The sequence below is a fragment of the Carya illinoinensis genome, chromosome 2, assembly GCF_018687715.1.
Source record: "Carya illinoinensis cultivar Pawnee chromosome 2, C.illinoinensisPawnee_v1, whole genome shotgun sequence".
Lineage (NCBI taxonomy): Eukaryota > Viridiplantae > Streptophyta > Magnoliopsida > Fagales > Juglandaceae > Carya > Carya illinoinensis.
The window spans coordinates 36,101,209-36,153,958 of NC_056753.1; the positions used below are offsets into that span (position 1 = coordinate 36,101,209).

A 52,750-nucleotide genomic window follows, 5' to 3' on the forward strand; every position below is an offset into this window, starting at 1 on the left:
TAAGATTGATTAAAAAGTAAATTTTACTAAAAATAGTGTTAATTTAAATTTTAAATATAAAGAAATCAGTATTTATATGCAGATTAATGCGCTTATACATAGAAAACTCATAATTGAATTACTATCTATTTACAATTCTTAATAATATAATATTTTTTTAATATTTAAATCCATCAAATTAAAATAAAAGTCAAACTAAAATTTCAAAAAATATATTATTTTAATCTATAATTGTAAACAGATTGTAGTGCAATAGTTATTCTATTATTTTTATTTTAAATTTTGATACGTATAAATAAAGTTACGTATTAATTTATATATTAATATTAATTTTTTTATATTTAAAATTTAAATTAATATTATTTTTAATAAAAATCTATTTTTTAACTAATTACATTAAATTAATATATATATATCTTAATACATATATATATATATATATTAATACGTAATTATTCTTATAATTAAAATTTTCCTTTTCTTTTTTAATACCACTCGTCGTACAAGTTCATCCTTCGAACTGTTTACACCTGCAGCTTTGAATATTTGTTAACGATTTTATTACGAATATATTTTATATGATACAGAGATGAGAAAACTACTAAAATGCCGGAAAATAAATTTAAATTAAAATAATATAAAAGTAAATAAAAGAATAACTTATGATATGTTATGTCCAATCCTAAATTGATCGAATTATCAAAAGAATTAAATCTCTTACCTAACTCACTAATTTCATATTGAGTACATAGTTGACTATGGATTTAATTGATAAAAATGAGTAGTTTTGAATATTGGAATTTAAAATAAGAAATAATATTTGTCATCATTAAATATGTAAGTTTTATATATATTTTTTGAGATAATAAATAAATATGAGATTTATATAAAATTTATTTTTTTAATAGTATTTGTATCTAAGACTGAGGTTTAGTTTAGACGTAAAAGATGATCATAAATTATCTGCAAATAGTTATAAAAAAACAATTAATAATAAAAAAATAATAAATAATTTATAAATAAAAGTAAAATAGTATCAATTAACCAACACATCTTAAATCTTTTAAAATAAAATCATATCAAATCAAACTTGGATCCGATACAAGTCAATACTTATCTAAATCATGATAACATGAATTAAAATCAAGATAAAATAAAAGCGTATAGAAAAAATGAATCGAAATTAGTAGGACAGATCATCTAGAACTGTACGACAAAAAAGTCTACGTTTGAAATTTTAGAAAGTTTGACTAAACAGAGCTCTGGCTCTACCCATTAATTTCCAGTTCAACGACCAACAATAGTGCAGAAGAAGAAGAAGAATAATTAAGAAGAAGAAAAAGCCTCTTCATTTTTCTCACTCTCTCTCTCGATGGAGACGACTAAGCTGAAGCTCCTCATATTCACGGCGGCGCTGCTAATGTGCACCGGGTCTGCAACCTCCGCGAAAAGCTGTCCGAACTGCGGCAACAGCACAGTTCCTTACCCGCTCAGCACCGGTCTCACCTGTGGAGACCAGTCCTATAAGATCCGGTGCGATGCGGGCTCGCTCAAGTTCGATACGATCAACACCACCTACGCGATCACGTCCATCAATCCCTCCAACCAACGTTTCGTGATCAGACCCGCGGAGTTCCTGCCCAACACCTGCGTCACATCGGATCTCGTCTACCAGGGCGTGCAGCTTAACAACACCCTCCCCTTCAACGTCACTAGCAGCAACACCATCCTCTACCTCAACTGTTCCGTAGACATCCTCCGATCGCCTTTGAATTGCTCGTCGAATAGCTTGTGCCACGTGTATGCCAACGACAGCGGAGCTTCGGCTCCATGCGAGGCCGCACCGCGATGCTGTACGTTCAGGGCGGGCGGGTCATCGACTTCCTACATGATTCGGGTCCGGAAGTCGGGGTGTAGTGCCTACACGAGCTTCGTCAACTTGGACCAGAGCTTGCCTGTGAACCAGTGGCCCGACCCAGGTTTGGAGATTCAGTGGGTGTTGCCAAGGGAACCCGTGTGTGGGTCCCAGGCGGACTGTGATGACGGGCAGAACTCCCGTTGTGAGCCCGACCCAGCTGGGGGTGGGGTTAGTCGGTGCTTCTGTAACTCCCCGCTTGTTTGGGACCCGGTTGTGGGGTTATGCGCTGAAAGTAAGTTGTTATTCTATAGTTTCTAGTCAACTCTTGAAAGTGGAGTGCACTGATTGGCTAACATATGTATTTTCTCCAGAATGTGAAGATGTTGATGGCTGCGGCGGCAAATCGGACCGGACAGCACTGATAGCAGGTACTTAATCTTAATTAGCCATTAAATAAGGTGGATTCTTATCATCATGATCACTTTTCTGTTCGAACACGAGTTACTTTATTTCCCACAATTTAAGCTCCAAATTTAAAAACGAAGTAGACGTGATGAGCGTTGTATAGTGTCGCCGTAATTTGTAAAGACTGCTCTGAAGCTTTGATCTATATATGAAATTTGAGATGTCATAACGGTAAACTTGTAGATTAACATCATTTCATATGATGTGGACCGGTATATCTATTTTATAATAAAAATAATTTTATAATTTAACTTATTACATATAGTGTTTATAGTTCAATTTATGGACCTACTTTTCCCGTAGTTAAAACATTTCTATTATATAAATGGAACTTCTCTTGGGCTTTTGGACAAGAGTCGTGTTAAGAGCCAAGAGGTAGAAATTCCAATCCCTATATGAGGCAAGAATTGTAGTAGGAAACCAAACTCTCCATTTTACTCGTCAAAATGCACTTCTGATTATAACCCAGATTAGGGTGGGAGTTAAAAATTTCTGCTATGTAAAATGTTACGAAACTGAATATAATTTTCTTTTTATTTTTTTAAACTGAATGTAATTTTTGTAGGTTTGACTAGCGGCCTTGGTGCAACACTGTTTGTTGCCATCATCGCCATTTTTCTCTACAAACGCCATAGGCGCATCAAAGAAGCACGAGAACGCCTGACCAGAGAGCGAGAAGAAATCCTAAATGCCAATAGCGGAGGCAGAGCAGCAAAACTATTCACTGGCAAAGACATCAAGAAAGCAACACACGACTTCTCCAGAGACCGCCTCCTAGGCACTGGTGGGTATGGTGAAGTCTACAAAGGAATTCTAGAAGATGGCACAGATGTTGCTGTCAAGTGTGCTAAGGTTGGAAACACCAAAGGCACCGACCAGGTCCTCAACGAGGTCAGAATCCTATGTCACGTCAACCACCGAAGCCTTGTGCGCCTACTTGGTTGTTGTGTTGAGCTAGAGCAGCCTATTTTGGTGTACGAGTACATAGCAAATGGAACTCTTTTAGAACATTTGCAGGGTCTGAAACCTGGTGGGCGAGGTCGCCTTAGTTGGAATCATCGTCTTAGCATTGCCCATGATGCTGCTGAAGGTCTTGCATACCTCCACTCCTCTGCAGTTCCTCCAATATATCACCGAGATGTCAAGTCTAGTAACATTCTGCTCGACGAGAAACTGAATGCCAAGGTTGCAGATTTTGGGTTATCTAGATTGGCTCATACTGATTTGAGCCACATCTCGACTTGTGCTCAAGGGACTCTTGGATACCTTGATCCTGAGTATTATAGAAATTATCAGTTGACTGATAAAAGCGATGTATATAGCTTTGGAGTCGTGTTATTGGAACTGTTGACTTCTCAAAAGGCAATTGATTTTAACAGGGAAGAAGATGATGTGAACTTGGCAGTCTATGTGCGGAGAATGGTGGAGGAAGAGAGGTTAATGGATGCCATAGATCCAATGCTAAAAGACGGAGCAAGCACTTTCGAGATGGAGACTATGAAGGCTTTGGGTTTTCTGGCACTAAGTTGCTTGGAGGAACGTAGACAGAACCGACCTTCCATGAAAGAAGTTTCCGAGGAGATCGAGTACATTATGAGTATTGCGAGGGCAAAAGATGTTCAGGATTAGTTACTAGTTAAATTTCGAGGTAATTAACGACGCAGTTGATTTTATGATCACATATGCATGCTATTGAGCATAATGACTCCTATTATATTACTTTGTTTAGTTCACATGATATATATTTGCTATTTACTTACTATATGAATAAACATCGACATAGTTTTGCTCGAAGAAGAGGGTTCGATCTGTGTAATATTAATATTGATTACTAGTCAAAGTCAATTTGGGCATGAAATAGCTTCGCCTCTAGAGTCTAAACGTTTAGAGGCAGCTAGATGCAAGAATTGGGCATATTGATCCCGCTCTTGTCTGGGCCGATTACTTGCCGAGGTGGTAGAAGGCCAGAAATCACACTCCTCGCAGCTGATTTCCTTCTTCGACCTCGCCCTACCTCCTACCGGAGCTTGTTCGGGTTGATCACCATGGCTTAGCTTCGAGACGAGCGTATACCGTGACCTCTGGAGGCTATGGTTATAGTCGGATATGGCATTGTTTTCGTGTAAGGATTGGGTATACGGATCGCAATACTAATGGGCTTTTCTACGTTTTTTTGGGTCCATAAAATTGGCAGCGATAGCTATGTTATTTTCGTTCATTTGAGTTGGGCTATTCAAGTGAACTATTGCCCATTACTAAATGGATGCTGCATCGAGCATTTTTTGGTTAGCTGACACAAACTAATTAAAAGCAATGGTTAAGCAATGGTTGTTACTTGTTATCATATAATTTCTTTTTTTATCATTTCGTCAAATAATTGAGATATATTCCAGATATAGGTGTAAGATAACGCCTCTTTATAATATGATTTGACCTTTGATTCGATATTAATAATACAGAAGGGTATAAGCAATAAAGATTCTTTCCAAGCTTCGGTCTCATTTTTTTAAATGTATGAAAAGACATTAAAACAACTAGTCAAAGCAATCATTACCATTCGCTAATATGGAATTAGGTAAATTATTAGTTCGTAAAGAGAAGAGAGCGACAATTAAGGAGTGAGAGGGCCAGTGGGAATAATTAATGAATAAATTGATCCACCTAATTGGAGGATAACTAGCATGTAAAAACAAGAATATCAATTTCATATTCTACAACTAATACTTTGTATTCTCAGGCTCTTCCTTACCAAATAATAATGATTATAAAATTGGGGGTGTGAAAAAAATAAAAAATTTGAGCATAACCGACCAAACTAGAGAGTTCGGCTTGGTTCATAACCGGTTCAGTCTAGTACTAGTTCTTTAAGAATTGAAACTGGTTTAAAACTGATTTGAACATAACCAGATCGGTATATATATTATATAATATATATTATATGCTAAATTGTTAATTAATATAACATAAAACTTTAATATTATTATTTAGGTCTATAAATCTTATAACATAAAATTAATATAACATTTGATATAATATAAAATTAATCTCATAAGATTTTAATATAGCATAAATTAATTTTATAATTTTTAATGTAACATATAAATTTTAATCTTGAACATGAATAAGCATTAGAGAAATCAACTCTCAAGTCTCGACTTATGTAGTGTCACACATATAAACCATAGACTGGAAAAATCAAAATCGACCAGACTGAAATCAAAAAAATCAAAAATTATTATTTCGATGCAAAAATGGTTCATATAAGTTCTTAAATTTTTAAAATTAGTGTATATTTGTTCGATTATCAAATTTGTCTAAAACTAGATACCAATTACACCCTTAGTCAAAGTACATGATTAAGGAAAATCACTGAGACACTTAACATTAAATATTAGAGTGGTTGCTAGGTTACAATCTGGATTGTAAGCCAGACACACTAATTAAAAGAAATGAAAGAAAAAGAAGAAGAAGAAAAAGACAGAAAATATAGGTAGTTCGTCTTTAGTTAATGATGATATCATATACTGTATAAAACTTGACATAAAGGTAGGTAATGACGGAAAGTTAAGCCTAAAAGTCTTATGATTCAACCTCGATCGGCGGCCAACAGCTAGATTTTTCCCACGGCGATCACTGCCTGACTTGCATTGCATGCATGTTAATTACCTGATCTTAGTTAGGTCAACCTTTCCATTTCCCATTTGGAAAACATCGAATGCGGTCTATAATGGCTTGGGTTAATGCACTAATCTCAATCTTTTTGTTTTTAATCAAACAGAGACTGAAGTTAACACATGATCTGATCATTCGCTTCATCTGTTTATCTTTTTGACTGCCAAGAACTCAAGCGAAGAGCAGTACCACTTTACCAAACACGGTTGCGTGCGTTTACCAATTTATATATAGAACTTCGAATACTGATTTATTTAATTAATATTGATTCGATGACGTAGAAATTAATGAATCAAAAGTATCTTCTTACTAATCCTTACATTTAGCTAGTTTTTAGAGCAGATCAAATGAATGAAAATCTGTTTCAATGAGTTACCGTAAAAATTAAGAAGAAGGCTAGGCAACGTACACAGGATCACGATGAATAGGGCATTGCTTGTTTTGAAATTTTATATAGCTGCATGTTAGTTAATTATAATCCTCAATATATATATAATATATCATTACTCTTATTAATTTCCTGAAAAACAGATATAAATCGTAGGAATTAAAGATCAGTTCATAACTAAACAAGGCATGCATTACAAAATAATAACAATAAATAAAGAAATTCACCAAACCTGCCCCGGCTAGCCAGGTCCATATTCCAATGGCTACAAATGCAAAAAGAAAAGAAACGAAAAGAAAGCCTCTTGTAGGTAAGTGAATATTTGGAAGGATATATTTGACTTTATAATTAACAAGTTTATAAGTTTAATTTGATGTGCAGCGTATATACAGAAAAGATAATGGTGTGGCACATGAATTAGCTAATCAGCTTGGAGTTTCAGGTATTATTTTATTTTTTGCTTTTATTTTACAATTTCTTAGAAATTTGTATGGAATTTTTGTTATTGACAAATTTGGTTTTTCAAGTTTAATTTAGATGGAAATTGTTCCTTTGGATATTTACTTTATTTCTGTTATAGATACTTTAGAACAATTAACGTGAGTAATAGTTTTCTTTTTTCGTTAATTAAAATGAAAGGTTTTTACAAGAGCTTTACTTTTGGGATTTATGTAACTTTCAAAACTCTTACACTGATTGTAAAATGTATTTTTCTGTCATAAGAGATGACAATTAATAAAACTGGGGATACATCGATCTATCTTCTAAATATATATATATATATATATATATACTAGTAAAGCAGCACGTGCGATGCACGTGTGCCCAGTCGATATTTTTCTTAAGCGTAATAATTTAAAAATTTTTCAATTTAGCCATAAATAGACAGAATTTTATCTATATTTTAACAACTTTTTTCCTCTTCATAATAAACATTATATACATTGTTTGCAGAATATTCATTGCTATAATACAGCACTCTAATAAACATAACTACAACTATACACGAGTACCCTGTCTTTTTTAGACAATGTGTCATCAAAATTGTTAAAATATCAGTGATTGGACCCCTGTCGATATAAACTTTCTAAATATTTAAATATAATTAAAATATCTTTTAACTTTAAGTTCTTTATCTAATGATATTATTTAATCGTTACAATTTTTAAAACTTTTAAAATAAAACATAAAAAAATGGAATTTATTGCATAATTTATAATTTTTAACATAACAGTATTGAGAGTGATGAATAAAAGAAGCCGGACATGATTAAAGCCACTTTTTAGACAATGTGTCATCAAAATTGTTAAAATATCAGTGATTAGACCCCTGTCGATATAAACTTTCTATCCACCTTAGTATATTAAATTCAATATTTTTGTCTGTAAGACAAGCAATTAAAGGGCTCGACCACCAACACACCATGTGATTTACACGCATTATCGGCCCCATTCACCACCTAAAAGCTGGCCCACCAAGCCCACAAAGATAAGACCCCTCTACTTGGCGATATCCCATTGACTATTGATTTTATTAAATTATTTTTTCTTCATTCGTCGATTTTCACAAAAGTCAGTGTAATTCACATGCTTGGGCCCGCATTCCTTTATTTTTAAAAAATGTATTTAAAACATGGATTTATATTTGAAAGTGCCATGTATACTGTTTGTTCAATTATCCAACTACGTCACCTGTGATTTTTTTCTTAAATATATCTTATTTTATAGTTTTATAAAATGTCCAAGATCGGACACTTTTTTTTAAAAATAAAATTAATTAATTAAAAAGTAATATAAGAAAGAAAAAAATATATAATTTAATCAATAGAAGATACTGTTTACTTAAAATACAAATATATATTTTATGATTGAGGATGAAATGTCAATGTTAGGTTGATGGGGTCAATTCTATGATGCCATACATCCTTGTCACGTTACTAAAGCAAATTCCATGTTTTAAATTTGAAAGTGCCACATATACTGTTTGTTCAATTATCCAACTACGTCACCTGCGAATTTTTTCTTAAATATATCTTATTTTATAGTTTTATAAAATGTCCAAGATCGGACACTTTTTTTAAAAAAATAAAATTAATTAATTAAAAAGTAATATAAGAAAGAAAAAAATATATAATTTAATCAATAGAAGATACTGTTTACTTAAAATACAAATATATATTTTATGATTGAGGATGAAACGTCAATGTTAGGTTGATGGGATCAATTCTATGATGCCATACATCCCTGTCACGTTACTAAAGCAAATTCATCGATCCCTGCACCACTGTCAGTTGAAATCAAGGACCTGCATGTCAACTTGCATGCGTGGGCCTACAAAATAAAATAAAAAAATTGAAATAAATTCTTATCACTAAACATGTGCTTATCTCATCGGGCAGGATGTGTTATAGCACCAAGCACCAAAGCCACCTCCGTGGACAAGGACAAAACAATTAGTGAAGAGTGGGGTCATCTCCATGACTTTCTTCTCACTTTTATTTTATTTTATGTTTTTTTTTTCTTTAGTTCCCAGTCGTCCTCACGAAGCCGCTGGATTTGCTGGATGAGATGGAGGGTATCAGCGAGCCGTCGTGACCCACTCGTACGATACGTAGAGAGGGGATGCTTTGCCTGGGCTCAGAAGACAGAAACGGAGATTCCCTTCCAGTCGGCAACGATCTGGTGCATCGTGGTTACGTCGTGCGAGTACATGGTCTCATAGAGGGCGAGAACCACCCTTTGATTACTGAAATCGGTTTCCTCTAGTTCGTCGAGTCCCTGCCAAGCATCATAAAAGATTATGCAGGAAATTTAGGAGATAATAAAGAAATTAAAATCACAGAGAGTGGAGGAATCGATTTTGGTGGAGCTGCTTCTCAGTTCTCTCGTTAGAAACCATAGAGAGAAATTAAAATCGGAGTACATGGTCTCATAGAGGGCGAGAACCACCCTTTGATTACTGAAATCTATTTCCTCCAGTTCGTCGAGTCCCTGCCAAGCATCAGAAAAGATTATGCAGGAAATTTAGGAGATAATAAAGAAATTAAAATCATAGAGAGTGGAGGAATCGATTTTGGTGGAGCTGCTTCTCAGTTCTCTCGTTAGAAACCATCGATTTCGGCACTTCATTGCCTGTTGTTTGCAGAGGGAGTGGATCTTGAGGCTTTGGCGGAGAGCTGGGTTCGTGAGCTTCAGAGAGAGAGAGAGAGAGAGGTTCAGCAAGAAAAAAGTAGAAAGAAAAAAGTAAGCAAAAAGACATGGAGTTGAAATTACCACGATCTTCAAGCCAATCGGAGTGATATTTTCCTTCTTCTGCAAAAAAAAATCACAGATCATCAAATTCATAAACAAAATAATAAATAAATTCAAAAACGGAGAGAGAGAGAATAGAGGATGAGTCTGAGTTTAGAGAGAGAACTTGAGAGGAATACGAAGACGAGAATGAAAGATTTGTGTGGTCTGAAATTCTTTTAAATGACACAATCTCACTAAAGACCAAAACAGAAATAAAAGCAAACTGTCCGTAATTTTGGAATAAAGTTAAGGACAAAATTAGAAATAAAAATATTAGACGAAAGTTCTGTAGCTTAAGCTATTGACACTTATTAATATTAAGATAAGAATATGTAAATCTTTACGTATGGAAGTAGCTAGTCATGAGCTGATATTATTGCCTGTACACGCCATGTGGATTCCATGTGGATTATGGTGGAAGTTGTGGTCCATCTTGACCACTACTCGATCCAGATCATAATATATATATATATATATATATATATAATTGGGTGCCAATCACATTCAGATCATCAAATCGAGTGCTTTTTGCTCCTTGAAGATTAGCAAAATAAGAGTGGAACTGACGGTACACTTTTTGATCCTCACTACGCCAATATATTTATGAACCAAGAAATTAGGCCAGTCTGACCGATTGCTTTCTGACCACTTGCTTACCTTTTTATAGGGTACGTCTACGTACGTACATATATACGTTCTCATGAAAGTTATAATTTTTTATTATTTGAAAGGATTACATGATCTCAATACATACTGATCATATCTCCACTTGTTATAATTATACTCATAAATAGGGCAGGTTTCTAACATTGGCCGCATGCAGCCAATATTAATGGCTTAGAAAATGGAGCAAAGCCAAATCTTTATGACTTGTTGTATCATCAAAGGTGAATGTTGTTGTGCAAAACACACACACACTAACGATGGCAACCAAATTAAACAAGCACATGATCAAGCAAACACAATACACAATTTATTTAATTCAGTAACATATCTACGTCTACAGAGTTATAAAGATCTTATTAACCATAGGAGAAATTTTCTCTCTGAATAATATACTGAAAATTGTATACAACAAGTCAAAATATAATATATTTATAGCAAACAGTATTGAAAATCCTAATTGACTAAAAATAAGTCATTCACTCAAGTGACGTGTCGAGCATGTCTCGAGCAAACACTAGAGTTTGTGTCTCGCTTAAGCTTAGTGTTGAGTGAGACTTGAGCGAACTCACGGGTTGAGCTTCACTCAAGCCCACTGTCAAGCGAACTCATGGGCTTCGTGATTTTATGCTCCTAGACTAGTCTTCATATGCAACTTAACAAAATGCCGGCCCTGAAGTAGGGGTGTTCAACCGGATTTCGGACCAGGTATCCGGGTATACCTGGGCTGGAATCCGGATTCAAAATCCGGATCGGGTTTCGGCTCAGTCATATCAGGGTTATGACCCGGTCCAAAACCCGAATTAATCCGGATTTTTACAACCTGGAAATCCGGTTTCCGGATCAAAACCGGGTTTTTAATTGAATCGGGGGGAGGGGGGGCGGCACTTCCTAAACAAACGAGTTGACGGAACAAACATCGGTCCCACATCGGCCAGGAGGTTTTCCGTCCATTCGTACGTACGTTCGCCGTTAAGTTCTACTACCGCCGCTTCCTCACTCACAATTTCTGGTCTTCTCTCTCTGTGTCCCCCGTCCTTTGCTTGCTCTCTAGCATTCAGCTACAGTGAGACACAGAAAATAGAGCCATTGGGACCCATTTCAAAAACCATCACCGGCAAAAGCGTCAATGGCGATCTCAGCACTTTCTTACCTTTTAAAAAAAAAATCTTTGAGAAGTAGAGTTGTTTGGTATTTAACGTACATTCACTAGCAGAGGAACTTCTTAGTTCAGATCTGAAAGATGGTATGTAAGAATTAAGATAAGCCAAAGCCAGGTACCTTCTTTCTCTCGGATTTGTTTCTCTCTCCCTGTCTTGGATTAGTAGCTTCTGTTTCTAGTCTCTTCTTGGAACTTTCATCTTTTTTTCCTTTCAGAGCAGAGAGAGAGAGAGAGAGAGAGAGAGAGAGAGAGAGAGAGAGAGAGAGAGAGAGATCTGAATCGGGGGGGGGGGGGGGAGGGGGCGGCGCTAGAATAGAGGAAGAAGAAGTAGGGTTTTTTTTTTTTTAGTTTATAAAACCGGGTACCGGATTTTAAACCCGAAACCTTTAAACCCGGGTTCCGGGTTCCGGGTTTAAAATCCGGTACCCGGACCGGATTAATCCGATTTTCTAAATCTGGAATCCGGTCCAGGCCGGATAAAAATCCGACCCGGATGAACAACCTTACCCCTAAGGTCATGAATGCGTACTACGCATGGTTTGGTTATTTGCATGCAGTCGGCTCCAAAAGCTTACCTTATAACTACAAGGTTTCCAATGAGTCGTCGTAAGAAAATCATATTCTCTCAAAAATCTGGGAATAAAAAAGAGTTGCGAATTAACTTATCCCAGCAGCTTGTGTAACTGAAATTACGATAAAACATACATACAATTTAGATCCTATTATTTTCACCCCTTTTCTTTAAACTAATATTGAGGACCGATGGTCTCATTCACCAACATACATGCACGACAGCATCATGAGCTAGCCGTACTTTAACGTGCCCGCGGATTTGGTTGCTTGGTTTGCAGATCACTTCAGATTCGTGACAGGTTCTTTAAAAAAATTAAATAAATAATTCATGAAGTTTATATGCGGCAATAATACATATAGGAACGAGGAGAGTGGACCGAGAGGAGAGAGAAGCTCTGCCCCCTCTCTAAAAAGCAAACAGACCGTTTCTTCGCCGTTGAGGGAGGTGGGAGCCTCGGCTCCTCCCTCCCTCCTCCCTTTAGTTTTAGTTTTAGTTTTTTATCCTCTGTTTTCTATTTTTTCTTTTCGTCTGCTGTTTTTGGCCCGTTTTTGGTTTTCTCATTCGGCTCTTGCGTTTGTGGTGGTTAGCTCTTCTCCCCTGTTTTCAGTGTCTTTCCTGGTGTGAGGATCACCGGTAAGGGTCCCGACCAACCCAGCGAGGTGCCGCTTAGCAGAGGAGGCGTGAGCAATCCTGTGAGGTGGCGCTTTGCAGTGGAGACGTACAGCGCAGACGAAACAGATGGGAGGATTTGGACGGGTGAGAAGCTAGCCTATTCGTGTTGAAGCAAGGCTGACGGCTTGGGCTTTGGTGGGGCGAGGATACGGCGGGGTGGCTCGACGGCGAGAGGCTTGATTCTCTGTTCTCGTAACAGAGTGTTTTGGGTCTCGTACGATGGGGCTGCTGGTTTAATGTATCTGTTTTTGGCCGACTGTTTTGCAGGGGCTTATCTAGGCATCGGGGGTCTTCCCGTGCCTTGTGGTGATCGGCAGCAGCAGCGCTGCACAGGAACAGAGAAGGAAGAGGGGGCGGCGGACGTAGCGAAGAAACCCTAGTCCGATCCTTAGGCGCCCTGTTGTTAGCGGGTTGGGCCCCCGGGATGTCGGGTCATGGGCCTGGGCTGGGCCTTCTGTTATGCACAGCCCGTTAATGTTTTTATGTTGCTCTGTATTTGTTTTAATGTGTTTTAGTTTTATATTTTAAATATTGCCTAGAGTCCCACTCCTTCTTAAAAGGAATGTGGGTTTTGTCCTACTCCTCTTTTGGAGGAATGTAGGTTTGGTACTCTTCCTCCATGGGAGGAAAGAGTGTGGTGTACCTCTCTTCTTCGGAAGAGAGGTGGTTTATCTCTGTTCATCAGAGAGCTTTCTCTTTTGACTTCTGTCAAAAGAGGAGGTGTAGAAGTTTTTAGACAATGTCCGTCACAAAGAAATTTGTTGACGGGGGAGCTCCTGAGCAGATGCATTAGTTGGCTTATGGTCTGGTTTTCCAGTTTGTTAAGTCACAGTTGTAACTTCGCCTATGAATATATGCAGTGAAGCATTTTCTATAAAAAAAAAAAAATAATACATATAGGAATGTGGCAAATCACTCGATTTACGTTTAGAATGCCTGTATTGTTTGAAGAATAATGGTAGAAAATAATCGTGAAATTTGTAAATACTGTATAATTATTTTAAAAAATAGTAAAATGGGATCCAATATAAATGTATGTATTAAAACAAGGATCGAGTTTGGGCAAGTCTGACGTGCTCTTTTGGGATTATTGAAGAATTAGTTTAAAATTTATTCAGAATTGAGAGCCAATTATATATCGCCATTGGGCACAGGGTTCCCCTTCCCCATCTCCTTCCAGAGTCCGTCCGTTTTAGTTGCAGAGGCAGTACTAATTTATCCGCAAAGCGAAGCAGCCAACATAAGAAACAGCCTCGAAATTACGCTCTCCAAACATATCCTTAACCTCTTGCTCGGGGGACATGTCCTCTTCCTTGAACTACTCAAAAGACAAAACACATGTTACTATGTTACTATGTCCGTTTTTGTTGGATCTGAGACTATTATTTTTAAGTTAAAACGTGGGAATAATGATCGGATTTAAGATAAAATATTATAGGGAGCAAAATGAGTGCACATGTGCTAGGCCCACCTAAGGCTCATAAAGATTAAAACACTACAATATTATGCAAAGACAGACATGATCGGATATAAAACAGGAGAGATTGGAACATAACAAATAGAAATAAGTTAAAACAGAGGACAACAATAGAGAGAAAATGGGGTTGCGGATCCACTTCCAGGATAGGATATTGGACGGATGGAGAGGATAGGAACCATAGAGCTTCGAGAGTAGTATCCTTGAATGAAAAGCTTGTATAAAACTTTACTTGTAGTGAATTTTTCACCCAAGATCCGTAGACATAAGTCTCAACGTCGAATCACGTAAATATTCGCTTCCTTTACTTCTGCATTTATCAAGTCATCCATGAATGAGCATTTGGAACATACCACCTTTAAGAACCATTGCGTTAAGAGATGAGAGTCACTGACCATGCTACGAAATTCACCATTTATCAAGTCATCCATGAATGAGCATTTGGAACATACCACCTTTAAGAACCATTGCGTTAAGAGATGAGAGTCATGACTGACCATGCTACGAAATTCACCCGTGACAAAATAATGCACCAACAAATATAATATTACTTCACATAATTATTTATGATTGGTATTATTCATCGTGACATCGTTTTTTTAATTAATCATTTATCATCTTATATAATATTTAAAAATTCATGTATTATTTTTCATCTATCTCATTTCATATCAAGGTCTCGTTTAGATGTTGTAATGAGATGAGAGATTTGTTAACAATAATAAAATAATTTAGGAATAATAATAAAATTGTTTAAATTAAGATATTTTAGAAAAAGAGATAAAGTTAAATAAAAATATTATAAAGTTAAAATATTATTAGAATATAATTTTTTTAATATAATTTTTGTTTTAAAATTTAAAAAAATTGAATTATTTTTTATATTTTATTTATAATTTTTAAAAAATTATAATAATTAGATAATTATTATAGGACAAAGTTGAAAACTTAAAATTTAAAAATATTTATATTTATAATATTCAAAAGAGATAAGATGACAAGAAATCCAAACGGGCGTTAAATGAAACGAGGATTACGTTTGGGGCCTCTGAAATCCCCCATGTGTCGCGCGCTTATAAATATTTATCCATCGAGTCCGAGCTTAACCAACGCTCTGCGTAGTCTGGAGTCTGTACAGCTCAGACCCATCACCGACGGTACCAACCGTTGGGGGTGTTAGTGAAATAAAATCCCCATTCTGGAGATTAGGCTAGGTTCGAGGTCTTGATCCGGTGCGAATCTAAGGTAAGATTGCACGTAGACTTCGTTACTAGTGTGTCATGGGGAATTCTGTCGGATGCCTGCTTTGATTCATGATCTCAACGGTGCTTGGAGTTCTATACCGCTTCGTTTGTTTAGGTTTTTGAGAGGTTTTGCTTGTGGCTATGAACGTTATCTTAAATGTGTTTCGAATTTGATTTGCTGTTGAGTGGTAAATTCTTTGTTTTGTTTGGTTTGATTTCTGATTTTGCTCGTTCTTTTTAATGAATTTTGTGCATACTTCGATTCCATTTCCTTTTAGCATATTAAGTTGCTTGAATGAATTTTGCATTTTTTGTTCAGATCTGGTAATGATAGCGTTTTCAATCGTGCTTGGATTAGCCACTGTGCCTCTTTTCCCCTTCTCCAGATAAAATTCCAATGGAAATAATAATTTGTCAAATTTCTTGGCTATTTCTCAATAAGTTCGTTCTCGGCTTTGTCACGTCAGTATATGAAGTTTTGGTTTTCTTCTGTTGATTTGACTCATGACTGAGGTTAGTTCTTCTACGCTTAAGTGATGCTCTGAATAAGGACTTAACAGAGGATTACGATTCTAGTACCAAATCCCAACTAATAGGAGTGAGTTTATAATTAGTTGATAACCGATCCAAAAAAAGAGTTTTTAATGAGTTGATGTCTTAGAAGGATCCTGCTGAATTGGCATGGATATACATTTGGAAGTATGATTTTATTTGGCATACACCAATCAGAATTTTCTTCCTCGAATTAAATTGATTTTTATTTTTAAGAAAATGTTGATGATGTCGATGCTGCTGAATTTTTGGCATGGATATACATAAAGGAGACTGGGGGGATCTATCTACTATCCGTACGAGTATTTTCATTTTGTACCATTCTGTATTATATTTTTTTCTAAGATTCTGACTATGATCTCAACAGGAAGAGCAAGCGGCATATCACAATGAAGGCACTTATTCTCGTTGGAGGGTTTGGAACAAGGCTGAGGCCATTGACACTAAGTTTCCCCAAGCCGCTTGTTGATTTTGCCAACAAACCTATGATCCTTCATCAGGTATTTCTTCAAGAGCGTTCTCTTCTTTTGATTTCATGTTTGAGGTTTACAATCAAGAAGCAACTCATGTTAACATGGAAAATGCGGGAAGCAACTACCAACGGATGACCAAGTACCTCAGTGCTCCTTAGTCATGTAGTGAGCATCCATGTAGATTTTGTTACCTAATGTTTTAGGCCCTCTTGTGGTAATATTGCTCGTTTTCTCTCCCCATCTACTTGGTCATGTAGTGAGCATCCATGTAGATTTTGTTACCTAATTTTTTAGGCCCTCTTGTGGTAATATTGCTCGTTTTCTCTCCCCATCTTCCCCCCTCCTCACTCTGTTTGTGTTAACTGTAGGTTGACATTTATTTTGAATTTTTCCCCAGATAGAGGCTCTTAAGGCTATCGGAGTCACTGAAGTGGTTTTGGCTATTAATTATCAACCAGAGGTGAAGAGATGAAAGCTTCTATATTACTTCAACCATACAATGCTTATTCGAGTATAAAGATTGATGCTTCTGAAATTTGGAGAACTAATAATGGGCTCACTCCTTATTTCTGCAGGTGATGTTGAACTTCTTGAAGGATTTTGAAACAAAGCTTGGGATCAAGATCACTTGCTCGCAAGAGACCGAGCCACTCGGCACTGCTGGTCCTCTGGCTCTTGCTAGGGACAAACTAATAGATGAATCTGGTGAGCCATTTTTTGTCCTCAACAGTGATGTTATAAGTGAATACCCACTTAAGGAAATGATAGCATTCCACAAATCCCATGGAGGGGAAGCTTCGATAATGGTCACCAAGGTACACTTGTGTACAAAATTTAGTTTATTGAAGACCTGTTGAAATCCCTAGACAAAGTTGTCTGAAATTTACTTCTTATCATGTAGGTGGATGAGCCATCAAAATATGGTGTGGTGGTTATGGAAGAATCTACTGGGAAAGTTGAAAAGTTTGTCGAAAAACCAAAACTATTTGTTGGTAACAAAATCAATGCTGGAATTTACCTGTTAAACCCCTCAGTTCTGGATCGAATTGAACTGAGGCCTACCTCAATTGAGAAAGAGGTCTTTCCAAAGATTGCAGCAGAGAAAAAGCTTTATGCTATGGTGCTACCAGGATTTTGGATGGACGTTGGACAACCGAGGGATTATATTACTGGCCTGAGACTCTACCTAGACTCATTGAAGAAGAAATCCCCGTCAATGTTGGCCACTGGCCCCTACATTGTGGGGAATGTTATAGTAGATGAGACCGCCAAAATTGGCGAGGGGTGTTTGATTGGACCCGATGTTGCAATTGGCCCTGGTTGTGTTGTTGAGTCTGGAGTTAGGCTCTCTCGCTGCACAGTAATGCGGGGAGTCCGCATCAAGAAGCATGCTTGCATTTCCGGCAGTATAATTGGATGGCACTCCACTGTTGGGAAATGGGCCCGAGTAGAGAACATGACCATTCTTGGGGAAGATGTACATGTCTGTGATGAAATTTACAGTAATGGTGGTGTGGTTTTGCCCCACAAAGAGATCAAAGCAAGCATTTTGAAGCCAGAGATCGTAATGTGAGGGGATGTTTGTGAAATTAGTTTATTTGTGTTTGGGAAGTAGTAAGTTACTGGGTCTGAATTGTGTGTGTTCTTTTCTCATCTCTGCAAGGCGTACAAAGTCGGTTTCTTTCTGGAATTCGGAGTGATGTGAGTTAAAAAGCTGAAGGGTCAGTTACTTTTATGGAGGGCAGATTATCCACATCGATGCGATGTTTTAATCATTGGTGTATATGTAGTAATAAATTATTTGTTGGTTTGCCCAACCTTGTGTAACTTACCAAGATGGGTCTTTATTTATGTAACATTTTTTAATCAGGTATCGGTGCAATGTCCCAGTGTTTGTATTGAACATGCTCGTACACATGTCGGTAGCATTGGCTTGAATATTCTCTTTCTTCATATTTAGAGGGACAGCTTTTGAACCTCGAACTACAAACAGCTCAGCTCAACAGAAGTTTGTCATGCAGTTTCTCTCCCATTATATCATCACAATGGATGGAATGGAGCAGATTTGACTTGATTTTCACTTTCTTACCAAAATCTTCGTATATTTTTTCGAATTTTAGCCGGGGTAAAATACAATTTAAAAAAAAAAAAGGCCAAAAATTTTGGACTGTTTATGGCTTTATGCCCCCATCCATGCTACGTAAAGTGGCACCGACAGTTTAGACACAAGAAAAGGAGAGGAGAATGCGTGGCCTACCATGTGAAGTTGAACAACCTACTCTGCAACGTGAACATGTTGTAATTATAAAATGATATAAAATAGTAATAATAATAATAATAATCCTTTAAAAAAATAACAATAAGAATAATTATAGAAAACAATTGCAACCGGCGGCTATGGTTTAAAAATTAAAATTAAAACACGTGCAATTCATCATGGACCCCGTGCCCAATCCTTTTCGCTATAAATTAAAAGTAAAAAGAAAAACTCGAAAAATAAATGAAAAAGGAGGGAGAAACGGAGGAGATGATTTGATCCTCAACACATAGCAACTTCCGTGTTAATTTGAGTTGCAAAGCGGCAGTCTGTTCCAGAGTCCCATGCCCCCCTTGCACGCCAGACATTTTACGGAGGGGTCGTGTCGTGCCCCTCTGGCCACGGCTTTACATATGGATAAAGTAAGAACATGCAGCACAACAACAATAATTCTTTTGGGTCACCCCACCACCACACATAAGTGCCTAGGTATCGTATGATGTATCTGTCAACCCACTACCGTTGGAATATCGAATATTTTAATATTGTACAATATTTACTTAGATGAGGTTGAAATATAAGGTCGAAATTAGCTTTATTATAACACCTCGTTAATCCGTCACAATTTAAATGGTTGAAAAAAATGACTTTAATTGTTTAATTTATATTTCAAGAAGAGGTTAGTCCAATCCATTTAGGTCTGTAGACGACAATCTATGCTATCCGGAAAACAATTTGTTTTGACTGTAATACTGTTGTATATAAATGCCGTGTATTTTTAAACTATTTGAGTTTCTTATTATGGATATACGAGTTTTCTTTCACGTTTGCTGTAATATGTACGTCAATACATTTCTTTCATTTCCTTATGCTTACTAATGAGTTTACAATGTGATTAAGTGTTTGAAGATCTTGTGGCTCGATCTGGTTCCCTGAAACTTTAAATTAGCATTAAACAGGTACGTGAGGAGCATGTGTTGTGTATCTGAAAAGATGTCCTAAGTAATACACGTGTTGCAGATCTGTTGTACCATATATATACTCACTTATGTCTTGTAACCCTAATGACAGAACTCATTTTGTATCGGCTGAAATCAGAGAGGCAGAGAGGAGAGGAAAGGGCGATTTTCTAGGGTTTTCTAGGGTTTGCTTTTGAGTGGAGAAATCTGTATGATTTCTATGTGAGAAATGAGAGGATTTTGTAACACTATGAACTGAGGCTTCTCTATGATTCATTGATTTATCAATAAAGATCTCTGAAGCCATTCCTGTCATGGACGTAGACCATTAGAATCGAATCACGTATCTCAGTGTGTTCTTTCCTTGCTTTCCTATTTTATTGTTCATACTTATTTTCTTGTAATTTTTTTGTATATCTATTCTTGGTTTATCTTGTTGATTCGACCATAATATTTGTTCTGTGAAGTGCTTTATATATTGATATTTGGATCTGTGTTGGTGTACTGCTGGTTTTGTGAATGTAGCTGATATATTGTGACTATTGTGAATCTTGAGTATTTTGTTTTGAGTCAAGAAACAGAAAAATATTATCTATTGTTGTTTTTCAGAAACGAAACTTATATAAAACTGTTAGAAAAGAGTGGATTTTCATTATTAATAAAACCTTGGCAATTTATTTTATTAACTATAAAACATAAGTTTTAAAACATATGCAAATGCACATATATGATATTTTATGATATGGTGCGCAGATTTAACTCTAGGGTATGTTAAATTCATTTATTTGATCAGTTTTTCTATTTCTGGCTTTAATTCCTGGGATTACCTAGCTTTGCTGAAAATCATCAAAGTGAAACCACTAACTCCCTATTCGATAGGGTGTGTTCTCACAAGTGCAGAGAAAAAAAAAAATATACCGACTTCGACGATAAATAAAATCTCCAAAGCAAAGAAAACAGAAATAAAAGAGTTAACTTTCGATATTGTCCTAAATCATCATACTTGAAAAGCTTACGGGGATGTAAACCGGGTGAGTTTGAAAACTAGGATCAAATGCATTTCGGGGGCATTGGCAACAAAGTGAATTGATAGAATGGACTAGTAATTATCAGGCCATGAACTATGGGACTAGTTTGCGAGGTCCTTGTGGGTGTAGACCACCCCTTTATCACCATCAACCACTTGTCCACTTCCTCTGAGAATCCTGCATGTGCAACAAGAGTAACTTAGATCGACAGAACATATTTATACCCATTTTAGACTCCCTGCGAGTGCTAAGACGTGTTCCTTGTGAAGCTGCATCGTTTACCTTGCTAAAATCAATTCATACGTGGTGTGTGACTATGTGCATGTGATAATACCAAAGGAAAATAAAATAGTTCCATCTAAATTGCGCTAGCATTACAGGGATTGTTACTGATCAGGGATTCCTGTGTTATTCATTGAAGGGTAAAAATGACAGAACTTTGAATCCATTAAATTTACCAACAAATATCAGTAGTTCATACCATCGTGTTGTTAACAATCCTTCAACTCCTACTGGACCCCGGGCATGAATCCGGCTTGTGCTTATCCCAACCTATTCAGCCATCGAGGAGAATCAAATGCAAGAGCAACGACTCAACTAATTTTCTGAATAATTCCTAAATGATGTTATTATACCTCTGCACCTAGTCCAAATCGAGCCCCATCACAAAATCTGGTACTTGCATTGTGAAAAACAGCAGCACTGCCAACAAAGCGCATTAAATGTGTCATTGAAAACATTCAAATGATGAAAAAAAAGGAATCAGGATACAGAAGCAAGAAAGGACTATATCTATTCATAATATAGACATATTTCAACCTGTCAACTTGACCCAGAAAAACTTCAGCAACTTCATGGTCTTCTGCAATGATACAATCAGTGTGTGCACTGCCAAAATATGAGAGGTAAGTGAAGTTGATACATTTCCCAGTCTATAGGAAGTAAATATGGATGCGTGCATAGACACGGAGAGAGAGTATGTTTTGTATTAAAATGAAAAAGCTAACATGCCTTCCATGTTGATGTATATGATCAATGGCTGCATATACATCATCCACAAATTCCACAGTGCAAGCCATTGAATTGTACTCATGATGAAATGATCGTGCCTCCGGAATATTCAGCAAGGAGCTTGCTCTTGGCCCTCCATATAACATCACACCTGCAGAAGAGGTATGTCAGTTGGCTATACTATAGAATCTTCTAAAGGCATTTTCTGCCTTTTTGTTTGTTTGAAAAGATATAGAACAACTTTACTTCTTGCATTTAGTAAAAAACCATTGTTTACAAAACCCATCTGGAAGACACTGAAATGAAATCTCGACCTTTGAAACTGCCTCCAATTTGATCTGACACTGTAATGCAAAACCCAAAGGATATACTTTTGACACTCCTGTTGTCCCATTTGGATTCTTTTCCCTCCAAAATGGCAAGAATGCTTAATGAAGGAAAACAAAAATATCATTTTTACCAAATTGTCCAAAGGTGACACGACTTTTAATGAGTGTCTTCATTGGTAATTTGAAATGTTGAGGGGTGATATGGGAAGATGAATATCTATATACAGGGACTTCTTGAAAGTGAAGATGCTCAATACGAGAAAGGAGTAAATTAGTTTGAAAATCATCCTCAAGTTTCTATTAAATAGAAGGCGAGGAAAAAATACTGATCAAATTAAACTTACTTCCGCAAATATGGAAAAGTTAAAAAAAAGAGAGACTAGCCACAGTTGATTGTATAGAGGTTCATAATATAAAGAGAAACTTAGGATGCATACAAACACCCCCAAACTAAGCATGCAAGGAAAGCCTGACCTTCAGTCTGAAGGTCAACAATAATCTCATTTAATCCTTCAGTAGGAACCAAATCCTTATGTACAAGGAGTGTTTCCTGAGAATAGCAACAGAGCAACAACAGATAAGGTAAATCCAAACTTACGGTAATGATATTCAAGGTCAATAGAACTGAGAGTATCAAGAAAAAAAAAAAAAATGTATACAATAGGTAGGTTATACCATTGCATTACAGGCTGCTGGATAATCTACTTTTGCATCCAAAACAATTTTCTTTGCCATATCCATGTTAGCAGATTTATCAATGTAAACATGGCAAATTCCGTCTGGGAAGAAAATAACGCAGCTTTAGTCATTGTGTTTTCTAAAGGAGGAATTTTACCCAACCTGAGCAAGCACACATTGCAGATTATACATGAACAAGAGAATATATGTAGTTTGCCTCACCAGCATGGCCCAGAACGGGAATTTTAGTGGAATTCTTGATTTCAGATACAAGTTTATTGCTGCCTCTTGGAATCACGAGATCAATTACATCATCAAGCTGACACACAAACATGAATGCTCAATTCCAACTTGGATCTAAACTCAATTAATATTCTGATAGTGAACATGTTTAAAAGACCATCATTTATCATAAACTCTACAAACCTTAAGCAGATCAGGAATCTCATCTCTAGAAGTCACAAGACCTATAAGTTTTCCTCCAACATTTTCTGGGATGGCTGTGGTAATGACCTACAAATTTCAAAAGGAAGGGTGACTTAATGAATGATTTAAGCAACAATAAAATAAAAACATCATTTATATGTAAGAACAAAACCTTGTGTAAGATTGCATTTGACCGTTTGGCTTCCTTTCCTCCTTTCAAGAGAAGTCCGTTTCCACTTCGAATTGCCAAGGAAGCTATCTATTCAAATGATAAAAAGGATGAAATGATGTTATAATCATTCGAATATAGTGCAAGCCGCTCGCAAAGGATACTATGTTTAAAATCATATTATTATTAGCTTGTGTTTTACTTGAAGGTTTTTATAAGTTGATCGAGGAACAACAGCCCCCAAAGGCATAAAAACCAAATAAACTCATTCACAATATCAAGAAAGTGTTAAGAGCTGCAAATGATAATCCAAACGTTAGGTCCTATATACCTGCACCAGTGCATCAGGACGAGACTCAAAAACAATAAGTAGAACGCCCAAGGGACTTGATGTTTTCTCTAGAACAAGTCCATCTGCAAGCTGGATACAAGAATAATAACAGAATCATTACATGTTAGACTGAAAATATCTTATTTGGAATACAGATTGTAAAGCTGTCTCTCTCCAAGAAATCCTAAAAAATACCAAGCTAGCTAAAAATAGGTTGTTTCATTCATTTGTGTATGAAATAGAAATTGCAGATTAGACTTCAAATTGATATAGAACTCCTAATACGTCTCTGCCTTTGGCGTTGGAATGTTAGGCAACCAAAAGCCTGAAAATATAATTACAATCACCTTTGCTCACCTGTGTTCTCTTTAGTACACGGCCAATTGGATCTTCCATGTTTGCAAGCACACGAATTGAATTTGCAAGGCTTGAAATCTGTTATTTACAATAAATCCATTCAGAGCAAGCACTTAAGCTAGACATTTTGTGCAATAAATAAACACTATTCAATAAATAAATAAACATTTTGAAAGACAATCTTATGTTGTTTTGCGTCTTGCCTTCCCTGGCTTTAAAGCAAGCCGAGCTATCAAGGATTTTTCATATCCTGCTTGCCGTGCCGAAGCGACATCCACTTCATTTTCAGAGTAAATTAGTTTTTCATTTGCTTCTAGGGCATCGGCTATGTCCAGAAGAATTTTTCTCCTATCATGCGAAGACAATGCCTGCAGAATGAGATATTATGGCATACCTTAAGTAACTTCATTTTACAAACTTAATACATTCACTCTGATCAATAGTTAAAGTTTCTTCTTCAATTTGGCTCATTCACGACGATACCTGAAGCCGTCTGGAGCTTTCCCTAGCTGAAACTGCCATCTCACGTGCGCCAACTTCTTTAATTGGGGCCCATAAATGTGCATTTTGATGAAAAAGGGTTCCAATACACTCTCCTTGAAGGACTTTAATGATGTTTTCAGCAGCGTACCCACTAGAAACAGCCAAGAAATCATCACACAATCAAGAAAAGCAGGCCAGCTTAAATCAAAATCAATCCCCTAACTCATACTAGTTATTTAAGTAGTTGGAAAAAAGAGAGCAGCTTTTGAGATGTAGCAGCAGAAGGTGGGGGTAGGGGAGGGACGGGAAGGTGGGGAGGGGTCATAATTTATTTAGCCTGAATTGAGAAAGGAAACCTGAAAAATTTGGAAACAGAAGTGAATGAAATGTAAATATAATATCCTGTACAGATATGTAAGATTCCTTTTCCTAGTTTAATTTACAGAAAGTAGAAATGGTTTATTAAATGAGCTTATTTCTTTCTTTTTTTAAGAAAATATTTCTGACTCAGGCCACAGCCAAAAAAATGTTTCGGGACATTTTACAATAGAAATTATCTGAATAGAAGATATTCCAGGACATATTGTCAGTCATTGCACTATGCTTAACCAAGTATTGAAATACAGGCATATAGGACAATAGTATACCTGGTGATAACAACTGGGATGCCAGCACTAGCGGCACTGACAGCAGCTTTTACTTTTGCAGTCATACCTCCTCTTCCCACCCTAGACTTGTCTCCAAAAGTAATTTCACCCTGATGTTTTTCCTTAATGTACGTATGGATTAGCTTTGAGTTTGGATCACTTGGAGGGCCGCTGTAGAGACCCTCTACATCACTCAATAAAACAAGAAGATCAGCTTTTAGCTCCAAAGCTAGTAGAGCAGCCAAACTATCGTTATCCCAAAATATACCAGAAGAATCCTGGAAAAGTGGTCATGATCAGAATTATATGAATAAATTGCACAATGAGTACCACAATTTGGAATGGATGTAATTTAAGAGGCAGTCTAGGAAACATATTTTTGAAACTTGGTTATGTGCCAAAAATGGTCATAAGATACTAATTTAAATTATATTAATGGTAAATGCTTGAATCTGCCATCTCAATAAAACAAGAAGATCAGCTTTTAGCTCCAAAGCTAGTAGAGCAGCCACACTATCGTTATACCAAAATATACCAGAAGAATCCCGGAAAAGTGGTCGTGATCAGAATTATATGAATAAATTGCACAATGAGTACCACAATTTGGAATGGATGTAATTTAAGAGGCAGTCTAGGAAACATATTTTTGAAACTTGGCTATGTGCCAAAAATGGTCATAAGATACTAATTTAAATTATATCAATGGTAAATGCTTGAATCTGCCGTCATCTTCCCGTTATCCCAAAAGTATTCTTTGAAATGTGGGTTCAGTGAGTGCATGCGCACATACTTGGTTCATTTTGCAAATGATGAACAGTTTCTCCATAAAGAATAAGAAATGGATACATCCTTATCCATTGTATCCAGGTATTAATTGTCAATCCAAATTCATCACTATTATGTAGCAGCCTACCCTCAACTCAACAAAGACCTGATAATAAATTTTTAGTAGCTAATGAAAAGTAAATACTGTAACGCAATAAAGCCCAATAAGATTAATTTTGAACAAAATGTGAGAGAATTGACAGAAAAGAAGCAACTGTAGCCCATAGACGAAAGAAGATGTATCTCCAGAATTTTTTTACTATTCACAGTCTTGTCAACTGCTTGATCGTGTTACAGCCTTACTAAGTTAGGTTGGATGGCTTCTTACCCATACTACTACTTGTTGACAGTAATAATAATAATAATAATAGTGAACAGCTTGTGTTAAAAAAAAATTACTTTCAGCACAAACAAAGAAGCCAAAGAATGGCAGCATACCACATATGGAGCTTCCCTGGTACTGACTGCATCATTTTCATTGAATATAGGAATAACCTTCAGAGTTAATAGTGACTTTACAGTTTCACTCAGTTGGTTTCTAAAATCTCTATCCCTAAAATCATTATCTGTCACAAGAAGCTGAGCTGATGTGATATCCAGCTGCAGGAAGGGAAAAAGTCAAAAGAGATTTAAGACATTTGATCCCAAGCATACACAAAAAAGGATGAAAACTGAAAAGCCATCGTAAAGCACCCAACAAGTCTACCTAGAAAGATCAGATCAGACTCCAATACAGGAGAACAGATATAGCTCAACCATCATATTACCTGAGTAAATAATGTGTCGTAGAGAGCCATAAGACTGTTTTGTCCAACAGCGGCACATGCCTTCCCATCAAGTTCAACTTGTGGTTTTTGAAGATCGGCAAAGCTGCAAGCCAAAAATTGCCAAGTTCTTAAACAATTCAAACTAGCTCAAAATTAACCCCCCCAACCCCTGGGTTCTAAGATAAGATCTGATTAACTTTTTAGAATTTGTTGTCTTAAGATGGAAGCAGTGTCCAACCTACTGTTGACTAATCTCCTGAATCGAAGCCGTTGACGGCCAAGACCAACAGCACCAGAGGACACTACAATGACCTCGTAACCTTGGGAGTTCAATGTCTTAATCTGTATCACAGCCAAAATCTAATATTACAAAACCACCGAACATGTTCCCAATTTAAGAACAATGTAAGCTGACGTGATACAGTATACCTGCTCACATAGAGCGCCTAATCTTCCCAACGCTAATCTTCCATCAGCTCGAGTGACAACAGCGGTCCCAACCTTCAATAGTTAAAAACAAAAGATCAACAAATGTGTAAAAGCATCAATTTTTCAAATTTTTTGGGCAAATCAAGGTGAAAATACTGACGCTTCCTTAAGGTGAAAATGCGCATAGGATTTGAAATGAAAACCTCATAAGATATAGAAATTATATGATTTTTGAAAAACTCGCGCTTTCTTTAATTGAGAATCAAATACAGGAAACGCTAATAAAGTTTGCACAAGAAAGAGAAGAAAATAGAAGCAAAGAAAAAAGGAGGTCCGTTCAGGTCGTACTACAATGAGTTTGACCGATATGTTTTAACAATTGGACATCAGTATTCCCTTCCATTTGCCACTAAATCCGAAATTTCTATAATCTCTTGTCGGCTTCTTTCCTCATCAATTAACAAAAAACCAATTAAAATTCTTATCCACTTTATTTCTTCCCTCATTCGATATACAAACAATGAACACGTTTTCTGAGCAATTTCAGCTGCTAACAAATACAGGAGTAAGCGTATATAGAGCTGAGCAGATTGAATACATAAGCAAAGGATCGGAGAAAAAAATAGCAACTTCGAATACTGTCATTAAATACTGTCATTATCAGATTGAAAACGAGAGAATGCCATGTTAAATTTTCCGAAAAAACCCGGTTAAAAGGGAAGTGGCACAAACTTCATTCTTGTTTTGGTTAAATAACAGAACAGGAAGGATAATTTGAAGTTGAGAAAGATGTGAGAGAGACCTTGACAACAAGGCGCTTGACGTCCTTGACGAAAGTTCGGGAACGATCCATGTCTTAGTGGTTTCGGTGGACGATTCCAACTCCGTCCGAAAAAATGAGGCGACTCGGAGTCGGAGGGCGCAGCTTCTTGACAGGAGTTGTAGTTTAGGTTTTTTGAGATGTCCGTTATAAGCTGATGTCTGAATCCGTGGGCCCAGATGCCTTTGCTAATTGTAATAATTATTTAACAAAATATATTAAAATTTAATTTAATGACAGGATGCCATGTTATATAAGGAAGAGGATTTTGTGGAAGTTGAAAATAAAAAATATTTTGTACAGTTCGGTCCGTGACTGAGGGCTCGGTATCGTGATGTGGCGTTTGGTAATTGGGAAGGGCAAGGCCATGAAATAGGTTAATTTGTTTTCGAACATGACCACAGGCGGCGTACGCCTTTATCGTCCTTTTGGCTAAGATCAAACGACTACAGGCGCGCAGGGCGCTTTGGGCTTGGTAAGGACGCAACAAAGTTTGTACGTCTGCTTATATGTCGTGTCATGTGGCTCAGAAAACACAGGCAAAAAAAATCCCCCTACGTTTCTAACCAAAAATTTCACTTACATTTGGAGCTAGTGAACTACCAACATTCAATCTGTCATGCGCTCACGTCTTGCATTTTGCTGGCAACAGTCAATCCTTGGAAGGTCGGTTCTGTGTACGTTCCTCCAAGCAACCCTCTGCGGAAAGGAAACGCTATCCAAAACAAGACACGGAACCATTGGGCATTGGCATTCCGTTGGCTTAAACTAGAGGGGCTTGTCCCCATAGTTTAGACCTTAGAGCATCCTCATCCGATTCCTCATCTCCATCCCTATAATTTAACTCAAAATCACATTTTCTCAAATTTATCCCTAAATTTTATTCATCTTCTAAAAATCTCCTACATCCCATTCCTCATCCCTATCTCTATTCTATTAAATAATATTTCTTTATTCTTTTTTTATTACTTTTTTCTCTCTCTTCCATTTACAATTTTAACTACTAACTCTTTCGTCTTATTATCTTCTTTTCATTTTCACTTTCTAGTAAAAAAATACTACGAATCTTATACTTTTAGTGCCAATCAGAAGCAAAATAAACTGAGAGATATCCTAAACTCCAATGGATAAACGTACTAGTCACAACTGAGTCCGAAAGCATTTTGATCTTTACGTATCAAACAATGAAAAACGTAAAATTAAGCACGTGATGAATTGAAGTTTCAATTACGTTTAGAAGGATGACAGAATTAAAATGAAAATGACAAGAAGAAGTCCAAACATCCACAAAGCAATGAGATTTTCATCATCGTTTCTATATCAAAAACAAACCTAGTAATTTTAATCTCCAGCATTTCATCCGAAACCAAACAGTATATTTTCATCTATATACATTCCATCCGCAAAAAAACAGAACACAAAAGGAAAACAAATCGTTAAGCCTTGGCTCATATGAAGTCACATAATCAACTATTCCACTACATCATTACCACATAACAAATCAAAATTTTCTAGTCTATGATTATCAAATAACAATTCGTCCTGTAAAATCACATCATCTATTTTTATTTGTAAAACAGTTCTTGACACTGTCAAAAACCATGAATTAAACCACATGCCCTCAACTGCCTTGCTTGACTCCCCTCCCTTTTCATTGAACACAGTTTTCATTGAACACAGCGAGCTTTTTCTTCCTGCCCCATCCCAAGTGATTTCTGAGCCTTTTCAATGCCTTCTGGATCTGCAATGCAATGATTTTCATAAACTGTTGCAGCATACTTAAAATTAATAGTATGGAATAAGAAAATGTCAAGGGCTTGATCACAAGACCTAATCCTTCAGACTTTCAATGGACTTGTGTGCAATTATGAGACCAACATTAGCTCCCTTTTTAAAGGATAATAACCAAAATTTTGGTTTGGAAGTAACCTCAACAAATTCTGAGCTTAAAAGTTTGATGAGATAAGGTACCTTGAGTGTACATTGAAGATCTCTGCACTAGTTCTTTTTACGTCTTATTAGCTAATTCTTTTATTATATATTTATGTGTGTGTGAGAGAGAGAGAGAACCATCTACCTGAATTTATACTTCAGTCCTTCAAACAGATGTCATTAAAAATAATTATATTACTTCCACAAGCATACTTGTTATGATGCAGAAATACCAAAAGTACATAACTCTAGGTGCAGTGAAAGATAACAGATTAGGCCAGAGGGTGGGGGAAACATAAATGGTAAATTTTTGTAACCGAAAAGGAAAAATAATAATAAGAATCCTTGGAACTAAAAGGTTGAAAATGTTGCATTGTACAAGATAAATTAAACTATTTCCATCTTACTACTAAGAAATGCACATGGAAATCCACTTACCAAAGAACTGCATGAAAATGCAGGAGATATTATAGGCCATGGTAGGTGGACGAGGTTTCACAACAGTGTCAATGCTGAATACCCGTTGAAGAAACTATATAAACAAGAGTATTTCACGTCAAACTGAAGTAAGAACATATTCAGGCACAAACCTATTTAAAGAAAGCAGATGGAAATGATGAGTAAAATATTATCAATCACCAAGCGAATCATCATCTTTGAGGTCGTGGCGTTTGGACTTGTCGTTCTTTCTTCGAGGGACACACATCACTGATTCGACTCCAGGCTACTTCGTGACTTTGAGCTTTACATCCCGAAACTCCTCGACAGCCTCCTCTTTGCCCCTCCATGGTGCTGACGACATCAACTCCCTCTTCGCCCTCCCCAATATTGTATTGAGATTTACTATCACAGACTATCGATCTGAGAAGAGAGAAACATAAACGATGGAAAAGAATTGAGAATCACTTACAGGCGAAGAGAGGTGCTCGTTGGTGCTGCGTTGCGAGGTAGGGAAAAGAGAAGAAGACGCGGGACGAAGGAGAGAATCGTTGGGGCAGGAGCGATGGGGATGTACAGTCGTTCCCCATATATGGGGAACTTCTGTAGCACCCCTATACTTCATCCCCATTTTAGGGATTGGGATGGGGGGAGGTTTTTCATGAAAACCTTAAAAGTTTCCCTAAATTATAGGGATGGGGGGCGGATGCAGAACGGGATGCGAGTGCTCTTACAGGGGCATGAGCAGGATTCGTCCCTGCCCAAAAAGCCTTCATTGTCTTCATCGCCCAAGCACTTGTTCCTTCTTTGTAGTATCGGATCAATGGCATCCAATAACCTTTCTTCCTCCATTTTCTGCCCATAATATTGCACAACTCACATCATCTGCTTCCCTGTTAGCAACATAGTTCCAAAGCCATAGACATCGCTTGGAAGCGAGCTTGCCGGTGCCAAAAGAAACCATGGCTCTTGTAACTCCTCGCTTGCTCAAGACCCGGTTGGAGGGGCTCGGTGCCAAAAGAAAAGGTTGCGTGCGTTTGCTTCGACCTAAAAAGCTAAAGATAAAGAACTACTGCTTTTGGATCGGACTTGCTTTAACGCTTTACAACTTCATCATCCCTTCTATTCGCATTGAGAACATAATTGGATCGTAATCTGTATATATAAAAATTACTATTGGAGATTGAGCTGTAACTGTTTGCTCGACTCGCCAAATTTGGCTTCATTTTAGCAGTGATTATTTATAGAGGACAAGCTATGGCTTTACGTATCGAAGTTCAAGCGTAGCTGATGATTGTATTGCGGATCATAACTATACAACTTGTAAAATAATTAACTATGCTGGTCGGGGCAGTCGCTATGATAAAAAATTAGCGCGGTACTAAAAATGGAGCATATTTACACATGATTAAAGCATAGAAAACTCAACGATTGCGTTCTCTACTCTGTTGGTATTGGGGTGTTGCTGAAACTGACACAGAAACACGATCTCTCACATCAAAGGCACCAACCTCTCCCATAATTCTTTCTGGTCCCGCTTCGTGACTCAGATACTTCACAATGTTACAAATGCAACCAAGCGAGTAGAAGTAATCCCAACACACGGCAAACTCATCTTCCAGACAAATTCCCGTCCAGCTATTGCCTTAACAAAAAATGTCTCATAACGAAAGTAAACACACTAGTTTTTGATTTGGACACCGCACACGGCCAGCTGCATGAGCTCATGGAAAGAACCAGACTTTGATGAAGATTGCCAAAGCCATTTGCAAGAAAAATGCAGCAACCACCATCAATGAAAGATCGCTCCCCTCTATATAAGACCTGAGGTTCAAGGCAACAAAGCATGCTGAGGAAGAACCAGCAAGAATTATAATGATCCACCGAAGAAGCTCAACTGGGATGAGCAACAGAAACTGAAAAGTATTCCAATGCATATGTATTAGATTCTTCATGGTGCTCATCAATCTTTTCAAGGTGACTTCTTGGTGTCCAATCACAATGAAGAAGGCAGTTCACAATTAGGTTAAAGATAAGTTATGCAGGTTCAATGTAGAAAGTATTTCAGAGTGCACATATGCAAATCAGTAGCCCTCTAATCTATCCAGATATAGGAGTAGAAGGGGAGGGAGGGAGGGGGAACCATAAGCAAAGCAGAGAAGATAGCAACTTACTGAAGCCACAACAAAAACAAAGAGGGAATATCCCCACAAGCACCAAAATCGAACAAGGCTAGGATTTGAGCCCAGATAATGAAGCAAGAAGTAAAATGCCAAGGGCACCACAATCACATAACCATAGACTGAACCTCCTGCCACATTCATGTAGCTGACATCAAAGCTCCAAGAAGTAGAGCTGTCGCTGTGTTTCTGCATGAGGTAGGTGGCACAGTTTCCAAAAGCAGCAAGCACAAAGACCAATGTAGTGGATATCCAGATAAGTCCGTATCTAATACAAGGGAAAAAGAAAGGTCAAATATTAGATGCTCATGTAAAATCATCCTTGTGTTTGTCATCTAACCATGAGATCCAGAGCACAGAAAGAATGCCAAAAGGAAATGTATTTATCACATTGTCAAAAAGCTCAGATTTAACTCCTCGAAGGATAAATATATTACTCATTTACAGAAACTATAAGCATAGTTCTGTGGCTTTGTGTAAATCAGGAGGCAGAGTTAAAATGTTCAAAACGCATAAATCTTATTGTATAAAACATCTTTAACATACTTTTCTTATAATAAGATAAACATTTGTAGAAAACCCCTTGCCAGAATTTAGATTTATGCATAGATTAAAAAGGAAAAGAAAGAAGAGGCATTGCAGGTGTAATTAAATTTGCACAGAACAGTACGAGACAGGGTCATGAAACTGTAAGCATATTGAAAGCCTAAAAGTGCAGCAACCTTCAACCAACAACATGGGGGGTGGGGGAGGAAAAGAAAGATGAAAAGGCAGAGCACCTTCCTGGATTTCTGGTTTTTATCTGTCCTTAGCAACAACTTCTACCGGCCCCAAATTTTTAAAAACAAAGAACAATCTCATTGGTGCAGTAACTTTGCTTTTTTTTTTTTGATCGGTATTGGTGCAGTAACTTTGTTAACATGAGAGTTTCGTCTGCTTTACCATAATTGTGTTATTTGTAAGTCTAATTTCTTAGTCCTTTAAATCTTTAATCCAACTACTTACCCTGATTATATTTAGTTCTAGTTTATCATTTCATGATGTCCAAACAAGTCTTCCAGATGTGTTTTTATGAAACTGAGTTTGTAAATTAATTTTTTCATATTAGTTTACAACTCTGCATCGAATGTTAGAATATCAAAGGGATTTCCATTCAAACAGTTTTGATGCAGATACTGCCTACTACTTTCACATTCCTTTTTTCTGAAAAGTTAAAGGAGCACAAACGAGAGGAAAAAAATGCAGTACTCACAAGTCAGGGTTTGCATCAATCTTGCGAGAAAAATCTCCACCAATGGGATAAAAAGAACTCATCAGTCTGTTTAAGACAATGTCTGTATCAACATCGAAATATTGTATATATGAAGAGATATTAAACACTCCCTTCCAGCCATTTGCTGGCTGTTGCTCAAACCCTTCTGCAAGGATAGAAAGACAGAGAGATCATTAAACATGACGTGGATGTTGTAGCAGTCAATGGAAATGTCTCCAGTGCCACAAAAAATGACAGCTACAATTATAGTACTGCCTATAAATATGTATTACAAAATGACTGGGGTTTTAAAATTGGGTATCAACTATCAACTCAGTGCTATAACTACCACACATTCCTTAGGTAGAGAAGATGCAAGAAAGTTCCAATACGTCCAAAGAATCTCCCAATCATATATATGCAGCTGCCAGATAAGTTACGAAAATGAACTCCTGTCTGAACTCTCATTCAGTAGCTTTACCCATTAAGGTTTTAGTCTTATGCCCAGCCAACGGCCCAACATCTTCTGCAGCATCCAAATTAATTCATACCTCTTCCAATGATTCAATTTTATGTGAAATTATTTCCAATGATTCAATTTGATGTGCAATTCTTTCTGGTGACTCAAATTTACTGGGAGCACAAGCGGGAATTGCTGAGTAAGAATTTACATCAACAAGCAAAAACTAGAAGGAAAAGAAAATCCTAGTACATAAAAACTCTCCTTTCTCCATTTTTTTCACTAAACTTTTTCCTGAAATTGTTACCAAACTTTATAACTATTTTACTTATTTTCATTGATATACTTCGATAAGTTACAAAATCTAAACAAATTTCTGCTTAGACATCTCTTCTCCACTACCAAAAACAACCTCCCATCAGAATTCTCACTTCAAGAATATTAGCAGATGACAAACCCATATTTATCCTATTGTATTGTGATCAGATCTTCTGTCTCACGTTTCCACACTTCTGCTGTCTTTAAGTTCAAAAGACCTTAATGGAGCACAGAGAAGCTCGACCAAAATATTATCACCACCACCCAGATGGATAGGGGAAGATAAAGGTTTTTTGATATGTTGATACACGTTAAGCAAACAGTCATGACACTAAATTCTTACGAACATGTCTTTTTTCTGTTCACTGGGAATTCTAAAGAGAATCTCGCATTGAAACTAGATGAGTCTTGCGACCAAAGAAAGGAAAAGAAAGCCATCCTATGACATGAAATGACAGTTAAACTGCACTCTCTAAAGATATTAAACCATTTGAAGTTCTCAATTAACTTATTCAAAATTGCTCATGCTCCTTGAAAGCCTTGGCAATAATCAGGATCGCACTTGTCTAAATGGAAGATATAGCAATTAAAACACAACCCCCCCGCCACAAGTCCAGGAGAAAGAAAATTAAGAACTATACCAGTTGGACTTCCAAGAGTTTGATAACCCCGCCCTCTTTCTCCTCTTCTATTTGGAGGGAATATTTGCATATTTGCTTCAGGGACTGCATATGAGACTTATAAGTTCAGAAGAAAGTTTTAGGGGTACAAGCAGAGAATGATTCACATATAACGGTATCTGATTACAAGAAAACACTTGAATGCATTGGAAATAAATATCTTGGAAGTATAACCCCATACCCTCGTAGTTTGAAGCATTCTTTTCTTCACTGATGACAGCCTACGCAACAGAAAACAGAAATATAACAATAATAACAGTAACAATAAGAATTTGGGTGGGATGGGGTCGGGTCGGGGCAGAGAAGAAATAGAAGCTTAAGACTAAATACGATTTCGAACGTATATATGTGCTTTGTGCATATCATAATTATAACTAATGGGCAAAGGTCGATATAAATTATCTGGACCCAGATTTCAACCCCAAAGAAAGTAAACCTAATTTACAGCAAAAGTACATATTTGGTAACTTTGGCGAAGATGCTGCTTTGACATCACGGAACGAATCGGATACAACATAGTCACGGGATTAAGTTAAATGTTATCTACTCTAAAGTTTACAGAGTTAGGCAAGAAGTGAATACATAGATTGCGGCAAGTCCATTAGCGCTATCCAAAAAAGGGCATATTCTTTTTTGAAATGTCTATAAAACATTATTCATCGACATGATCAGGCTCCTTGCTCAGCAGGAGGGAGAAAGAAATAAACTAAATGCTTCATTTTCCTAGTAGAACCATTTGGCTGAGTTGATAAATTTGCCTCAAAATTGAATACAGAAAGGAGGAAATATCAGAGTACCGAGAACAGCTCGCATAGAAGGGCAGTTTGTGACGTAAATATTACTATTAGAAGGAGACAAAAAAAAAAGTAAACGGAAATGGATCGAAACTTACAGGCACCGAGCCAAGCAAATGGCTGGTGGGGAGGCTTTTGGAGGACTCCTCCATGATAAAGAGAACGATGGTACGGTTTGCCGTTTGGTGCTTACGAAGTCAATACGTCCCGAAGAATTTGAGTCAGAATCTGAGATTTACGAGAGCAGAAAAGGGGCTACGAAATTGGCCCTAGACATTGCTTTTCGTAGCTTCGAAGGAACGCGGAGGATCAGACCAGAGGCCGAGCGGTACTAGCTTAATGGGCGGGAGATCTTGGCACGCGCGTACAAGGAGTCTGAGGCACACGCAGGAGTTTGCTTTATACAGACAGTGAAGCGTGATGGTTACATTGGTTTATCTGGGGCTCCTCGCGGGCCAGTTATAATCATCATTCAATTTTTTTTTTCTTTTTTTTTTTTTTTGAAACTTTTATTATTATTATTATTTTTCCTTGATAATTATATTGTGTAGGAGTGATAAATAAAACTGTCAATACTCATGCATGCAATTCCGAAATACATGCATGCAAGACTGATACACCCAGCAGTAGACATTGTGTCGGCAAGGCATTAATCTTGCATGCATGTATTGCAGAATTGCATGCACGAGTGTTGCTTAATGCTTTGACAAAAGCAACTCAATTAATTTCATAAAAATTAAAAATAAGTATAGTTTGTGATGTATGAAATTATGAATAATAAAACTCTTTTTAAACTATTGTAAGTATCGATATTTTGAATTAAAGTAAAAACTATTATTATTTTAATATATAATAGTAATTGAATTGTAATATAATTGGTGCTGTATTAATGTAATAATAGAAAATGATAATATTACAATTATTTTACAACTATTTGACAACTTTATACCAAATGGAAGGTAATTTTGTAATATGAAAATTTAATTTTAGGAAAATGATACATATAATCATTTTTATAACTTTTTATACAACTATGTTTTAAATGAGTGGCATTTTTATAAAAGTAACATCATTTTACATAAATTATTCTTATTTTAAAACATGATTATATAAAAGGTTGTAAAAAGGATTGTACATGTATCATTACTTTTATTTTAATGGAGTGATATGATTTTATTGATTATTCAGTTGTAAAATAATTATAAAAAAGTTGTAGATATACAATTACTAATATTTCTGTTAGGGATAATGTTAGGGAGACCGATACTTTTACCCCCAGTGTACCGATCAGTTCAAAATGCATTGTTCTTTTTTTTTTTTATCAAATATATTTTTTTAATATTTTTAAACTTTTTTTAATATATAAATTCATTAATAGTGACTTTTTAACTATTAAACTAAATAAATAAATAGATTGTTTGCCATCGGTAGAATTATCGGTTCATGTATTATTTTGAATATTTTTCTCCTATTAGAGGGAAAGCCATTGAAGAGAGAGTAGTGATAAACTAATAACCGATTCACAACTTAGAGTAGTGCTATGCTGTTGCCCAACATTGACCGTTAGGGGTGCTGCTTAGCATAATTGTATTTTTATTTTTATGTTGTTTTTCCTTTCATATTTTTAAATAATTTTTTAAAATTTTTAAAAAATATAAAATTACTTTAATATACTAAATATCACTTTCTTAAATATTAAGTAAAGAGAAAAAATTTAAAAAAAAATTAAATTGATGAGCGCGCAGTCATATTGAGCAGTAACATTAGGATGGCACACTATTATTTCTGTTACAATTTATACCCAACTTTAAATCTAATAATAATTTTTATTAAATTTAAACACACACAATCAAAATCAAAATAACTCTTAAAATACTGTTATTTTATTACATGACTGTGTACACCATGTTATAAAAATGCCGTTCTTCCTGCTAGTATCTCTTGCTGGAGTTACCGTTGAGATTTTTTTTTAATTTTTTTACTTAACGATTGAGTAAATATTTTTTAATAATATTATAATTTTTTAAAAAAATATTAAAAAATATATATAAAAAAACATAAAATAATCTAGCGGAGCACCAACGAGCTACCAGCCGTGGCTGTAACTTTATCGTCTCGGACCACTGTGGCTGAAAAAAATTTAAGAAACTACGTGAGATTCTCCGGCTCAAATCAAAGGTCAACACTTGTTTTTGTTTTGATAGGGATATGGTAACAGGCATCTCTCTATCTCTCGTCAAAAGATAAAGTTAAAAATAAGGTAGGCCGTAAAGAGGCACAACCGCAACGCCAAGAGTTATGCGGTTGTTCCTCGTCAATACCACCATCTCAGTCCCTTAGGTCCAACCCTCCAAACCCCTAACCAATCTTCCTCACCTCGCCAACTACTCTGTGCGCCCCCCCTCTCTCTCAATACTCAATACTCTGTTGAATTCAGGTTCCAGCATATTGCAATGGAGGAAGGTATTGATTGGCCATCGTTTTTATCTCATCGGATATATATACATACATTTATATATATATATACTTAATACGTGGACTTGAATCCAATCTCTGTGTGTGGCTGTTGATGTGTGAGCCTCCGTAGGTGGCGATGGCTGTCAGAAACATTCAATTACTCCGTATGAAGAGGCGTTGGATGCCTTGTCGTCTTTGATCACGAAACGCAGTCGTGCCGATAAGAGCAACAAGGGAGATCGCTTCGACATCCTCTTCGATTACATGAAGGTACAAATTTGTGCTGTTTGGCTATGGAATTCTTCTTTGACTGCAAACTGAAATTGCTGATGGCTAATACGGCTCTTTCTTATTATTGGTAAAAAATCTTCTGTCTTGTGGTGTATGGATTGTATAGATACTGGACTTGGAGGAGCCAATTTCGCAAATGAAGGTTATCCACGTGGCTGGCACCAAAGGGAAGGTACTAACTTTTCGCTTTACTTTGTTCTTTTCATTTCCGTTTAGCAATGTTGCTGTTTCTCAATAACTTATATAGATCTAATTGTAATAGAAGGTTTAAATCTTGATTAATTAACTTCATTTTTCTTTTCCATGGCGTACGTCCTTCAGTATTTTAAATCTGAGTTCTGAACTTCTTAATTTTCATGTCTTTGGATTTGTACATCACGAATTTGAGATGTGTAAATGAATGGTTTCCTTCATGTTAGAATTGGTACATGTTTTATATTGAAGGGCTTGAATTTTACTCTTTTTGGATCTCCAATCACTGATTGTGAATTATTGGATCTGGCCTTCCAGTCATTGTTCTTTTGAAGATAGAAAACCTCGTGCCTGCATGCATGCACCTTACCCCCACTCCGGCGCTCCTCGCCGGAGCTGATACCCTCTCTATCTTTTCCTAGACTCTCTTTTTACAGTTCTGAGTTTTAAGTTTTAAGATGGAAGAACTTAGACGCTTTGCAGTGGAATCAAAAACTTTCATCTTCTCGAAAGTGGGTGGCAATAGTTTTTGTATCACAGAGAGGAACAGACGCTTGACCATGTTTCTTCTCTTAAATGGCTCGGCAGCTTCATGGGTGGTTAAAATGGTGGGGGAAGCCATCAAAACTAGGTGGCGAAATGACTTCTTCAAAAAACAGAGGGTGGGCAATGGAATTCTTACTCTGCAGCTTCTCAGAAACTCTAGAGGCAGTTATCTCCTCTTGGAGGAATTTAACAATGGCAGGAGAAGAGGTTCTCTAATCATTCCTGAAGGTGTAAAGGGTAGTGGTTGGGAGGGTTTCGCTTATAACTTCAAAAAGGCTGCTGAGCACACGGTGGTGCAACCAGATAGAGCCTCGCGGTGAGATGGCAAGTCTGTCCATGCCTCGAAATCTTATGCCATGGCCGTAGGTTCTGCAGCAGAGTGTAGTGCTGCCATGGAAATGAAGGAAGAAGCTACTGGTCTTTACTCAGTGGATGTGGGGACATTTTTTGACAGTGGTGAAAAGTTGGGAGAGGTAGAAGGCGTGTTTTGGGCTGTCAAAGCACAGCTTTCTGGGGTTCTAGAAGAAGTTTCTTTATTAATGCAAAAGGTTGATCTAGGACTGAGCATGGTGATGGGACTGAACAAAGTGATCACGTCTAACACAACTGTAGCTATGCGGATTCCCGAAGACACCACTCCTATTCTGGGAAGGGACGTGCTTGGGTCAAAGGAAGGGGAGTTGGTCATCCATGGGTCAAAGGATGGGGAGTGCTTGGGTCTTGTGGATCAGTCACAGGCCACTGTTTTTATTTCCGATGACCCACGGCCCACAAGCCCACGGGTTGAGTCTTGTGGAATACCAGATGGGGCTCTAAGCCCCCACATGGGCTGGTCCATCCAAAACATAGGCCCGACCCAACGGGTTGTGAACCCATGCCCATCCACCGGCGCAAACACACGGGTTCCACGGGTCTTCAACCAATTAACCTATACATCGGCTAACTACGAGCCGCCGGCACAGGTTCGGCCGGCGACTTCCCCAACCACATTTCCGGCACAAAAACCACCGACGAACATGGTGGTTGCCTCGGTTTTGGGAGGACAACGTCCAAAGGCCTCTTTTGAGCCTTTCTCCTCCGTAGAGGCTACACGTCTGAACACCATCAGTGGCTCTCAAGCCACCGAATCTTCCCCACTGCCACAGAAAGGGCCGATGGTCACCGGCGACCATTCGGCTCCTGTTTTGGTCTCCACCCCTGCCGGTAGCAGTGCTAGTGGCTTGAAACTTTCCTTTCCGCTGGGGCCAAACATGGGAGATGCTTCTGATGCCCCTTCTTTGGGCTTCTCTGAGACACTCTCTAGGATCCTAGAAACTGATCTGGAAGAGGTTGAAAACTCCTCTGTGGATGGGAGTACTACGGATGAAGGGCTACCATACGGTTCAGATCTTCAGTTGGTATGTAAGGAATTTGGGGCTGACTCACTTGCAACTGATCTGTATGAACCCGGGAAGACACTGAGTCCCATATGCTCACTGCCACCAGCAGCACCTTCAGCTGATCCACATGTAGATTGGATTTTTCAGAAGGTTAAGGATATGAGTCACTGTTTAGGGATGTCTTGCGAGGGCTATGAGGATCAGCTGCAAGCTCTCCTCATTGCAATAAAATCAGGCCAACCTTTACTTGCTAGATCAGTGATGAAGAAGGATAGGGAGCTCAAGAGACTTGCTTGCTCCATAAACTATGATGCACGGGAGGGTAGCGCGTGTAGGGGACGGCACAAGGATAGGGTGAATCTTGGCGATCCATGAAGCCCAAGATTCTTTCATGGAACGTTCGCGGCTTGAATGACCCGAACAAGCGCCTTAGAGTGAAGAATTTATTACGGGATTGGAAAGCGGATATCATTTGTCTATAGGAGACAAAATTAAAATTTATTGACAGGTACATAATCAGAAGTTTGTGGAACTGCCCTTATGCAGGATGGACCACCCTTGTTTCTAAGGGCGCTTCAAGGGGTATCCTATTAATGTGGGATAAGCGTGTAGTCAACTTCGTGGAGGACTATGTCGGGGAATTTTCGTTAGCATGCTCTTTCTCGAATGTGGATGATGACTTTGTTTGGGGTTTTGCAGGAGTTTACGGACCAAATGATGATAGTAGCAGAAAACTACTCTGGGACGAGTTAGCTGGTCTATGTAGTTGGTGGGATATCCCGTGGTGTATCAGGGGCGATTTTAACATGACTCGATTTCCGAGTGAGCGGTCGGGGGTTTCTAATATGGGCTCAACTATGGCTGACTTCTCAGCCCTTCTCTCTGACTTAGACTTGATGGATCTCCCTTTGGCAGGGGGAGATTTCACTTGGTCAAATGAAAGGGCTTAGTCAAGACTGGATAGGTTTGTTGTCTCTCTTTCCTGGGAGACTCACTTTCCCAATTTGTGTCAGAAACGGCTTCCTCGGCTTTGTTCTGATCATTTCCCCATATTACTAGATTGCGGAGGTCTTCAGGAGGGATGCAGATACTTCAAGTTCGAGAACATGTGGTTAAAGGTAGACGGATTTGTTGAAAAAATCCATTCGTGGTGGACCTCTTATCAACTCACAGGCACTCCCAATTTTGTCTTAGCAGGGAAACTTAAAGCATTGAAGAATGATCTCAGAAAATGGAATTTGGAAATCTTTGGGCACATCAAAGACTAGCGGGACAAACTCTTTACGGAGTTACAGCAGCTAGATGAGAGAGAAGCAGATATGACATTATCTTTTAAGGATAGGACTAGAAGAATTGTTGTACTTGCTGAGCTGGAAAAAATCACACTCATGGAGGAAATCTCGTGGAGGCAAAAATCAAGGGCCCTTTGGTTAAAGGAAGGGGATAGGAGCACAAAGTTTTTCCATAGGGTCGCAAACTCTCATAGAAGGAACAATGCTATAGAGGTCCTTCATGAGGAGGGCAGGGTTATATCGGGCAGAGATGAAATTAAGAACCATGTCGTCCACTCCTATGAGAAGCTTTTGACAGAGCAGTACCTTTGGAGACCCAAGACGGACAGCTTAGCTTTTGATTCCATCGACCACACAACCGCGGACTGGTTGGAGAGGCCCTTCGAAGAAAATGAGGTGCTTGGTGTGGTAAAAGGTATGAACAAAGATAAAGCCCCAGGTCCAGATGGCTTTTCAATGGCCTTCTTTCACGCTTGTTGGGAAATTGTCAAAGAGGACATCATGAAGGTTTTCTTGGAATTTCACTCTTTTATGAAATTTGAGAAGAGCCTTAATGTTTCTTTCATCGCTCTCATTCCCAAGAGAGCAAGGTCGGTGGAAGTGAATGATTTTCGACCTATAAGTTTGATAAGTGGGGTTTACAAGATTATCTTTAAAGTCCTAGCAAAGCGGTTGAGCGAAGTCATGGGGAAAATCATCTTGAAGTCACAAAACGCCTTCGTAAAAGGAAGGCAAATATTAGACTCGGTCCTCATTGCCAACCCTAGAGAGCAGAGTCGGAACTGGCACTCCAGGTATCTTGTGTAAACTGGATATGGAAAAGGCTTTTGATCATGTGAATTGGGATTTTTTGTTGTATATTCTTAGAAGATATGGCTTTGGGACAAGATGGTGTCAGTGGATCAAGCACTGTATTTCAACTGCCAGATTTTCTGTTTTGATCAACGGCACCCCCGAAGGTTTCTTCAACAGCTCTCGGGGTCTGAGACAATGGGACCCTCTATCCCCACTCTTATTCATCCTTGTCATGGACGTTCTGAGTAGAATGTTGGACAGGGCAGTGGCTACAGGCTTCATTTCGGGTTATTCGGTGGGTGGTTCTACACATGGAAGCATGGTGGTTTCTCATCTCTTATTCGCTGATGATACGTTGATTTTTTGTGACCCAGATCTGGATCAGATCTGCTCCTTCAGAGCACTCCTTCTTTGCTTTGAAGCTGTATCAGGTCTCAAGGTGAACTTACCTAAGTCGGAAGTAGTTCCCGTCGGCTCGGTTAACAATTTAGGGGAGGTGGCAGCCATCTTGGAATGCAAGGTCGCATCATTGCCAATGAAGTATCTTGGACTCCCTTTGGGGGCCCCCCATAATTCGAAGGTAATGTGGGAAGGAATTGTGGAGAAAATTGAAGGCAAACTAGCGGGATGGAAGAGAATCTACTTGTCTAAGGGCAGGAGAATCACACTTATTAAGAATACACTATCCAATCTCCCAACGTATTTCCTCTCACTATTTCCAGTGCCTGCAGGGGTTTCGAATAAATTGGAAAAGATCTTTCGTGACTTCCTTTGGGGAGGGCTAGAGAATACAAAGAAATTCCATTTGATCAAATGGGAAAAGGTATGCACCCCATTATCTTGTGGCGGTTTGGGTCTACGGAATTTGAGAACTTTTAACAAGGCACTCATTGGGAAATGGTTATGGCGCTTTCATCTCGAGGGAGATGCCCTTTGGAAAAATATTTTAGAGATCAAATATGGGAATGTATGGGGAGGTTGGTGCTCAAATGAAGTCAGAGGGGCCTATGGTGTGGGACTTTGGAAACATATTCGGAAGGGCTGGGATGATTTCCTCGGCAACTGCAGGTTTGAGGTGGGAAGAGGCACGCGGACAAAATTTTGGCATGACTGTTGGTGTGGAGACGTGATCTTGAAAAATGCTTTTCCCTCTCTTTATAGGATCGCTTGGACCAAGGTTCTTCAGTGGCTGATAATATGTGCAATAATTCTGACTCCATCACTTGGTCCGTGAGTTTCACTAGAGCTGTGCAAGATTGGGAGATGGGGGACATCACTGAGTTCTATAGAGTGCTATATTCGTTGAAGTTAAGGGCAGGAAGGGAGGACAAACTACTTTGGACTGGCACAGGAAACAAGAAATTCTCAATTCGTTCATACCATAAAGCCTTGTCGACCCATTCCTCCAATGCTTTCCCTTGGAAGAGTATTTGGAGGAGTAATGTTCCCCTCAAAGTCGCTTTTTTTGGTTGGGTGGCCTCCCATGGTAAAATTTTAACAATCGACAAACTAAGAAAGCGTGGATTTTATATAGTGGATTGGTGCTACATGTGCAAACGTAATGGTGAATCAGCGGATCACCTTCTCCTTCATTGCGAAGTAGTTAAGGCTTTATGGGATGCAATCTTCTCGAGGCTTGACATTGCGTGGGTCATGTCCAAGAGGGTGATAGACCTATTGTCTTGTTGGCAAAGGATTAGGGGCAATCGCCAGATTGCTGCTGTATGGAAGATGATACCTTTGTGCCTAATGTGGTGCACATGGAACGAAAGAAATGGCCATTGTTTTGAGGATAAGGAACGCTCCCCGGACATCTTTAGGGATTACTTTTTTCATACTCTATTGCTTTGGGCCCATTCTATTGCATGGAATGGAGCGGGTCTTAATGATTTGTATGCTACTATCCGTAGCACGTAGCTTTTGTAACTAGGCTTTTCTTGTATACTCCCTGTGTACTCGGGCTTTGCCTATTTACGAGGATCAATAAAACTTCTTTTATCTATCCAAAAAAAAAAAAGTCATTGTTCTTTTGAAAACCTGCTTTATGTAACTCCTTAAAAGCTTCACATATGGCCCCCCTGCTATATTTTTATCAATTAAAACTTTTTTGATAAATAATAATAAGATTTTATTGACAAGTAAATAGGCATAGCTCAAGTTCACAGGAAGTATACAAGAGAAAAATCCTAAAAACAAGCTAGGAACTAGAATAGGCCACAAGCAATTAAAACTGATTTGCTGCAGAAGTTTATTGCTTCTACTATTAAACCTGTTTTCATATGCTGTTCATCACTAATTAGTCCTTTCTTTGGGGCTTCATAAGGGATCCACATGTGTCTTTGCGGAATCTATATTGCGTAACTGTGGCTTCCACACAGGGCTTTTCACGTCTCCTCACCTCATTGATGTCCGAGAGAGATTTCGTTTGGATGGGTGAGTTTTGGATTTCTATATTTCTTATAACCAGTACTGTTACTGCTTGTAGAATATGTCAATTGAGTGTTCATGCTAATAAATTATATGATTTCAAGTTCTTTTGATGAATGGAATCACGTGATCATCTTTATCTTTAATTCAAATTGATGGTTCATTTATGTTTTTGATAAATCTTTTTGAAGTAAAATTAGTAGTGCCCTTGTGTCTTCTGAAGCACAAAGCATACTAAGTTCTTTACTTATTTTCCTAATTTCTCTTCTCATTTTTTATTTTCAAAATCATTTGTATCGTAGTTAAAGGCTAATATGTACTCTTCTGGTTGACTGCCACAGTGTTGACATATGTGAAGAAAAATTTTTAGCATATTTCTGGTGGTGTTATGATAGACTGAAGGTATGTTTGCACCCATATTGAGTTTTTTCCCTTTTATTACTACCTCTTCCCTGGTTTTTGTTTTTTTGTTTTGTTTTGGATAATTGATTCTTCCCTGGCTTGGTATATAAATTCAGCAATTATTTTTCCTAAGTAATTCAGAAATTATTTATGTGAGTAAGAGAGTGGATATTTGATAGCGATTAGTGATCATTTGAGTTATTGGAGCAGCTTCATATAAGTCTCTGTTGAATTAAGTTGAGGAGCGGATATCAGGGGAACATGAGATGAATAGGTGGTTTCATGGGCTGTTGGATTTGGATAGGCTGTCTGACCTGAACAACTTGACACCAGATAGAATATGAGAATAGTTTTTTAATTATACATATACAATATATATGTATGTATTTATATACATGTGCCGGTACCCATATTTAAATATTATGCGTTGGGGCTGGATGGGCTGAACTGCCCATTGTAAGCTTGACCTCACCTGCTATTCCATGGTTGAAGACCATTCTCACGAATATAAGTTCCAAAGGAGAAAATCGACATCTTAAGTTTCTTTTAGTTATTTTAATTGCTTGAATGTTTTTGCGTTCAGTAAGTTTGAAATTCTTAATTCTGGCAATTTCTCTATTTGTTGGTGTGTAGGAGAATACTAATGAGGATGTACCAATGCCCACTTACTTCCGCTTCCTTGCCTTACTTGCCTTCAAGATATTTGCAGCAGAGCAGGTTTGATGCGTATCTTCTAACTTCTTTAGACAGGGTTTTTTTCCCATGTGAACAGATGGATAGACTATGTCGCTATTGGAATCAGAAACATCTTCTTTCATGTAGGTCGATGTTGCTATTTTGGAGGTTGGATTGGGTGGAAAGTTTGACGCAACAAACGTGGTACGTGTAATCCCTATCAGTAAGATTTGTATAAATTAAATTCACCTTGAGCAGGCTTTACCAATGGTATTTTTTTTAAAGCTAACGTTAAGGATAACCTGATATTGATACCTCAACATTTCAGGTTCAAGCCCCCATTGTATGTGGTATATCTTCCCTTGGGTATGACCACATGGAGATTCTTGGTTAGTGTTCTAATCCAGTAAACTAGGTAATTTCTGGTAATTATTTTATGAAGCTGTTGCAATGTAAATATGGTTAGATATATTTTTTGTGCTTTCCTGTGAAAGCGATTAAACTTTTTACACCAAGGCGTGATTGCAATATGTGCACCATTAGTTGAAAATTACCAGTGTACTTGGTTATGGGAGATGTTCATTAGGGGCTCTCTACTATGGGCTAGGTGTTTTCTCTTGTATGCAACCAGTGTACTTGATTACGTCTATTGATATTAATACATTTTTACTTATAAAAATAAAAAATAAAAAAAAACATTAGCTGAAAATGCAGAAAAAATCTGATGTTTTCCTTCACTTGATGTTCTATATTATGCTCCTCCATTGTTACATCCACTGTTGTCCCAACTAGTCAAGTTTGCTTTGAAGTAGTTTTTGGAGTGAAAACCATGACAACATTCTTTTGATCATGATACATAATCCATTTATACAAGATTTTACCAACCTTTGTCTGCATCCATGAGCTGCCACGTTTTGTGGGGATAAGATACTGGTAAGCTTGTATATCTGTAAGCCTTTGTTGGCTATTGAACTGAACAATGGCATAGTAAATGGTGAAACTTAACCCCAAGGGGTTGGCCTAAGTGGTGAAGGCCTTGGTCTTGGGGTCTCATTCCCTTCAAGGTCCAAGGTTCAACACCTCATGGGTGCAAACAATCCTTTGGGGCCACACCCCCTGGTGAAAAGCCAGCGATTTAACCAGTTCCGTGTAGGGAAACTTCCGAGGGTGCGGTGCACGGGACCGGGGTTTATTCTGCAGGGGTGGGTCCAAAGGGCCCTGCCTTGGAGAGGTTCCCCGACATCAAAAAAAAAAAAAAAAAGGTGAAACTCTTTGCACCTGAATGTTATTACTAAGCCTTCAAGGTGCTTACGTCAGAATTTGACTAACAATATGCTTTTGATAGGCTTTGTGGTTATACAATAAGTAGATAAAAACCACATGCTTAAAAAAGTGGTGCTTGAGCCTTATTTTCTTTAATAAGTCTAAGGGCTTCATTTTCTTTGTTGGACACTTTAAACAGGAAATACTCTTGGAGAAATTGCTGGGGAAAAGGCTGGCATCTTTAAGGTGTCCTTGTAATTTTGAAGTCCTTGAATAATAGCCTATAGGAGTTGTTTCTTGTGTCCATTCCAATTTCACCCATAAAAAAATGTTTATTGCACTTTCAGTCATTCCTGCTAATCTCCTAAATACTTGATAAAAGTTCTTTCTTCTTTTGCAGCATGGGGTTCCAGCGATTACTGTGCCTCAACCTGATGAAGCAATGCATGTACTTGAAGAGAAGGCTTCTCAGTTGGGTGTAAGTTCATTAGTTATTTTGTTTCCTGTAAAATTGGAATATGCATGGCATGAACTAGGCTCCAGCCTGCTACAGTGAATGACATTCTTGTAAAGTTGGTCACCTATTAATGCTTACCTGGATTATGTTACGATTCATCTAGCATGTGAAAATCTTATCAAAATGTTACGATTCATCAAACAATCAGGTTTCAGGTTTGAAGTGTCGAAAGTTGAAACAAATTTTCTGAATTTTTTTGTTATCTTTTTTTAACTTCCTAAACATAATAAAGTAATAACACTTTTATTGCATTATTTCAAAGTCCTTGTATTCTAATGGTAGATTTTTTTTTTTTGGATTGTCAAAAATTGATTGACAAACGGTACATTAGGCCTCGAGGCTGGTCTTTTATCGAGATAAATCCTTCCATCTGTCCTAATTTTCAGTTGTCTTGACCTTTATTCAAGATCACATTCAATGTGTGGATTCTTAACAAGACAAGTGCTTTATACCTATATAAATGTAGCTGTCTTGGGTGCCCTTACAAAACAGGTTAGCCTGTACTATGCCAAATGGGAAAATATAAAAGGTCCTTCCATGGGCTGAGAAAAACGTACTGTTTACAGGTAAATCTTCAAGTGGCGCCACCGTTAGTTGCTGACTTACTAAATGGTGTAAAACTTGGGCTTGAAGGTGAGCATCAATATCTAAATGCTGGTCTTGCTGTTGCACTATGCTCCACTTGGCTTCAGAGAACTGGCCATCTTGAAGCCACCTACCTGGAACAAACTGTGAGTTCTATGCATGAAAGATCTCTTGTATTCATCTCATGATTTCTTATATCAGTTTATTCATTTTTATATCTTCATGGAGCAGAGCTCTTTGCCGGCACAGTTCATTAAAGGTTTAACAGCAGCCAGTTTGCAAGGGCGGGCTCAGATTGTCCCTGATCGACATATTGACATTGAGAACCCAGGAGATCTGGTGTTCTACTTGGATGGAGCCCATAGTCCCGAAAGCATGGAAGTATGTTCAGGATGGTTTTCTCTTGCCATTAAAGAAGACAGCCAGCAGCCCTTGAACTATCTGCCACAGGACAATTCTATATCCTCACATGAATTGATACAGAGGCATCCTGGCAAGAGATCCAGAAAGAACTCCGCACAGGTACATCACTTTTGAACCTGGTAAAGTATATACTCTTTAGGTGTTTACTGGAAAAGAAAACAGAAGTTGAAAACTAAAATTAGGTTGATTTGTATGGCCATCCATGTAGGCAGTTCAGGTTTTGCACAAAACATACGTTTGACAGATTTGGTGCAAACTGTGAAGTGGGAAATAATGCTCAAATCTGCAAAGCGTGAAGTTATGCTATGGTGTTGGCCATTATTTTGTTATCTGATATGAAAAGAATCTTGGTTTCAAAATGCAATGGATGCGTAATAAATAGGTAAATTGCCACAAGCGTAGGAAAGACTAGTGTGGCTGATTGGCTCCTAGTTACATGCCTCATTGGCAAACAATGATTTACTTAGATGCTGGTCTGGAAAATATGATCGATGGTAGTATACTTTCATTGGACTCCATATATTTGATGTTTTGGTCATTGTGTGACACAAGAATTCGAAGTTTGATGTTATAGAGTATCTGATAACCCAATAATCTGCTACAATGCGGCACATCAACCATAACTTGTCCTATCAGCAGTAGCAGAAATTGTTTAAAGGATGCATGCCCCCTGACTAAAATCTCATTGTTGTGTCTCTTCTTATGGTGGACCTGGACGTTCAATTTATGCAAATTTATTGTTCTTATTTTTGTCTGTTTTGCTGTAAACATACCCGAAAAAAAGAAGACCAATTTTTTGACCTTTTATACTTGGATTGTCTGATGTGTCATTTCATTTTGGGCGGTATTGAGCTAAAGTTGTTGAGAAATGCCTGCAGATACTCCTGTTTAATTGTATGTCTGTGCGAGATCCTCAATTGCTTCTTCCACGCCTGATGAAAACATGTGCCAGCCATGGTGAGTACTAAAACCTTGTGCAGAACATGATCTATTACTGGAATAGTGTGATTTGGATAGAGTGCCTGGGATTCAAAATATGCAAAATTCCCAGGTGATCTTAAGTAAATAGATAAGAAGCTGAACCACCTAGTTTCTGCAGAATATTGTATTTTTAAAAACCAAAAGTAAGTATGAATCTGAAGAAAAGACTTTTTCCTTTGATATTGATGGGATTTATCTAGGAAGTTTTCAATATAAAGATATATGTCTTGATATTCTTTTGATTAATCAATATTTGGTTGAAATTAGGTGTTCACTTCAAGAAGGCACTCTTTGTACCCAATACATCGTTGTCTTATAAGCTTGGCTCCCATGCTTCACCACCTACTGATTCTCAAGTTGACTTGTCGTGGCAGTTCAATCTTCAAGGAGTATGGGAAAACCTAATGCAGGGTAGCAAAGGTATTGAGTTAATACATCACTCATCGCCAAAGTGCATTTGATTGGAGGAAATGACTTGTATCTTTTCGTTTCCTTTTTGGTATTTACTATACATGGTATAGACCAGAGTGCATTTGAGACAGCTTGATATTCTCAGTTTGGTTTGAATTTGACTTTTAGGTGATGCCAAGAGCACAGATGCCGCTTGTGAAGAAGTAAAAGATGATACAGCACTGCCTACTAAAATTTGTGAGAACAGTGCAGTATTTTCTTCTCTCCCATTAGCGATTAAATGGCTAAGAGATACTGTCCAACGGAACCAATCTATTCGCTATCAGGTAATCCTTTTGTTGCTGGGAAATAGAATTTCCTGCTCTCTGTTTGCCTAATTCCATAAAAATATGTGATATTATTGGGAGCGCTTGTGAAATTTAAGGGGCCATGTATACAGTGCCCCAGTGGAAAACCATCTTTATACGATCTTAAATAAATCCTTGACCTACAGCCTGATTAATTTTTTCACGAGACTGGCTTGGTACCCAAGCAATGAATAGTTGTTTTAACTCGTAAGAGCACCTTTCAATGAATAAAACCATTAGTGTGTTCTGTTTCAGCTATAGCAACTTGACCCGTGTATATCATGAATAATCCACAGCTTTGCTGTTTATCCGTGTGTTCCTCATCCATCAAACACATTTGTAGTCTGGAATTATCTTAATCCATTTATTTTACTGTCATTTAATTAAGTCATATAATTGACTCATTCAGGTCCTCGTGACTGGTTCTTTACATCTTGTGGGTGACGTGTTGAAGTTGGTGAAGAAGTGAGTATTCACGATGCGAGGGCAGAAGAGTTTGGTCGTAACAGTGTAGTGGGTGAGTTCTCTCTGGTAACAATTGCCTGTTAATGTGATGCTGCATGCTGTTGAAACCTCCAGTCATTCACGTCGGCATTCTTGGGCATGAGAGAGACACCCCTTCTCTTCGGCTGAATTAGTTTTACAAAGAAAGTAATTTGTAGTGGCAGCGCACGCTGTGGTATCATCTTTTCCCTCACGACCTTACTGAAAACAATGGCATTCATAAAATATTACTTGAAAATAGGGGGTGTAGTGATTATGGTTGGCGTTATTCTCTTCCCAGATAGGATGTTTTATAATATACTCTTAGCACCCATTTGACAAATATTATCGTTATAGACAAGGTTTTATGGGTAATAACACCTTCCATTAATTTGCGAGTCATATAAAATAAGGGTTTAAATCATCGTTGCATATTTCACTTTCGTCTATAAATTAATCATTATTGTAAAGCTCCAATATTTCAAATTCTAGTTTATAGGTATATCCACATTTGTAAAACTATGGTGTGACCTAAAATGTAACACCATCATTAATAATATGGAAACACGTTCTAAATAACGCAAAGGAATAAAGAATAAAGATAGATAGCCCTCTACACACCGTACGAAGTTCACATCACCCCTGCAGAAAGCTTGACGAATGGATAAACTACCAACGGGCAGGAAAATATCAAAATATGCTACTTTCCCAGCCAAATTTATGTTAGGAATTCAATTGCAGGGTTTAAAAACATGTTTTGTCCGAATTAATTTGAAGAGAAAAGACAATATTTGAACGAACTCTTATAAGGTATTTAATGTTGCCTGTAGTACTCTCAGACAGTGTAGAGCCCTCTTGTGAAACAGTCATGCTGCATCTCTACAAATCACACCATTAAATTAGGATAAACAATTGATTAGGATCTTTATCTCGCATTGTTCTAAAATCCAATGCTAAGTAGCAGTGAATCCAGTGATTAAAAAGAACAATTACCCAAACTGTCAAGATTTTTTAACAAGACACGTCCAGCAACTTCTTTACTGGATATAGGCTCGCTTGAATGGTCAAAGCCTCCTTCCGCAGCTACCAACCATTATCACTTCAACAAATTATGAAAAACAATAATAAAAAGTGCCACCACTTACCGGCTCTTAGAATCAAAAGCGGCTAAACTCAATGAGACAAACAGCTCACGAACATTTCAATCAATTAAAGTTATAG

The 52,750-nt window shown here is 37.6% G+C and overlaps 5 protein-coding genes and 1 long non-coding RNA gene across 8 annotated transcripts; 3 read left to right on the forward strand and 3 right to left on the reverse strand.

Moving 5' to 3' along the window:
- Window positions 1-1,209: 1,209 nt before the first annotated feature.
- On the forward strand, window positions 1,210-4,117 carry LOC122301436 (wall-associated receptor kinase-like 20). Its single transcript, XM_043112803.1, has 3 exons — window positions 1,210-2,150; window positions 2,230-2,286; window positions 2,889-4,117. The coding sequence occupies exons 1-3, from the start codon at window positions 1,373-1,375 to the stop codon at window positions 3,950-3,952; spliced, it is 1,899 nt and encodes a 632-aa protein (XP_042968737.1). The 5' UTR covers window positions 1,210-1,372; the 3' UTR covers window positions 3,953-4,117.
- An 11,175-nt stretch (window positions 4,118-15,292) lies between these two features.
- Window positions 15,293-18,396, forward strand: LOC122301438 (mannose-1-phosphate guanylyltransferase 1). The gene is made up of 5 exons (XM_043112806.1): window positions 15,293-15,469; window positions 16,388-16,520; window positions 16,891-16,953; window positions 17,069-17,308; window positions 17,395-18,396. The coding sequence occupies exons 2-5, from the start codon at window positions 16,410-16,412 to the stop codon at window positions 18,064-18,066; spliced, it is 1,086 nt and encodes a 361-aa protein (XP_042968740.1). The 5' UTR covers window positions 15,293-15,469; window positions 16,388-16,409; the 3' UTR covers window positions 18,067-18,396.
- Window positions 18,397-20,668: 2,272 nt separating this feature from the next.
- Window positions 20,669-28,172, reverse strand: LOC122301437 (delta-1-pyrroline-5-carboxylate synthase). Of its 2 annotated transcripts, XM_043112804.1 has the most exons (20): window positions 27,992-28,172; window positions 27,190-27,261; window positions 26,999-27,102; window positions 26,761-26,863; window positions 26,432-26,593; window positions 25,169-25,446; window positions 24,522-24,672; window positions 24,242-24,406; window positions 24,039-24,116; window positions 23,682-23,771; window positions 23,354-23,440; window positions 23,182-23,268; window positions 22,978-23,074; window positions 22,753-22,856; window positions 22,552-22,627; window positions 21,749-21,899; window positions 21,557-21,625; window positions 21,373-21,439; window positions 21,219-21,289; window positions 20,669-20,914 (listed from the first exon to the last, which is right to left on the reverse strand). In XM_043112804.1, the coding sequence occupies exons 1-20, from the start codon at window positions 28,040-28,042 to the stop codon at window positions 20,839-20,841; spliced, it is 2,139 nt and encodes a 712-aa protein (XP_042968738.1). In that variant the 5' UTR covers window positions 28,043-28,172; the 3' UTR covers window positions 20,669-20,838. The 2 variants fall into 2 exon arrangements, with proteins under 2 accessions (XP_042968738.1, XP_042968739.1); XM_043112805.1 differs by lacking the exon at window positions 26,432-26,593.
- Window positions 28,173-29,363: 1,191 nt separating this feature from the next.
- Window positions 29,364-31,466, reverse strand: LOC122301440. The gene is made up of 3 exons (XR_006240186.1): window positions 30,581-31,466; window positions 30,380-30,473; window positions 29,364-29,750 (listed from the first exon to the last, which is right to left on the reverse strand). It is a non-coding gene; the product is annotated as an uncharacterized LOC122301440 (long non-coding RNA).
- Window positions 31,467-31,787: 321 nt separating this feature from the next.
- LOC122301439 (protein YIPF1 homolog) lies at window positions 31,788-36,445 on the reverse strand. Of its 2 annotated transcripts, none has more exons than XM_043112808.1 (6): window positions 36,162-36,445; window positions 35,451-35,490; window positions 35,231-35,314; window positions 33,812-33,977; window positions 32,554-32,827; window positions 31,788-32,203 (listed from the first exon to the last, which is right to left on the reverse strand). In XM_043112808.1, exons 1-6 carry the CDS (start codon window positions 36,213-36,215, stop codon window positions 32,018-32,020), a joined length of 804 nt encoding a protein of 267 aa, XP_042968742.1. In that variant the 5' UTR covers window positions 36,216-36,445; the 3' UTR covers window positions 31,788-32,017. The 2 variants fall into 2 exon arrangements, with proteins under 2 accessions (XP_042968742.1, XP_042968741.1); XM_043112807.1 differs by having other exon boundaries at window positions 31,788-32,295; window positions 36,162-36,443.
- Window positions 36,446-38,235: 1,790 nt separating this feature from the next.
- On the forward strand, window positions 38,236-51,953 carry LOC122301441 (folylpolyglutamate synthase). Its single transcript, XM_043112809.1, has 16 exons — window positions 38,236-38,526; window positions 38,651-38,790; window positions 38,918-38,983; window positions 45,339-45,448; window positions 45,784-45,844; window positions 46,478-46,561; window positions 46,667-46,723; window positions 46,848-46,908; window positions 47,982-48,028; window positions 48,183-48,260; window positions 48,866-49,030; window positions 49,116-49,406; window positions 50,186-50,264; window positions 50,556-50,708; window positions 50,868-51,025; window positions 51,456-51,953. Exons 1-16 carry the CDS (start codon window positions 38,517-38,519, stop codon window positions 51,513-51,515), a joined length of 1,620 nt encoding a protein of 539 aa, XP_042968743.1. The 5' UTR covers window positions 38,236-38,516; the 3' UTR covers window positions 51,516-51,953.
- The last annotated feature ends 797 nt before the right edge of the window (window positions 51,954-52,750 follow it).

Excerpts from the sequence above, each read along its gene's own strand:
- LOC122301438 (XM_043112806.1), top strand. The coding sequence starts at position 16,410 with ATGAAGGCACTTATTCTCGTTGGAGGGTTTGGAACAAGGCTGAGGCCA. Across the intron at positions 16,954-17,068 it reads CTATTAATTATCAACCAGAG|GTGATGTTGAACTTCTTGAA; the intron begins GTGAAGAGATGA and ends TTATTTCTGCAG. Across the intron at positions 17,309-17,394 it reads CTTCGATAATGGTCACCAAG|GTGGATGAGCCATCAAAATA; the intron begins GTACACTTGTGT and ends CTTATCATGTAG.
- LOC122301437 (XM_043112804.1), bottom strand. The coding sequence starts at position 28,042 with ATGGATCGTTCCCGAACTTTCGTCAAGGACGTCAAGCGCCTTGTTGTC. Across the intron at positions 24,673-25,168 it reads ATCCCAGTTGTTATCACCAG|TGGGTACGCTGCTGAAAACA; the intron begins GTATACTATTGT and ends GGCTGTTTCTAG. Across the intron at positions 21,626-21,748 it reads CATATACATCAACATGGAAG|TGCACACACTGATTGTATCA; the intron begins GCATGTTAGCTT and ends ATATTTTGGCAG.
- LOC122301441 (XM_043112809.1), top strand. Across the intron at positions 46,909-47,981 it reads TGACCACATGGAGATTCTTG|GAAATACTCTTGGAGAAATT; the intron begins GTTAGTGTTCTA and ends CACTTTAAACAG. Across the intron at positions 50,265-50,555 it reads GAAAACATGTGCCAGCCATG|GTGTTCACTTCAAGAAGGCA; the intron begins GTGAGTACTAAA and ends GGTTGAAATTAG.
- LOC122301439 (XM_043112807.1), bottom strand. The coding sequence starts at position 36,215 with ATGGAGGAGTCCTCCAAAAGCCTCCCCACCAGCCATTTGCTTGGCTCG. Across the intron at positions 33,978-35,230 it reads AACTCTTGGAAGTCCAACTG|AAGGGTTTGAGCAACAGCCA; the intron begins GTATAGTTCTTA and ends CTATCCTTGCAG. Across the intron at positions 32,296-32,553 it reads TTGTTTTTGTTGTGGCTTCA|TTTCTGTTGCTCATCCCAGT; the intron begins GTAAGTTGCTAT and ends AATACTTTTCAG.
- LOC122301436 (XM_043112803.1), top strand. The coding sequence starts at position 1,373 with ATGGAGACGACTAAGCTGAAGCTCCTCATATTCACGGCGGCGCTGCTA. Across the intron at positions 2,151-2,229 it reads TGTGGGGTTATGCGCTGAAA|AATGTGAAGATGTTGATGGC; the intron begins GTAAGTTGTTAT and ends TATTTTCTCCAG. Across the intron at positions 2,287-2,888 it reads CCGGACAGCACTGATAGCAG|GTTTGACTAGCGGCCTTGGT; the intron begins GTACTTAATCTT and ends TAATTTTTGTAG.